At 43.6% G+C, this 62,130-nt stretch overlaps 4 protein-coding genes across 11 annotated transcripts; 1 reads left to right on the top strand and 3 right to left on the bottom strand.

Moving 5' to 3' along the window:
* Positions 1-30,160: 30,160 nt before the first annotated feature.
* Positions 30,161-32,804, top strand: LOC147258693 (sentrin-specific protease 1-like). Its single transcript, XM_086208663.1, has 5 exons — positions 30,161-30,310; positions 30,469-30,623; positions 30,734-30,810; positions 30,980-31,885; positions 31,980-32,804. Exons 1-4 carry the CDS (start codon positions 30,220-30,222, stop codon positions 31,764-31,766), a joined length of 1,110 nt encoding a protein of 369 aa, XP_086064789.1. The 5' UTR covers positions 30,161-30,219; the 3' UTR covers positions 31,767-31,885; positions 31,980-32,804.
* A 6,143-nt stretch (positions 32,805-38,947) lies between these two features.
* On the bottom strand, positions 38,948-47,224 carry LOC147258692 (flavin-containing monooxygenase 5-like). 8 transcript variants are annotated; one of them, XM_086208657.1, is made up of 11 exons: positions 47,091-47,168; positions 46,653-46,972; positions 43,465-43,607; positions 42,422-42,610; positions 42,165-42,330; positions 41,881-42,023; positions 41,598-41,794; positions 40,885-41,020; positions 40,482-40,701; positions 39,914-39,986; positions 38,948-39,652 (listed from the first exon to the last, which is right to left on the bottom strand). In XM_086208657.1, coding segments are annotated over exons 2-11 (1,665 nt in total). In that variant the 5' UTR covers positions 46,654-46,972; positions 47,091-47,168; the 3' UTR covers positions 38,948-39,255. The 8 variants fall into 8 exon arrangements, with proteins under 8 accessions (XP_086064783.1, XP_086064786.1, XP_086064787.1 ...); XM_086208660.1 differs by lacking the exon at positions 46,653-46,972 and having other exon boundaries at positions 43,465-43,632; positions 47,091-47,224; XM_086208661.1 differs by lacking the exon at positions 46,653-46,972 and having other exon boundaries at positions 47,091-47,177.
* A 2,899-nt stretch (positions 47,225-50,123) lies between these two features.
* Positions 50,124-55,666, bottom strand: LOC147258691 (dimethylaniline monooxygenase [N-oxide-forming] 2-like). Its single transcript, XM_086208654.1, has 11 exons — positions 55,572-55,666; positions 54,892-55,074; positions 54,525-54,713; positions 53,794-53,959; positions 53,532-53,674; positions 53,111-53,310; positions 52,606-52,839; positions 52,213-52,334; positions 51,816-51,888; positions 51,630-51,699; positions 50,124-51,556 (listed from the first exon to the last, which is right to left on the bottom strand). The coding sequence occupies exons 2-11, from the start codon at positions 55,057-55,059 to the stop codon at positions 51,197-51,199; spliced, it is 1,725 nt and encodes a 574-aa protein (XP_086064780.1). The 5' UTR covers positions 55,060-55,074; positions 55,572-55,666; the 3' UTR covers positions 50,124-51,196.
* Positions 55,667-58,063: 2,397 nt separating this feature from the next.
* LOC147258690 (olfactomedin-4-like) lies at positions 58,064-61,699 on the bottom strand. The gene is made up of 5 exons (XM_086207764.1): positions 61,544-61,699; positions 61,278-61,436; positions 60,968-61,180; positions 60,604-60,736; positions 58,064-59,934 (listed from the first exon to the last, which is right to left on the bottom strand). The coding sequence occupies exons 1-5, from the start codon at positions 61,577-61,579 to the stop codon at positions 59,084-59,086; spliced, it is 1,392 nt and encodes a 463-aa protein (XP_086063890.1). The 5' UTR covers positions 61,580-61,699; the 3' UTR covers positions 58,064-59,083.
* Between the last annotated feature and the right edge of the window lie 431 nt (positions 61,700-62,130).

The raw sequence follows: 62,130 nt of genomic DNA, 5'->3' as shown, positions 1-62,130 counted from the left end.
ATCAGTCTTACTTCCTGCATCCACGAGGAGATGGCCACCAAATGTGAAAAACAAGCCCAAATAAAACACAAAGAAACAACGTTTCCTGTTGCCACCAGGTGGCGCAAAACATGATGGCTTCCCCCTTGTCCCAAACCTCATCCTGCCACTGAGTTTGCTGAAAATCAGCTCCATAGTTTTTGTGTAATCATGCAAACAAACAGATAAAGTCGACGACAAACCTTTCCTCCTGGCCGGAGGTGAGAGGGGTCCTGCTTCTGTGTATGCCGGCTCGCTGGAGTAACTGTGACATGAAATAGAACAGCACCATAATTAACGTAATCAATTCCACCTGCTCTGACATCTCCCAATGTCTGCTGCCATGACTGCTTCCTCAGGGATAAATATGGACTCGATGCAGATGCGTTTGCTCTCACTACCTTGTTTTATAATAATCGACCATGACACGAGGCCGATACGAGTCCTTCCTCCACCAGCTGGCAATGAAAATAATGTTCTTACGGACTGATTCCCAGTCACTATTTAAGACTCCATCCTCTTCAACGATCAGACCGCAGCTTTTAGTTTGACCACACTTTCGGCGTGACTGGGGGAGATGTATTTAGCGAGGTAGAGAGCTGGGGGGCAGGGAGGAAAGGAGGGAGGCCCTGAGTTTGTTTCTCTGTGATATTTGAGCTGCAAGCCTTCAGCTGAGATTAGAGAAGGTGGCGAGGCAGAGACGGAGAGCTGTAACAATGAATTTGGGACATGAGGGATCGTGGGGGCTCACATCACGGTGACTGGGTGATGTGTGTGCCAGATAGTGTCTGAGGTGATTTACCATGCAGGATATTGTAAAGCAGCACCTGGCTTTGGTGAATGGCTACAGGGGACAATCCGTCAGAACTGAAACTACTTTTATATTCACTATGACAACTCTGAGAGCCACAGGGGTGGAGCCACGGAACCTTGATAATTTTAGACTTCAGCGTTAAAAAATGAGCAAACAAATCCTATTTTACAGATGCACAACGAGACACGATAAACTGCCAACAAGTTCCCAGTGCCATGCTCCTCCACTCTGCATCCTGGCATGTTTAAAAGTGCTCTGTAGTGCCCCCTATTGTTGTGGAGGGCCATTAGTGAACTGTAGTGCATTTTAAATACATTTGTTTGTTACTATAGGTGTTTTCAGGATAATAAAAAAGGATGAGTGTTCACCCCTGGAGTTCAGACTCCAATCCTGAAGCAGCCATGAAGGCAGAACATCACATGGGTCACTCATGCTCCTCATATCACTCATATTCCCTGCCTTGTACGTCAACATCGTTCTTCCTGGGCAACTTGCAGCATCCGCCAGTCGGACATAGATGTTATGGGGGAGCTGACTCAACCTCATCTTACAGTGAACCTTGTACCTCTGTCGTGGAGGTCCAGTAAAGTGTCCAGCGTGAGCCGTCTCTGAGTCTCCAGCCTGTTTCTTGTGTCTGACGAATTCCTTCATCACACAAAATTCCTCTAATAACGTAATGATATGGCAGATACATGCTGGAGACTCACTGAGGCATTAGATTGTGAGCATTCTGATGCTACTGCAATGATGTGTTAACACCTCACAGCAGCCACCTGTCCACTCCTGCTCCCGCTTGTAAGAGGGATGCATTATAACAGGAGGTTGTTTACTATCACCTGAGCTGAGAGCAGAATTTGGCAGCTCTGATTGTGCAACACACCGAATCATGAACCAGAGCGCTGTCAGATGCTTCTCTTTGGATGGTCTGTCAAGTGCAAACACACTTTGAAGAGGCTGTGACTTAGCTACACACACACACACACACACACACACACACACACACACACACACACACACACACATAGGGTTTCAGATGAATTATGCAATGTATTTCAAAATCAGCCTCGCCCTGTGAGCCCATTAAACATGACAGCAGTTCCTCCGCTAACAAACCCTGCTCGGTGTGTGGAGAAGAGCCGCAATCGAAACATCCCCATCTACTAGTGACAAAAGATAAAGAGAGCCACAGTGTGCGGGATTTGTGCAAGTCTAGTTAGTTTTTAAGCAAAAAAAAACCCCAAAACAAAACACAAATGGCTAGGCGAAAAATTATTGAGAAGATTATTGAAGTTTAAACACATTTTTATCCACAGGAGTTGCTTCTGAGAATCTCATAAGACCGTGACATTAGCTGGGCTACAGGGACCCTGTGTTTATGTGCACTTTGAAGGTCAGACAGACTGAAACGTGGTACCAATAGACTTTATAGCAGCTGTTGCTTTCTTCAATTTTTAAAGTTGTACACTCCTCCAACGCAGCTCTCACACACTCTGGTGTGCAGAGATCTCTTACAAATACTTTCAAGCATCGCATCAGAAAAGAGGAGATAGAAGCACCAAAGTTATAATAAATCTCTGATGACATTTGAAATAGGTTCTAACAGTTTTTATAAAATGTCAAAAACTGGCCATGTCACCATGTTGAATTTCACAGAGATGCTAATTCAAGAGATAAAAACGTGCAGGTCAGTCCTGTTAAGTGGTTTAATGAACTATATATATTTAGAAAGTGGCCTCTGTAGATTCATTGCAGTCGGTGAATTGATTAAGTGGGGAAAAGTTTAATTAGCAGTGACGCTTTGCTTTGACAGCGCGTCAACCAGAGCAATAACAGCAGCTTTTATAACTTTCAGCAGCGGTTTGATTCTCTCACGATATATTCGACGTTAAAAGAGCTGACGTTTGTGAAATGAGTTTCATTTGGGAGCTTCAATCAGCCATTAATTATCTCTTCTAGTAAGTCAGTGAGGTTTGCCAGTTTCTGCCTCAGCAGAAAAATTAGGCTTCACGACTCATTTTTTTTTATCCAAAGAGAGAAACGACCTGGTATTTTTAAAAATGCCCCCCCCCCATCTAAACCCCCAGAATCGCGTTTGCTCCTTTACACTCTCTTTAATATTCATTGTATCGTGTCTGTCGTTACTCAGTGACAATATTGAGGTTAAAGGTTTGAAATTCTCATCACGGTTCAATTAAATCCAGTAAGATTACACAACCGTTATACTAAACTACTTTATGATTCCAGCCTTTACAAAGGCCTTTAAGAGCAGCTCTCATGCAAACAATGTATTGGCATCGCCACACATCAGTTAAACAGATTTTATAAGATATCAATTTTATACAACAATTTAACTATATAACATGTCATTTCTACAGAATATAAAATAATAATATGAAGGTTTGCTCGTACTCAAAAACTCAGCTGAACATTCAAAACAAGCTGAAAACTCAAGCTGCCTCATGGAGGATAACAAGAGGCAGTGGTTTATGTTTTTACTGTTGTAGTTCAGCATCTCCATTTCCCCCCTCCAAAGTTTCCATGATGCATCAGCAACAGCAAACCATGCAGTTTTTAAACTGCAGTTCACAGGTATCCTGCTTCAGGTGTTTCAAGAATAAACTCTCTCAGTGGTATGAATGTAATAAATTGCTCTGGTCAATTCAAAAGTCTGAGGCCTTTTTAATCAGATTGTTTTCATCCTTTGGAAAAAGAACCGTGACTGTCACTTCTCCATGTTGTTGAATATCAGAATGATTTGAAATTGCAACCGTGAGATAACTGTGTCTTGTAATGTGAAGCTTAATAAAATGAGTTAACATTCTTTGTTGGTGTGAAGGTTTGGACTCTGCAATGAATGCATGTGAAAAGAGAGGAGGACGTCCATCCCTCTAAACCCAGGCTGGACCCTCCTGAACCTGATCCTGAACCTGATCCTGAACCTGGACTGGGATGTGTGTCCTTAAAACTCTAAGAATTGGCATTTGAATTCCAGACAGGAACGACAGTCTTCTTATGCAAGCTTTGAAAACTAAAAGTAGTTTAGCTTAATTATTATCAGAGTAAAAACATATGATAATCAATATTTATCTGTTAAATATTTTTATTTAGGTAGTTACCAGCAGTATGATTTATTTGTGTATTTTTTTGACTGATCACGAGCATTAGCATTGATTTGACCGACACAACAGCTAAAAGAAAACCAAAAACCAAAGACAGTGTTCGTGAAATGGAACATGAAGTTCCTTTCCGGAGTGAAGAGGGTTGAATTAAAAGAAAACACTATGTGATGTTATGTGAAGTTCATATTTAGTTGGCAGCATGTTGATTACCTCAGTGCTTCTGGTTGATTTTGTTGAATTACTTTATAGGCCTTTCGTTAGCACATTAATTACAGATGAAGCTCGTGGGCCACTTGTAGCCATAATGGCTAATGCTAAGTAGTGCTAGCCTGCTTGCCAGCACTTCTGTCTCCTCATATCATTTTGAGGAGTTCAAGTTCAGCGCGGAACTGTGTTTATCCACACAATGCAGGTTACACTGGGATGCTGAAGTTAGCATCGTTCATGTAGCTTATAGGAAGCTAGTAGCAACATTAGCCTTACTGACATCAGCTCCAACTCGCTCGTGAGAAGCACAGTCGCTACTGACTCACCTGACACAAGCAGTTATTGATTCTCAAAATTACGGGTCAAAGTGTGTCATTCCAGTTGAGGACATGTTTGCGATAGCTTTCAAATACAGAACAATTAAGCATTTTCAATAACACAAACACCCTGAACTTTGAGAGTTATTTTACCAGCATCCAAAGCTAAAAACGGCAATCTACAGTAGCAATAAAGCTCTTAACAAGATTTAATGTTTTATCAGAGACAAATGTAAAACAGAAGTTGATCATTTATTCTTCAACACAACCTTTTCTACTGGAGTTGACGTTCTCAGTGGAGAGTCCGACCTTCAAAACCAAACATACCTGAACTCCATGCATGCGGTATGAAAATGTCTGAGTACAGTTACGACTACTTCTTGTCACAGCTACAGAATGACTACGAATCTGATCCAAACTGTTGCCATGCTGTACACGGTAGACCACCATCACACATGACCTGATGTTGGTTTCAAGTTGACGTTTAATTCAGTTCCAGTTGCTGGAGGAGAATGTTGACATGAGGGATCGTGGGGGCTCACAGAGAGTCCAGAGGGTCCTGAGTCAAGATTACCCAGAATGCTTTGAGAATCAAAGCGAGGTTAATGAGGTGTTTGGCAATGAGGACGGGCAGAGGCAGAGCAGCACAGAGGCCTCTCTGACGATCACACTGCACTTCCTGAGGACAATGAAGCCGGAGAAGCTGGCCGACTGTCTGCAGAGCAGTAAGAGGATTTTAACAGCTTTAAAGACAGAAAGAGGAAATGGCAGCACCATGAGAGAGGTTTATAATTAACATTGATACTGCTGTTGATCTGCCTCACATCGGCATCACGTCTATGAATAAATCTAAGATGAAAACAATCGGCAACTGTTAGGAACCATGGGGGAGGAAGCCAGCAGCTTGCAGTGTATGTTTAACCAGTGTACTGTCAAATACTCTGAATAATGCACTTGCTTCTGAGTGCAAAACAAAGACAACTGGACTTGGTTTTATAAAACATTCATAAAAAAGGACTCTTCACTTTTCACTGGTCCAGGGCATTTAACCTTATTTTTTAAAAAAAGTTCTTGACCAGCATGAGTAACCCAATCATGAGAGTTCAGAGAGTTTTCAGAGAGTTTTCTAATATAATCTCCATAAACAGATTCAGGGTTCCAGAGCAACTACTCCATTTGTCTGGAGGTGGTAGTAGATGTGTCAGGGGTGGAGGAGGAGCAGATTCAGTTCAAGCTGAAGAATGTTGAGTATGATGGGGGTGCTGAGATAGATCCTCACTGGACTCCAGAGAAAGGCAACCTGATCCGCGATGAATCCGACCTGACAGAGTGTGGCATCGATGTCAGAGCAGCCTCCCTGTACTCAGGAGTCTTTAAAGAGGAGAGACGATTGTACCAGGACAAGGTGTTCAGCTTCATACGCTGTTCTTCAACTCTGATGTCAACCTACTGAAAGATAAACAAACAGCTTTTCTTGACAATTCTAAAATGTTCTATATGAGTGCTGTGGACGCGGCCTTGACCAGCCCAAATGGAAACCTGGATTTGTTGGTCCGCCTCTTCCTGGGTCTTTTACTAAGGACCAATCAGACTCTCTTGTGAGGTTTGTTGACAGGGACAGGAAGTAGTTCAGGGACCAATAACGAAGTAGCTGAGATGATCAAGAAGAAGATGAGTGAGAACCTGTCCCCAGGGAGGAGCTTTAACCTGTTCCACTGCCTGAATGAACTCGTGGCAGAAAGAGGTGATAAGAGCAATCAGTGGCTGAGACACAGGTGTCAGGTGGGGATTCTCTTTATTCACAGCGACCCTACAAACAAATTCATCAGAGATATCTTTCAACGTGACAGAACATGACATACCTTTTTATACTGACAACAGGCTGTGTGTGTGTGTGTGTGTGTGTGTGTGTGTGTGTGTGTGTGTGTGTGTGTGTGTGTGTGTGGCGTGACGGAGAAACTCCAGACACTCCGGCCATCTCAAATTCCAAAGAAGAATCGGACATTTCTCAACTTCACTTATCTTGGAATTTGATCAAATGTGAGTGGGCATCTCTGCAGTACAGTATGTGTGCATCACTGTTAAACTTAGTAGAAACAAGCCAGCACGTCAACAACAACAAAAAAATCAGATGCCACAGCTGCTGGTTTGGAGGGAATGATCAGTCCTGGACTCCGGCGCGCCTCCGGCACACTGATCCACCTCCACAGCTTCAGCTCCGCATTCACTCAGCCTCCTTATCCTGGGTTTAGGTTCCAGGATTATGGTTCCACTGTGTCTCCGTGCGGTCTGCAGGAGGAAGAGACAACTGAAGACTCCTGCTGAAGTCTCTGCTTCCTCTGTCCGTCTGTGAACTGCAGAACCTGGACGTGCAGTTCTAGCTGCTTCAAGAATGGACTGATTTATTGACCTTTAGAGGCATGTGAAACTGTTTTGACTGGAGTTTTAATTTCAGAAAATCCTGCAAAGAATAAGTCAGGTTGATTCCAGTGGTATGTTTATGGCATCTAGAACCTGTTGACGCTTGGATTTAAAATGTGATCTGTAAACAAGTGATAAACATAAGCATGAACAATCACAGAGAAGATATTTTTTTAAATTGGGTTGAAATTCATGACTTCAATCATTGTTGGAAAATAATGTTTTCTTATGTCTTAATGTAATGAAAACCTGGTTTGGTTGTGAAAATGTGGAGCGATGACAGTGTGAGGTTGTTGAGGCTTGTGTTCAGAGGTTGCGGTCATTTCTTATATTTTGTCATAGACACCCAGTCGAGCCGTCGATCAGCCATGACTGATTAGAAGTAGACGTACAGAGATACAGATCACACTGTTGCAGCCCAACTAAAGACCATTTCTTGCAAGCTAGAAGTGGACTCCTCTTCCTCTGTTAGTGGCAGGTAAACACATTTCAGAATATGACGAATATGAGGACATCTAATTGGTTGACGGATGACAAAGGAACAAGAGAAGCAGCTGCGTTCAGGACATGATTCCAGCTTCCTGCGAGAGTTTCAGATCATTTAGTCTCCCGCAGAATGAGCAAACATAGGCTAATGCTAAAGTATAGTAGCAGCTGGACTCATATCCTGCTGTCTCTCACAACCAATAACAACACAGACACACACACACACACACACACACACACACACACTAAGCACAGAGCCTGATAAGCTCTGCCAGGCTTTTTGAGACTCTCATTTGATATTCATACTCATTCTTTTTGCATCTGCACCTTTGTGACATTCATGTGAGACGCAATCACAAAGAAACAACACGCACACACATGTCTCACACCTGCAAGCTGAGGCTTGGATTCTCCTGGTTTTGTCTTTGCATTATTTTGTCTCGAACACGCTGGATGCTTCGATATTCCCTCTCAATATTATTATGTGCTGATGAACCCATTTGGAAGAAGTACTGAAGGCAGTAATTTCATCAGTTGAGCAGTGGAGAGGAAGTAGCGGTCGGTGAAACGTGTCCACCTGATGTGCTCTTATCTCTCCTTGTCATTTGGTCCACAAAGCTGCTGCGCAACTGCTGGCTGCTGTTCTTAATGAAGCTGCCAGTCCTTTACACACACATGCCCACACACGCACGTGAACACAAGCACACCTACACACCCGTCTCAAGTCAGCACTTTTTCAAAGATAAAATAAAATTTGATAGTGTTATTTATATGGCTTTACCCTGAAATGCCAAAAACTAATATACACATATTGAATTAATGCTTGTAACACAATATAAGGAGTGGTACAGAGATTTTAACTTTAACTTTCTGCTAAAACTCAATTTCAACAATATTGATTCGCTGACTTGCCACCAAAGACAACGATTATGCTTTCATTCCTCAAGCGAACTCTGTTTGCAACTTGTAATATGAGTTTCCCAGATATTACTCTCTCGCTAGCTTGTTGTGATGCTTTCAGGTACAAGAAAATAGCTCAGGATCCCTTAAAAGCCCGTATATGGATGATGAAAAGAGAAGAAAAACTATACTCAAACCTGCTGCTGGGGACTCAGTCAGTGAAATGCTAGCTGTTAGCATCTGCTGACCTGCTCGATGAATTGTTAATAGCCGTACTTTCCTGCTACTGCACAGGTGATGATGTGTTACCGACAGACAGTAAAAGCAATCAGTGTGAAATGATCAGCCTATAACTATTGAACTGATGGCACTGACAATTTCCTCCATAAAACCTTTTGTCTCCCTTGATTCTGAACCAGCTGTCGAGAAACACAACACTTGTAACTCTTTATGATTCATTGCTGACGATGAATGGAGCAAAATAGGATGAAAAAAACCCAACCATAACCATTTTGACAATGACAAACAACGACAGTGACGAACCAGTCTGTGAATGAATTATGGTCCTGTGGAGGAGCCTCCGGCCAGCTGGCTGATGAGAGTCCGCGTCAGAGAGACGGATGATACGGTGCTCAGGGGGAGCTGGAGATGTTGAGCGGGGCTGAAGGATGACGGGGATTGGATGATGGCAAGAGTCGCTGTGCAACCTCATTTGACTGTAGAAAACTGATCCATTGATTAACAGCATGTTTTATTTGAGATTGTTACACTGTACCGGTGCATGTTGCTGAAAGGAGAGGCGGTTGTGAGCCTCCGGGACCAAAGAGCTGCTGTATTAAAAACTAAAGGAGAAGCTTTGAGTCAATTCACTCCAAATATGCCTCCAATCCTGCATCGGTTTATCACTCATACAGTCACTGACCCTCAGTTTGAAAGAAATAAGCTACACTTGTCCAAAATTTTGATGTGGAATTTCAAAATACATTTAATTCATCAGGAGTAATTCACCCGTTGCTAAGGAGCACCTTCTTAGTTACTGTTGCTAAGTCCTTCAAGCTATCGGAGCCAACATGACACTCCTACTGTCGCTAACTGTTCTCCCTGGAGAGATACCGTCCAATTTATTGAAAAACAAAACAAGCAGTTGCAGACAAAGAGGTCTACAAAATGAAATATGCAATGAAATATGCAATGAAATCAAATGAAAAAAGACAGATAGAAGCCTAACCCTAACAGACCACAGAGTCAAAGTGAACCACCACATCACCTGGCCAAGTAGGCTTATACGATGCTACAACTAGCGGTAGCAAGCTACAGAACAACAGCAGCCTATAGTGTGATGTATTGACATCACTCTGGTTAGTGCCACAGGTTTCTGCCTCCATTTCATCAGACTTATCCAGAGCCTGGAAGTCTGGACAGCACAAGACATCAGCCGTGTGCTGCCCGGGCCTCTGTGAGGGTAAGGATTGATCTTGGAGCAGACGAAGCTGAACCTGTTGATCTTTTATGGGTTTAACTGGAATACGTCCGCATATCCACAGCCGACACTTTCCAGATTTTGATTTTGCAAAGGAGGTAACAAACGTATATCTCTTTGCAACCCCCCTCGGTAACGAGCGTCGCTGTTTCAAGTGTCAAAGGTGCAATGTTTAGCCATGGCTAGCCAGAGATCCACAAAACAGCCTGACAATGAAGACAGACCTCAGTCGAGGCTCGTCCTATACTGTGCTGGGACTGGCCAGTCTGTGTTTAGGGGCGTGGCTTAGCAGAGAGTCAATGAGGGACTCAAATTTCTTGCTCAAGGAGGATACATTGATGAGGAGGAGCCCCGCAAGCAGGCAAAGCAGTTTTTTTTTTTAATAAAATGTCAATTAAAAAAGCGAATGTGCTGACCAGTAAACATTTATGTGGTTGAAGCTTTCTCACGTCCTTTGAGCTGTGAAGAAAAACAACAGTTAAGAGCAGTTAATAGCAGACACACATATTTTAAAATGTAGCCTATATGAATGTCCCAATGTTTTCTCCAGCTTTGTCACAATTAATCAGTACAGCACGACAACTGCTTTAATGTAGAGATATATATTGCCTGGAACGTGCTGAAGGTTAGTCTTATCATTTTCAAAGCTTAATTTGAGGATTATCAAACACACACACACACACACACACACACACACACACACACACACACACACAAGGCTCAGTTTTAAACATTCTGTTCCGCTCTCTTCATGCCTCAGGACTCTACTAACTTTTTTATGGATTCTCATATTTCTGCTGCACTATTTCTACCACCAGCTAACACAAAGCGATGCCCCCGAACAAGCGAAGCTCTCTGTCATCCTGCGGTATGAAAAAGGTCTCAGGTATAATATTTTGTGGAGGAGGAAAGTCTGTATGCGCTGTCCTGCTCTATATAAAACACTGAGGCTGAGGCAGCAGCTCTGTCTCCAACAGCTTATAGCATCAGGACCAGAAGCACAAACTACACTACACATAAGTGCTCAGCATTAGCTTAGCTTACTGTGGTGGGAGTAGGGAAGGTCTAAGAAGTGGGCAGAGAGCCTTTAGCTCTTTAGGAAAGCTACACCCAACAGATTCAATACACGATAAAAGGCACACATCTAACGTCTGTAACCTCACTTTATTAAATACTACAGCTGTTTGGATTGGTTCATGGAGGAAATGCACTCTGCATAGATAGTCCCATCCAGGGTGAACCCCGACCCTCGCCCGAAGGCTGCTGGGATAGGCTGTGAAGGCACCAAAAAACATTTGGAGTGAACATCCATCCATTTTTGCTCCGCTTATTCCTGTTAAGGGTCGTTGGGGGGGGTGGGGGGCTGGAGCCTATCCCAGCAGCCTTCAGGTGAGAGGCTGGGTTCACCCTGGACAGGTCACCAGTCCATCACAGGACCAACACATAGAGACAGACAACCATTCACACTCACAGTCACACCTACGGTCAATTTAGAGTATCAATCAGCCTCGTCCCCTCTTGATGTCTTTGGACTGTGGGAGGAAGCTGGAGTACCAGAGAGAACCCACACAGGAACAGGGAGAACATGAAGACTCACACAGAAAGATCCCGGGCTGGAACCTTTCTGATGAACAACATTTCATGTCATTTCATTTTAAAAACCTGAAAAAGCTGATGTTTTGATGTTATAGTACGGAACATTGTGTTGCCTGCAGTGTAGATCCTGACCACCACAACAAGCAAAACGACTCTGATGTCAAGGTGGCTAGCGAGATAGTATTAGCATGTCAGCAGTTTATTAACAATACATCTGACTAAAGATCTCGTTAAATGTGCAGATTATATACTTTGTGTGGAAGGGTGGAAAAAATAGTTGCAGTCGTAATGCAAAACAAAAATAGCTTTGTAATATTAGAAAAAAATGACTTGAATGAGGATACAAGCTAACCCTCAACATGCAAAGACCAGCCTGACTGAAAAAATGAAAAGATGCTCAAGCACACAAACCTGCAATAATAGTGATGGAACTATTTTTAAGAAGAAAAGTAAAACAATAGGATTCAGAACTGGTTGGGTTTACATCAGCAACATTTTTAACTATACAAAGATGGAAACAAGTTTGAAACAACAGTAGTCCTAAGAAAAGTCTTGACATCAACACACTCAATAAAGTTGCTGCTGCCAGCTTTGCAGTTTGGGACGACAAACTGCCGTCTCAGCCAGCGTTTCCAAGAATCTGCCACACTTTAAGATCTGTGGCAAACAAAGCTAAACTGTTTGGCTACACACACACACAAACACACACACACACACACACAAACACACACACAGACACACACACACACACAGAGCTTTTTTTTCAAGCTAGTTCATGGTTTCATGGTAGTTAGGTACAAACAAAGCAATGGAGCATGTCGCTTTTCTACATTAACCATTACTGTCACTGCTTGTGTTAAGCACCAAGGAGCATCCAGTTCTCGTCTACGCCAGTAAAACTTTGTCCTCCACTTCACCTTGTCCTCTGCATCCACCATGGTCTCACTGCTGACCACTCTGAATGTGTGCTTGCGGGTGCATGAGTGGAGGAGCTGAGCCCCACCCTCAGCTAAACTCAGACAGAGGAGGACAGAACACTGTGACCTTAAATGACGCTGAAATACAGTAGAAGTAGAAACTTTTTTTTGTCTTGGATTATCTGATGCTGGTAGTGGAACCCACCATTAGAGAGCGGAAACTCTGATTTGTAGAAATTGCATGCACATTTTGACAGCTTCCCAAATTTGTTTGATTTTTTAATGATCCAGGTCTGCTAATCTGTGCAAAATGGGATGACGAAGTTTCAAGAAACAGAATGAGTGATGCAGGAATCAAAGTACGGTGCCATGTCAATTTTTCCAGATAGGTAATTCAGATTTGCATCTTTAAACTGAGGCTGACTGCGCTCACACACACAAGCAATTCAACAGCACCCTGCAGTTGTCGGATCAGGTAAAGGAGCCTGTGGTCAGAACTGCAAACATTTTACTTCCTGTGGCCTAAAAAGTGAATATGAAATAGAAGGATTGTTACTGACTGAAAGGTTCCTCTGTATAAAATGTGCCTCTTGTTATTCTCTCCATTTACTGCAGCCTCCCGAGAGTTGTGTCAACAGAACACACACATCCTTGCCAGTGTTTGGTCGGCAGAAACAGAAATTTGAATTATGAACAGAAGTTTGCGTAAAGTAACTCATTACAGGACATGTACCACAACACTTTTTGAATGTAAATCCATCACAGTTACACAGCTGAGGATGGTGTGCGAGTGTGTGAGCGTGTGTTTAATGGGTGTTTAACATGGCAACATCTGTGACACAGTGGCACAAGTTTTACAGTAAAACTGTCCACCCTGTGTGTGAATTAACTGACCCACACGTACAAACACACGCACCCACCCACACTCCTTTTCCATCCACCCTGTCATTTTGAGTTGGGAGGGTGGACTCTTTCCAGGGTTTCTTTGGAACAACCTTTTTAAAAACATATTTTTATCTTCAAACTGAAAGACGCCTTGTCATTAGAAGTCTTCATATAGTAACAAGGACAGCTCCACCCATCACGCTCTGACTCCCACACCCATCGCTCTCAGTGCGTCTCCATCCCGGCCAGTACCTTGTGGTTTAGCTCAAACTGCATCAGCTTCATGTTTTATGGCCACTTTACGAGCGTGTTCAACAAGCGTATCAAAACATGCTTTTGTTGTATTTGTTGTTGTTTTTTTGATAATTTATTTGCAGCCATAATGTACAGCGGGGGACATCTGGTGCATAAATCTACAATGAAACCATATTCCCAGTCTGGTTCACCCAACAAAACTCCATGAAAATGGAGCACGTCCTGGGAAACATTCCTTAAACCAAAAAATACCCCCAAAAACCTCCGGTTACACTCGTGTCACACTGAACAAAAAAAACCTTCCAACACCCACTAACATCTGGCTTCTGTCTTCAAATGATTTGTAGAACGAATGACAAAGGATTGACTTCTAAAAAAAATGTTTTCTTTTGTTTTTATTTCATCAAAATGTGTCTTGAACACAATATCAGTACTCATATCACCAATCTACTGGTGCCTGAACACAATGCAATGGATGTTTTTCACAGCGATCACCCATTTGTGACCATAAACCTCAAAGAGTTTGAATGTTTTTCCTCTTTGGTAGGAGATGCACTGAACAATTCAGACTCCAATCAGGCCTCATCCAACGAAAATGACAGTGAGAGTGTTGTTGAAGAAATGAAGCAGCGTGTACCAGGCTGAGATTGTGCTTCAGATGGAGCAGACATGAACTAAAACACTCCTGTTGATGTTGTTGAGGATGCCAAGCAGACACATCCACACCTTGAGGAGGAAATATCTGATGACGATGATGATGATGATGGTTTCAACAGCGATCCAGACTGTACCCCATGCTGTGATGAGTCCTCTGCCTCTGAAAATCAGGATGAGGATGTTGTCTTAAACAAAACAACCAGAAAGAAAAGAAATAAAAACCTTAATCCAGACACATGGAAGCAAAATGAATCCAAGGAGAAACGTCTCCCAGGGATGTCGTACAAGAGCAAAGGTGGCAAAGAAATAAGTGCGTAAGCTATGGTTCCCCCTGCAAGTCGAAGTCTGTCAGCAAGTCTCAATTTGACTCTGCCAAGCCGTTACAGAACAGCAGCGGCAGTGGAAGGAGATTTGGGCAATGAGCACCTGCGATGGACGTTGGTTATACAGATCGACTTTGGTCACAAAGGTCAACATAAAGCAAAAGGAAGTTGCGGAGGGATCCCGCTGCAGTTCATCACTGCAGTACCAACTGAAGCTTCAAGATGGAACAAGTCTCAAAGTGTGCAAGGCACGTTTTTTCTTCTGTACTTGGTCTCCCTGAAAGAACCATTAGGTGCTGGCTGAAGAAAAGTGCCTCTGAGCCTGATGAACAAGTGCCAGCGGTTAAATGTGGACCTAAGAGTGGCAAGCATGCAAAGCTTGAAACTGACAACAAGGATTTCCTTAAGGACTGGTTGACAGACCTGCCCACTGTTGATTCACACTACTGCAGAAGCACAAACACCTGCAAAGACAAAAAGTTCCTTCACACAGGCACAACCATCTGGGGGAGTGGGGCGGGGGTGGAGCCTATCCCAGCTGACATTGGGTGAGAGGCGGGGTTCACCCTGGACGGGTCGCCAGTCCGTCACAGGGCCATCAGGAGCAATCAGGGGCTTGTTATCCTGTTCAAGGACACTTGGACATGGTCACTGGGGGAAGTGAGGATCGAACCAGAGACCCTTGTGCTGCTAAGCAGCCACTCTACCTCTGAACCATGCAACCTGTCAGGCCATTAAACACATTTATTATTCAGATATGAATTGTAAGGACTATAAAAGTGATATGTGTACTCTTTATTCTTACAATTTCTAAATTATATGAATAATTAGCGTGCTGCTTATTTCTGGATTTGTAGCAGTTGATCTGCTGTCTATTGCTCCTCTGTTTGGGTCTGTATTCAATTAGCTGGTTTGAAAAAAAGAAAGAAGAAAAGACTAAAATAAATGCTAAAATAAATGTTAAATGTACCAGGGATCCACTATCCACTGACTACTGTGCGAATGCCTCCGTTATTTCAGGGCAGGCTCGCTGCTTGACTCCAGTGTCATGAATGTAAATTGAAGGATAAGAGGGAGGGCGGGTCAGTGTCAGTAAGGTGGTGGTCGTCAGCAGTGGGGTGAGATGGAGGAGGAGGAGAAGGGAGGCTGGGAGGAGTCGCCAGTCTTCAAAGGAAGAGGTAGAGGTAACTGCTGTGTAATTATTCTGTTACTATCTTAAATTAGAGGGGAGGACAACCTCCTGCTGGTGCCTGATGTCTGACCCAGCATCCCTCTCATACCTCCTCCCTCTTCCCCCTTCTCCTTGAGAATCACCGAAACGTCTGGGAATCAACCGGGACTCTAATGGAATTCTGACAGCCAGTTTCATTTACAAATTTCTGAGGAAGATTCATGGTTGCGTAAGAGTAATTAAGCACAAACTGGCTGCGTGCTGAAGCCACCTCTAAGGAAACCAGCCCTCTTAATGAAACATGATGAGAGCTTACTGTGGCATTGATTATTTTGTGTTTTGCTTCTCGGAGATGGAAGAACGAGGATGTACCCTGCATACAGCGTACTGCTTGACCCCGGCAGGCTCTTAAAGTGATACTTCACCCAAAAAGTGTATTTTGCCTTAAAAGTCCTCACAAATTGCCATCCTGAGCTAACAAAGTAGCAAAGAACTGGAATGGTGAGAACTAGCTTGTCTTTAGCTCAAATCAAAGTGTTTGTGGATTTCTAAATTGGACACTAAATAGGATGTGAACTCCACCTTAAGATGCAATTGAGAGTTTTTAACTTTTTAGTAAACTGTTTATTTTTTTAAGGCGTTCATTTGCTGTGCGGTAAAATGGGTGTACATTAAAATATCGATTATAGAGCAAAACTATGGAAATTTTCATTCACGAAGTGTTTTAACCATATTGAAAAAGAGACCTAAAGCAACTCCACAGTTGCATTCTTTGTAGAAAAGTTGCAGGCTTTGAAAACAAAACTATGAGTTAAAAGACTCCGTAGAGTAGAGAGGGAACTATGAAGTTAGATCCCATTACTCCTACTCCGATCATTCAGACGAGGATAAGCGAGGGTAGCAGTTCCACTGCTTCCATCTGGCTGTTGGCTTGGTCATACAAAAGCTGAGTGGGTTGGAGGAGATGAATGTAGATTTATTCAGTGTTTTTGTTGGAAAAGAAAATTACATCTTGCGTCTCACATCTCCCGCCTTAATTCAGTAGGGGTGTGTCGTCCCGTCCTCTATCCACTCCTTTAATGGACCCTTTTAGGTTCAACCTCATTGCAATTGCAGGTTCATTCAGTACACTAATACAGATAAAGATGCCTTTGCTTCCAGAGGTGACACCAGAGGAGATTGTATTTCTAAATTTGTCTGTCAGAATATTTTAGAAGAGGAACAACATGGCAGGCTCGTGTGGAGTCGCTCTGCAGGAAACTCATTTTCATTATCCACTTTCAGCAGAGTGTGTGCCGCTCTGTGTTTACTCCTACGCTCTGGCCAAAATGGAATTTTTGGTACGCAAATATTTCTTGAATGGCTCAGTGGTGTCAGAAACCGAACCACTAGTGTGACAGCCAACGCCAAAAAGAGACATGAGCGTAAACTTGTCCAATAGATTGAAGCCTGTTTCCCAAATCATGGTGGTTTCCTCTTAAACAACCATATCCTGAACCTAATCTCAGCCTTTGCATTCGTGGATTATCACTAGATTATACTGAAACTTGTGTGTGTATAGGCTACTGTTGTTGTGATGTCATTGTGTTGTATTTGCATTCTGCCTTGTCTCAGCTCTTTCCATCTATTCATTCATCTCCTTGATGGAATTGGTAATAAAGTGGCAAAGGAAACGAGTCCTAAAATCAAACAGGAAGTGAGCTAGCATGACTTAATGTATGATTCCCTCGTCTGAAATGCCACCTGGAGTGGGTTTTAGGCTCAATCCTTTAAAGTCTGTGGCTCACACAACTGCTGCTGCCTTGGGACACATCTTCAGGGATGTTCCAGGAATCCCTCTAGCTTTCAGCGCCATTGACCCTCCGCCTGGTGAGCCAGCCAGGGTCGATCAGACCTCAGCTTGTGTCTTGCTAGCTGCTCTGACTGTGAAGGCTCTGGCCAGAGAATAGGACGAACCTCCCTTTCTGTCCAGCCTGCTGACAGCTGCTGACCAACTCTATGTACGAGGAAAATTTCCTTCCTTCCTCTAAATGCTGGTCCCATGGGGCTGTTAGCTGCTGCAAGGGCTCAGTCACGAGAACAATGTCTGAATGTAGTGTGGTAGCTGCAGTATCACTGCAAGACCTGTTGACATTCATTCTGTGGTATAAAATACATCAGTTAATACTGTACTTGGGAATTTTGCTTGCGGGTCTTTAAAAAAAAGATGGCTAAATGAGCAGCTTCGGAGCTACAGGCTACAGTGAACAGTGAGGCTAAAAACACGGCGTCTGCAGCCAAAAATAAACTAGATTAAATGGCAACCTCTAGTTTTCGTTGTCTGTTTGTTAAGTAAATGTGATGTGTAGGCGTGGAAGTCCAGAAACTAAAGAAATATGATTCATGTAAATATTGAACTTTTGAGGGAAATTTTCCAGCTGAATTTATGGCAGCAGGGCTGCGAGCTTTGGACTGCTGGGTGTGTGTTCATGTTACAGTGAAGAAGCGTGTCCCCCCAGTGCAACAACGTGGCTCGATGATGAATTTTAAAAAGAAGAATGTCGCCCTAATCTACCCGTCCAGGGTGAACCCCGCCCCTCACCCCAGGTCAGCTGGAACAGGCTCCAGCCCCCCGCGACCCTTAACAGATAAGTGATATAGACAATGGATGGATGGTTGGATGTTGCCCTGATGTCTCAGAGAAGATATGTTTTTATTATATACTTATTATTATCACATCAATAATGGTATACACAAAGTAGAGACGTCGGCGTATTTTCAGGTACATCCTTAAAGTACTTGGAGAAAAGCAATCGAGGCCTTTGCATTAACTTTGAGCCATTCAACCTTCAGCTCTTTCAAAACTTCATTTCTATGTAAATACAACAAGTGGAACATAAAAGAAGATAAAAGACAATTTGTGGTATTTCCAAGGACACTTTTAAGAGCACGTCCTCTTAGGCTGATCTCGCATCGAATGCATAGAGCAGAACACCATGAGGGAGTGTGTGGATGGGGAGCCTCTTTATGACGACGTGACACAGAAACTAAAATAAAACATTAATCAGATTGTGAAAAAAAAAAGATATAACTGTGAAAAAATAAAAGCGAGGGACATTTGAACAGCGACTTGGAACAGATTTTTGAACGATTCACCTCAAACGTTTCATTTTCTTTATGTTCTCTTGTTCAAACAGACACATGCCTGAGCTGTTACTGTAGGGTTAATGGTATTTCCAGCGCAGTACTGGCTACATCCACAAATATTTTGAAATATGGATTTTTTTTTCCCCCTCTGTTTGCCAAAAAAAAACCATCTTGTAAACACCATCCACGTGATGATGCGGAGAGACTGAAAACCTCCACAGGAGCCTACCGGGATGCAGTGCAGTGCATCACTCTGTCAGTCAAACATCCGGAGAAGAAGACCGTGTGCCTGTGCACGCTTGAGAGAGTGGCAGCATTTGTGGCGCTCTTTAAACGCTGCATTGAGCGGCAGATTCTACACTGTGGAGCTTTATAAGTTCATTCACCTCCACGCACCTGTATAATGATTAAATAAAGCGAGGTTTCCTTGTAAATATCCTATTAAGCTTACAGTGCTGTGCAGATAAACTGGTGTCCTGCCATCTTGGATTTATTGGGCATACATGCGCCACACCTCTAAACAAGGACAACCAAGCGCAAAATTGAGGTAATGACATCTGCGCCCCCCCAGACAGTCTGTTTTTAGGGCAGGAGTTTCCAAAATGTCACTTCATGGTGAACTAAAACTCCAAGTACGTGGACATGAGGAAAAGAATCGATTGTTTACAAAAATACCCACCTACAAGCATGCGGGAACTCATTCCCCATCCCCAACTCTCCAGTCTGCACTGAGGACAAAAGCTTCCCTCGTTCACACGTTGTAATCCTGTGTAGCATTATTGTAATCTTATTATAGCCCACCACCCCCTCCACCTTCACCCCCATCCAGTACAAGCCTTATTGTACTATACCTGCCTTCCCTGCGCACCTACACACTTGTAGTGTTACTCCCCTCATGCAACCGTCCTCACGTAAGTATCGGCGTATCAGGTGACTCCATGATTGATCAAACGTCTCAGACTGTAATGCGCGCATTACGGGCAGATCACATGCCACTAATGCTAATGCAGGAGGGTTTTTATGAGTGCATTAATACTCCTGAAACAACTAGAATGTACTTTAATGTGCATGCAGGAACCCAATACAGTGGCCTACTAAGTGAGGCAAAGCTACAGGCAGATTAGGACCTTTAGTCTGTGAACATTAAATCCTGTAAGTACCTACAATAGTTGTTTCACTGTATATTCAGCACGAGGGGCGGTGTTTAGCTCGTGCTTGAACTCTGGACTGAAAGCACTATTAAATATTCAGGGAAACCACAATTGAGGTATTGGAGTTTTTCCATTTGATTTATTACATGTTGTCATTCATGGGAAATGATGCCAATGAGCACGGGACACCAAACTTGACACTTGACATTTCTATCTGTGTGAACAATCAGATTTGTAACCCTGAAAGAATCTAAAAGCTAATCCGCAAATGTGTATTTAAAGAGATAAGACGTGTAGACGAACCTTTCAGTGTTTCCAGATTATTAATAGCTGAGGAGTATTTAGCTCCAGCTGGGAATACGGCCAAGCCGTCAGTCAGAACTCCGGCAGGCCTCTCAATTTGCTCTTTTTACACTTGAGTTTTTGCAACACTTCTGTTGTGGCAGATTTGCAAATGCACGCGGCGACTGTGTGGAGTCTGCAGGCCACTCTGCCCACACGATGCCTCAGTGGCGATGTGACATGCTGGGCTGGTTAGTGGTTGGCTGCAATTGTGCCGATGCAAGCAGACAGAAGGCAGAAGCAATAGGACTCATAAGTAGCGTTTCTTCCTCCCTCCACAGAGCAATTTCACCTCCGAATTATATCAGACCACCATTCAGGGAATATCCAGTCAGTCTGATGTCAAATCCCAAACTTAACACACCCTGAAATGTCACGTATGAGCTATGTTCCCTCTGAATTCAGATTAGAATTAGCTGGAAAAGCTGCTTGTGCCCTCAAATCCCTTTTCATCCTTGTCATCACGCTTCAGCAATAAATTATTGAACTGTCCCAGGCTGCCTTGGTTGTCTGCATTTCTCTGTTGCCCTGCTGTCACCTGCATAACAAAAAGTGAATAGAAACAAATTTGTATGAAGTGAATTCAAAGTTCGACTGAAAAACATCACATCTAAAAGGCTTTGGCTTGTTGATTTCGGTGACATGTATTTTTTTAATGCCATTTTGAGTGCGAGAACAAGAGCCAAGTACAGGAAACGTATCTGCTAGTGGCTTTCATGGCATTTTTCATTCAAAGCATTAAAATAAAACCTTTGAACAGTTGCTATTGGTGCTGTAGTTATAACTTTAGAATGTTAAAAACACATTTGATCACGTTGAACGCCAATCCTGCTAATCACCTACAGTCTTCCTCCTGCTTTCGTCATTTAAATAGGCCAGACTTTAAACATGTTTGCCTTTAGCGCTTCCACTCTCATTCTTGACCTCCTCTTGCGTACGTGGCTGAACCACCAGTTAACATATTTACATCAGAACATCTTCAATGTATAACGAGAACATTGTGTTTGGACAGTTCGCTCTTTCCCTCCTCCAGCAGCAGCAGCAGCAGCCTGCGATCTAAGCTGATAAGCCAGGCTTATTTTTACATGAAAACCTGACCTGGGCTGACAGCTCGTTGCAGGGTCAGCTGATGCCATTACTGGTAGTCATCTTCTCTTGATTCCAGCGGTGGGTGATAATGGCTCTGTGTGTGTTTGTGTGTGTGCGTGTGTGTGCGTCAGATGGACTCTTTAATGTGACCATTAGATATTTATGGTTAATGATGGTGTGGTGATGTGTGGCGGCAGAACTGTCAGGCTATCATCATGGAAACATCCGCCCTGGCAGACAGAGCAGGATGGACTTCCTGGCATTTAAAACTCTGGGGATGTTCTGGAAGTGCTCATCCAAGCCACAGCAAGTCATATTTAGTCATAATGTATATTGAAACGTGCTTGAAACGTTTACTAGTCAAGTTAACTTTAAAGCAAATTAAACAAAAGTCATCGCAGTGTCTCGATGTCCCTTTAGCCAAGTGCTGTTGAATAGTGGGACTTATCCTGCAAACACAGCACAGCTGAAGGTTCAGGGAGCCTCTCGTGAGGAAGCGGAGGAGTCACTGGTCCACGGGGTGACCTCTCACACACACACACACACACACACACACACAGACAGAACTCAACTCTCCACATGAGAAATTGGATCAAACACAACAAACAACAATGCCAAGCACTCCCTCAGACTTGTTTACTCAGCAAACTAAGACATTAAGTTTAAAAAAAACCTCATTGAAAAAAAATTCCCTTGGCCAGTTTTAATGTATTTTTCTACAAATATCACTAAATTAAAGTTTTTCTTGCATTTAAAGATGATTGGACTCTCAGCTCCCGGGTTTAAAAAAAATAAATTCAATAATTTTCTTTAACAAGTTCAAATAGGAGGAGTCCAAACCATCTGAGAAGGAACATGTGCAAGTATTTCTTCATTCAACACAAAAGCTTGTAACATGGGGATGACGCTAATAGGTAACCGTCGGCAACGCACAACCAATCGGTACATTCCTCTCCCCAAGTTTTTGTCCTAAAGTTCAGTCTGATACTACAGTTCAGTTCCATTTTTAAATGATCGGGGAGTAAAATCCACTTTGACCACTACAGTGTATTTTAAGGTCACTTGTGAGGGTTGCGTTAAAATGAACTAGAACCAATGACATGTTATTGTAAGTTCATTTCATGGTTCGACTCCATGAGGCATTATCTGCCTCAAGTCTGACTCTTGACTTTTTCCCCTGTTTAGAAGGAAATGATGCAGCTTCTTTTTCAAGCAACAATGAAATCATCCTGCACCTGCGGGGGATGAAGCCATAAAAAAAAAAAAGGCAAGTTAAAGTTGAGTTAAGGACACGCAAGGATCGGTGTATCATGTTTTTGTGGTCTGGCTCATTCTTGTCTGGCCTTTCATTGAATTCTGAAGCTCGAACCTTTGTAACAAGGAAGAAAATGAAAACAAGAGCGCAGTTATAAAAAGATGGAAATCACAGGTTGGAGGGTTGCAGGCTCTGTCATGGCGAGGGAGACAAATGTGCTGTCACATACTGGCACAGAGCACTGATGCGCCGCTGCTGAAAGGGGTTTTTGTCAGTCTGTCAGGACCGAGGAGGCTGAACCTTTTACAGATTGTGAAGCTCTTGAGGAAAATTGTCAATTGGGATTTGGAGCTGTTTGAATACAGCTTGATTGGATTGGATTGGATTTGCGTCTGGACAAAGGGTGTCTTTTTTTCCCCCTGAGTAGTAGAACTGTAACATCTTGCCACGGAACAATTTTTGTCCAGACAAGTTATTAAAAAAAAAAAAAAAACACTCAGAAAAATATTCTCGTGATAATAGCTGCTTCCTGGAAGGTACCACGGGGAGCTAATTTTTACCCCAGACCTGAGGGAGTTCATTAATTCGCCCCTGCAGAAACAAGTGTTCCCATCTATATGAAGAGATTCATTATCATGAATGAAATCTGCCTCTGATAAGAACTCATCAAATCACTAATACAATTAAATCTGCATTCGCTTGTTGACTTACGCCTCACACTTACGCCACACCTTGTTTCTGTATGACCATTTTATAATATTTCTGAGGAAAAGGACAGTGCAGCTATGATGAAAGAGGAGATCTGAGGATTCATCCCTTTGGTGCTGCCAAAATGTTACAGGATCCCAGCATGTCATTACAGAACATGTAGGTCCTCCCCAGCCTATTTTCTCTGCAACGAAACATCCAATCAGCCTGACCACATACAGGGAAAGACGAGACCATTAAGGTTTGTCCTGAGCCAGCCGGCTGCTGTACGGGATTCTTTAAATCTGTAGGGCAGTAGCTCTGTCATTATGTGAGCGGGGCTTTGGGTGTGTCGAAGAGGCAGCCAGCCAGAAACTGTAAAGCAGGCCACAGCAGAGGAAACATCTGTCCTCACCCTGCTCCTCAGCATGGGATCACATCGCCCCCCTCGACACCTGAGCGGTACTGCTGGCAGACTGCTCTGAGCATACATGTCTTGCCATTCGTTCCAAAGGATCACCGTGGAGCCATAGCTCCATCACACCCCATTTAAAATGACACATAAGTAGAATAACGGCAAAACTCTGATGTTAATTAACACATTTATCTGACTCTGTTGCCTCAAGTATTGCATCAAAGCTGTGAGCATTAACAGAAATAATTAGCTAACTAGCAGTAATGAGAAAAGGGCACCAGCCAAGAGGAACCAGTAAACACGCGTCTGCGTGTGTGAGAGGAGGTCTTATACTGGGGACGCTTCTACTGGAACTCTATCTAATACTGGGTGTGCTTCTACTGGAACTGTATCTAATACTGGGGGCGCTTATACTGGAACTGTATCTAATACTGGGGGCGCTTCTACTGGAACTGTATCTAATACTGGGGATGCTTCTACTGGAACTGTATCTAATACTGGGGGCGCTTCTACTGGACCTGTATCTAATACTGAGTGTGCTTCTACTGGAACTGTATCTCATACTGGGTGTGCTTCTTCTGGAACTGTATCTAATACTGGGTGTGCTTCTACTGGAACTGTATCTAATACTGGGGGTGCTTCTACTGGAACTGTATCTAATACTGGGGGCGCTTCTACTGGACCTGTATCTAATACTGAGTGTGCTTATACTGGAACTGTATCTCATACTGGGTGTGCTTCTACTGGAACTGTATCTAATACTGGGTGTGCTTCTACTGGAACTGTATCTAATACTGGGGGTGCTTCCACTGGAACTGTATCTAATACTGGGGATGCTTCTACTGGAACTGTATCTAATACTGGGGGCGCTTCTACTGGACCTGTATCTAATACTGAGTGTGCTTATACTGGAACTGTATCTCATACTGGGTGTGCTTCTACTGGAACTGTATCTAATACTGGGTGTGCTTCTACTGGAACTGTATCTAATACTGGGTGTGCTTCTACTGGAACTGTATCTAATACTGGGGGTGCTTCCACTGGAACTGTATCTAATACTGGGGATGCTTCTACTGGAACTGTATCTAATACTGGGGGCGCTTCTACTGGACCTGTATCTAATACTGAGTGTGCTTCTACTGGAACTGTATCTCATACTGGGTGTGCTTCTACTGGAACTGTATCTAATACTGGGTGTGCTTCTACTGGAACTGTATCTAATACTGGGGGTGCTTCCACTGGAACTGTATCTAATACTGGGGGTGCTTCCACTGGAACTGTATCTAATACTGGGGGTGCTTCCACTGGAACTGTATCTAATACTGGGGGTGCTTCCACTGGAACTGTAATTAATACTGGGGGTGCTTCCACTGGAACTGTATCTAATACTGGGGGTGCTTCCACTGGAACTGTATCTAATACTGAGTGTGCTTATACTGGAACTGTATCTCATACTGGGTGTGCTTCTACTGGAACTGTATCTAATACTGGGTGTGCTTCTACTGGAACTGTATCTAATACTGGGGGTGCTTCCACTGGAACTGTATCTAATACTGGGGGTGCTTCCACTGGAACTGTATCTAATACTGGGGGTGCTTCCACTGGAACTGTATCTAATACTGGGGGTGCTTCCACTGGAACTGTAATTAATACTGGGGGTGCTTCCACTGGAACTGTATCTAATACTGGGGGTGCTTCTACTGGAACTGTATCTAATACTAGCTGCGCCTATACTGGAACTGTATCTAATACTTTGTGCTTCTACTGGAACTGTATCTAATACTGAGGGTGCTTCTACTGGAACTGTATCTAATACTGGGTGTGCTTATACTGGAACTATATCTAATACTGGGGGTGCTTCTACTGGAACTGTATCTAAAACTGGGGGTGCTTCTACTGGAACTGTATCTAATACTGGGGGTGCTTCTACTGGAACTGTATCTAATACTGGGGGTGCTTCCACTGGAACTGTAACTAATACTAGCTGCGCCTATACTGGAACTGTATCTAATACTATGTGCTTCTACTGGAACTGTATCTAACACTTTGTGCTTCTACTGGAACTGTATCTAATACTGGGGGTGCTTCTACTGGAACTGTATCTAATACTGGGGGTGCTTCCACTGGAACTGTATCTAATACTGTGCCTATACTGGAACTGTATCTAATACTTTGTGCTTCTACTGGAACTGTATCTAATACTGGGGGTGCTTCTACTGGAACTGTATCTAATACTGGGTGTGCTTATACTGGAACTGTATCTAATACTGGGGGTGCTTCTACTGGAACTGTATCTAATACTGGGTGTGCTTATACTGGAACTGTATCTAATACTTTGTGCTTCTACTGGAACTGTATCTAATACTGGGTGTGCTTCCACTGGAACTGTATCTAATACTGGGGGTGCTTCCACTGGAACTCTATCTAATACTGGGTGCTTCTACTGGAACTGTATCTAATACTGGGGGTGCTTCTACTGGAACTGTATCTAATACTTTGTGCTTCTACTGGAACTGTATCTAATACTGGGGGTGCTTCCACTGGAACTGTATCTAATACTGGGTGTGCTTCCACTGGAACTGTATCTAATACTAGCTGCGCCTATACTGGAACTGTATCTAATACTTTGTGCTTCTACTGGAACTGTATCTAATACTGGGTGTGCTTCTACTGGAACTGTATCTAATACTGGGTGTGCTTATACTGGAACTGTATCTAATACTTTGTGCTTCTACTGGAACTGTATCTAATACTGGGTGTGCTTCCACTGGAACTGTATCTAATACTGGGTGTGCTTCCACTGGAACTGTATCTAATACTGGGGGTGCTTCCACTGGAACTGTATCTAATACTGGGTGCTTCTACTGGAACTGTATCTAATACTTTGTGCTTCGACTGGAACTGTATCTAATACTGGGGGTGCTTCTACTGGAACTGTATCTAATACTGGGGGTGCTTCCACTGGAACTGTATCTAATACTGGGTGTGCTTCTACTGGAACTGTATCTAATACTGGGTGCTTCTACTGGAACTGTATCTAATACTGGGTGTGCTTCCACTGGAACTGTATCTAATACTGGGTGCTTCTACTGGAACTGTATCTAATACTTTGTGCTTCTACTGGAACTGTATCTAATACTGGGGGTGCTTCTACTGGAACTGTATCTAATACTGGGGGTGCTTCCACTGGAACTGTATCTAATACTGTGCCTATACTGGAACTGTATCTAATACTTTGTGCTTCTACTGGAACTGTATCTAATACTGGGGGTGCTTCTACTGGAACTGTATCTAATACTGGGTGTGCTTATACTGGAACTGTATCTAATACTTTGTGCTTGTACTGGAACTGTATCTAATACTGGGTGTGCTTCTACTGGAACTGTATCTAATACTGGGTGTGCTTCCACTGGAACTGTATCTAATACTGGGGGTGCTTCCACTGGAACTGTATCTAATACTGGGTGCTTCTACTGGAACTGTATCTAATACTGGGTGCTTCTACTGGAACTGTATCTAATACTTTGTGCTTCGACTGGAAGAGGGAGGAGTCTCCCGAGACGCCCGCCGAACGTCCTCGGGTGGTTTATGGTGAGTTCACGTAGCAAAACCTCACTGTTTGATCCTGAGAAATGCTTTCATTGTGGTTCTCAGTATCTGGTGGACCTCTTCTGATCAGATCCTTGTAGAGCAGATATGCACTCGCTTTCTCCAACATGAACTTCAGTCTCTCACATGCGTGATCCCACACACTGAAATTGGCCAGCAAAAGATTGAATGTTGATCATTGCCTTCAGCTCAACTCCTCAGAGGGATTATTTTAGTGATAATGTTCGTGATAGTTGTTATTTGGATGAAAGAGCTAAATTAATTTAATGGTGAATAAGTTACAATTCCATCTGCCCCAAAGGAGTCCCACTGTAGCGACGATGCCCCAACTGTGACCCCTCACGTCACAAGACGACATGGGGTCCTTGTTTACTGTCTGTTGAGAACAAAACCAGAGGTCATCAATTTGACCCAAGATGATGAGGAGCTTAACTCCAAATTTTCCGAGCTCACAAAGGACATGAAGGCAGAGGTGGACCAGGCACTGCACAGACGTCCTAATGTCCTACACATTCAGCACATTCTTTTATCCACAGCTCATTCAGGGTGGATACGCTTCAGTTGGCCACTGGACCAGAAAGGTGGACATTTTTACGAAGGACATCCTTCTGGTCCCCATTCATCTGGGTAACCATTGGTGTCTTACAGTGGTGGACTTGAGAAAAAAAATCATCGCCCACCTGGATTCCATGGGAGGAAAGCAAAGGGTGCATAAACCTTTATTTAAGTACCTGCAGCAGGAACACCTGAGCAGAAGAGGGTCAAAGTTGGACACCTCAGGCTGGTCTCTGCAGTGGAAGAAGAGAAGCAAAATCCCACAGCAGAACAACGACAAGGACTGTGGGATGTTTACCTGCAAGTACGCGGAGTACATCACAAGAGACAGGCCGATCACCTTCTCCCAGGACAACATCCCGTACTTCAGGAAACGTGTGTTTCTGCCATAACTCATCCGAGTGTCTTGAATCTCTGAGGAGCAGACCTTTCATTCAAGATGGAGGATGATCATGGGACCACAGAGTGCACCACAATTATTTTTTTAACAACATAAAATGTTTCTATTGTCTTGAATTTGAAAATAAAACTATACTGTGATACAGGAAATGACTACAATTTAGTAAAACGCATCAAAAATCATCTGTTAGCTAATGAATGCTGAGCTTGCTGTGAAACAACTTTTAAACCCCTTCAAGTGATGAAGTCAACACCGGTAAATAATTCTAGCTTCTGAAAATAAATAAACTGAAAAAGATGATGGGAAATGAATGAAGTGACTCCTGGTATCTCAAAGCACTCAGAATGTTTTCAAAAATTTAACTTAATTCTGTATTTTACACCACGTCGTTTTGATTCATTATAACTGAAAATGTACTGCATTATCCTGTGTTGTCATGGTGGAGAATTGTGAGGTTACCATACATTCTGTTTGATCTTCATGCGTTTCTCCCTCTTCCAGGAGATACTGAGGCCACTTCAGGATGTGTTTCTGTTCCCTGTTGGTCTCCTTTATCAGGCCTATCAAGAATTGATTAAATGATTTTAAATGTCATAGAAAAGGCTTCATCTTTATTTTACCTGACAAGTTGATTTGCGCAACTACGCCTAAATGTAGCTAGGAACCCAGAGGAATCGCTTGGTGCTCCACCTTTAAATCACAAGATACCACTTTCTGTCCTCAGATAAGGAACTCACTTTTATTTTGGATGTCCTCGTGTTGAACTCTTATTTTGGAGAGTTCAAATAGCTCCTGGAATAATAATAAAAAAAACTGCTTTTTTAAAGCTATGAGTCATGACTCGCTGCGTTAAACGAGAAGAAGACCTTTATTTCCTTAAAACATCAGACGTACGTGAGAGGTTGGAGTTAAATTTGAGTTATTTGATGCAAACCCCACTTTTCTAACACTTGTCATGTTCCTCATGTTTCTCCAGCACGCTGTGCAGGTTTGATTGTCTGAACTCCTCCAAGCTCGGCCGTCCGTCTCTGAACTCGATGCACTCGTTTTCAAACCCCTTTATACTTGTGAATGTACATGTCCTCATCCACACGACTTTTCTTTTTTTTTTTTTGAAGCATCCGTTCTCATTTGTTCTGGAACTGTTGCTATATCTTGTCTATGAAAAGCAAAGCTTCAAAGAAGGGGTTTTTGAACCAAAGCTTATACCTGTGGCAGCTTGTGTTTAACACAATCATTAAACTGAAAAAAACAAAAAAACGGTCCGATGCAAAATATTTTAGACTTCCTTTTAAGATACAGTATACAATGTACCATAGCGATGTAATAGTCTCAAGTGTAAATACCTACCAATAAATCAGTTACAATTTAAGGTTTGTGTCTTTATTTTGTTGTGTTATTGAGTAATTTTCAAACACTTTTCAGCAACATAATGTTTGGCCGTGCGTGTTCTGTAGCGCCACCTGGTGGATGTGTGAGCTGACTTTTGGACGGCATCGTGAACACATGAGTCTGCTTCTTTTTGCAAAACTCAATTGTTGATTGTTTCACCACCTCCCCCTCCCCTGAACCACTGTATCCCCTGATGGGTGCAAGGACCCTCCTCTGGTTGCTTGTTCTATTTTTCTTTCTTCTGAAAATTGGTCACCATTTGCTTCCATTGTTTGGGATTTTACTGCAGTGCCTGAGCCTGTGGAGGTCCAGCAGTGTTTTTTTGTGGTCTAAAAAACAACAACTGAGTAACATTTAACTGGCATGAGGGTGAGTTTTTTTTTTTTTTGGCGAACTATGCCTCTAACGACTGAAAGCACACTCAGCTCCCTGAGATCACTGATCTCAGAGACATCATCTGTCATCTTCTGTCATCTCAGAGTCATCTTCTGTCATCTCTATCCTGGCTGCCATCTTGCGTGTTGACCAATCTGTGTATCAGCAAACAGAGACCCGTATTGATGTTAACAATCAGGAACGCTGAACTCTGAGTGCTGCTTTGCAAAAGGACTGAAACAAAAAACAACCTTCCGATGGAGTCCCAGGGTTGTGACCCAACATCTCGGAAGCGCAAGAGGGAGGAGTCTCCTGAGACGCCCGCCAAACGTCCTCGGGTGGTTTATGGTGAGTTCACGTAGCAAAACCTCACTGTTTGATCCTGAGAAATGCTTTCATTGTGGTTCTCAGTATCTGGTGGACCTCTTCTGATAGTGGTTGTTGTAGTTGTTATTTGGTTGTTGTTATTTTACAGTAACTAAGTAACCTTGCATCTCTGTTTCCAGAGCAAATGCTGCAGGACTCACCTCTGAAGGAGTCCCGTAGCAACGATGCCCCGACTGTGACCGTCTCCTCCTTCCTCCTGTCCTTTAATCGCGGCACAAAGAGGCCACGCGAAGCCTCCAGCTGTGAGCCAGAACCACCAAAGAAGCGCTTGAAGGTGAGAAGGGACAGTTTTGGCTCTGCTGTAACTTTCCCCGCGACTCTTTTGTCTCATTGGGAATCTTTGGTATCAACTGGCCAACAATGTCGATGTGTCTGTCTTTGCAGGTTGAAATCCTTCCTCTGCCAGCAAAGCCCAACAATCCAGGGTCCTGGCATCCTGCTGCTGCTTCAGCTCACACAGAGTCAGTACCATGTCATTGCCATATTTTTAGCCTTTAATATGCAATGGAGAATTTAACCTTTAATCATTCATCCTAGTTTGCTTCAGTTTCACATTTTATTTCTTGGCACTGTTGTCGATGTCATTTTCGTCAAATTCATGCTCCCTATGTGCTCTCATTTGTGTTTCAGGAAGCTTAACACCAGTGTTCCCAGGCCAGTGGAGTCTGTGTTTACCGTCCGCCATGAGGAAAACAAGGCAGAGGTCATCGACTTGACCCAGGATGACGAGGAGCTGAACACAGAATTTCCAGAGCTCACAAATTCAATGCAGGCTGAGGTGGACCAGGCACTACAAGGACGTCCTGACGATGTCCTCAGCGAGGGCTTTGGTTTTCAGCTGACTGGGAGAGATCTGAAGACCCTCGGACATCAAAAGTGGCTGAATGATGACATCATCAACTTCTACATGAATATGTTGATGGAGCGCAGCAAGGACGCCAGCCTGCCATCCGTGTATGCATTCAGCACCTTCTTTTATCCACAGCTACTTAAGGGTGGATACACTTCAGTTCGCCGCTGGACCAGAAAGGCGGACATTTTTTCAAAGGACATCCTTCTGGTCCCCATTCATCTGGGCAACCATTGGTGTCTTACAGTGGTGGACTTGAGAAAGAAAATCATCGCCCACCTGGATTCCATGGGAGGAAAGCAAAGGGTGCATAAACCTTTATTTAAGTACCTGCAGCAGGAACACCTGAGCAGAAGAGGGTCAAAGTTGGACACCTCAGGCTGGTCTCTGCAGTGGAAGAAGAGCAGCAAAATCCCACAGCAGAAAAATTGCTACGACTGTGGGATGTTTACCTGCAAGTACGCAGAGTACATCTCAAGAGACAGGCCGATCACCTTCTCCCAGGACAACATCCCGTACTTCAGGAGACGGATGGTGTGGGAGATCGTGAACCGCAAGCTCTTGTGATGCCCATCAGCTCAGCAGCTGCCGCGGTTCAACGACCCTCAACTGAGCCTTCAATTCGGGATGCTGCCGGACCACCAAGCACCGCCTCCCAGTCCTCGACACCAGCATCAGTCCAAAAGGTTCTTATATTCTTTCAAATATCTTGTTATTGATTGTCAGTAATAAGTCAAACACTCACTGTAAAGCTAAACTCTTTATCTTCCTGTACTATAGCACATCTCCATGTCAAGACCCATCCAACAACGGACCACAACTGACCCACCAGGAGCAACGCAAAGACAAAGAGACAACAACAGCAAGACAATACTGGAGAAAAAAAACATAATTCTGGGACCGAGGCTCAAGAACTCTGTGTTTCTGCCATAACTCATCCGAGTGTCTTGAAACTCTGAGGAGCAGACCTTTCATTCAAGATGGAGGATGATCATGGGACCATAGAGTGCACCACAATTATTTTTTTAACGACATAAAATGTTTCTATTGTCTTGAATTTGAAAATAAAACTATACTGTGATACAGGAAATGACTACAATTTACTAAAATGCATCAAAAATCATCAAATCACCCCTTCAAGTGATAAAGTCAACACCGGTAAATAATAATAAAACGCGAAGACAAAGAGACAAAAACAACAAAACAAAACTGAATAAACAGCAACAATAATGGCACGTCAGGTCACTAGAGGATACAGAGGACTAACATATGAAGAGCGTATAATTGAGTCTCACATGGGAACAGAAAAGGTCAAATCTTGGTTATGTTGAAGCAGTCCTCCAACCATCATTGAGGGGCATTTACTTTTTGAATTAAGACAGAAATCCATCAACATGATTATCTGGTGGTTCGTGAGAAAACTGTGTCAATAAATGCTCTAAATAATATGTAGCGTGTAAATATCTGACAAAGTCTGTGGTAGAGATGTTGAATTGGTTATCAATCAATGGATCACCAGCAAACTACATGCACAAAATGAGGGAGTGGAGTGGAGGGGGAGCGATACAGAAATCTTAAAGTGTAATAACTGTTATAACAGTAGGTCCTGGAACACAGCAATTAAAAAGTAATATTAAAGACTTAACATAGCAACATCTGAAATACCCTACACGGCGTAGGAAAAGTGAATAATGCCCTTGTGGAGCATTATCATTATTGAACATTAACATGAGCAACATCATGACTGATAGCATCGGCATAATCATCACATTTTCAGCAAACAAGAATAAGAATGACCAGCTACCTGAGTAGCCACAGAATACAAGTGCCAATGATCAAACTGGTAACAGGCTGAAAATGAAACAGCTCTGTTCCTGAGTTTGTGGCTCAAGATAAACTCATGACGGACATGCTATAATGTTATGCTATAAAGGTTTATGACGAAAATGTAAGCAAAACTGGCCAAGGCAGAGTTCATCAGGATGCCCGAGCAATCTGGGCCTTACTTCCTCCACTGTTTTCTCGTGTTTTAACACTGTTCTCACACAGTGAACCGCTGATACCGACTTTGTTGTTGCTACTAGCTAACGTTAGCTAACACCCCACAACATAACCTTTGTTACATGACTATGTATCATCTAAATAGTCATCACAGGCATTGGGGGACTATGAGAGTCAAAGTGGATTGTGAACTGTTTAGACTTAGATTAACCCTAGGATGTATAGGTGGGGTCAAAAATGACCTCCCCCACTGAACAAGATCAGTCAGGATGATATGGAGGATGAATAAACAAATTCTGATAACTTTTTCACTGATTGTAATGTATAAAATTTGAATAAAAAGTGAAGAAAGAACATATCAAAACTGAAACTACTCTTGTTGGTTAGGGTTAGCTAACCCTAACCCTCATCGACGTTGTAACTGAAAAATAACTGTTTTGTCACCTTTTATTGTTTGTTATAATTCATGTTAATGTTCATGGGCAAAACAAATAATTCTTTTCACATAAAGTAAATTTTCAATCTACTTTTGAGCAATGTGTCATTGAAGCTGTGCCAGATTTTAATACGAGATTAGAAATATTGGACACTGCTTTTTTATGATTGAATTTTTTTTTAAATCTAGTTTATATTACTACTGTTGGGTAAAGTCCTTTTTTTCACAAGGTAGATGAATACATTATTATAAAATTAAATTACATGAAGAAAAACCTCAGCATTTTCCTTTTAGTTTGCCTCTAAGTTATGTGATCCAGGGACATTTCAACACATGAGCTAGCATGAGCTAACGTTAGCTAGCAGAAGAAAGACAACTGAAATTCATTCACCAGTAAAATGGAGTCCATTTATGAAAAAGTCATCAAATATATTCCAAGTCTTGAACTCAAAGCTTGAAAAAAGTTTGCGATGGCTTGAATGTGACAGTCTAGTAAACAGTCAACTCGACCCCATTTGAAAGAACCATAAATGTTCCTGAACATGTTCTGTATGGATCCCTGTTGGGTGATGACAGGTTCTAAATCAACTGGGCCTGTCTCTGTGAGAAGGCCAAAGCTTGTAGTAGTAACATTTTCCATTTTATTTTCAATCTATATATAACAATTTCTGTTCTAACTTGTCAAATGCATTTTATCATTTTTATGCAGACAACACCATTATGTCTTACTGGTCAAACTCACTCACTCAGGCTTTTGAGCTTTCACAAGCTACTTTTAATATTATCCAGTGTCATTTAATTGATCTTTAATTGGTTGGAAACACAGATAAAAACCAAGCTCACGGTTTTCCCTCATACAAAGGTGCAACCACAGAACATGATAAACATTGTAACCTCTAAAGGAAAACCTAGAGAGCAGGTTTTAAATTGCAAGTACTTGGGCTTTATCTTAGATCAGGAGCTATCATTTTAAGCCAACATTAATATTCCGGTCACTAAACTTCAGGTGAGGCTTTGGTTCGTTTTCAGCAAAAGAACCTGCTTCTCCTTCAGGGTCAGAAAGAAATAATGACAGCGACCTTCTCGCAGATTCTTGACTACAGGGACGTGCTTTATTTGAGTGCATCGTCCAAATGTCTCAAGTCCTTGGACACTGTTTGTCATTCGGCACGGAGATCTGTCGCTGGCTGAAGTCGTCTCACCCACCGCCATGAATTGTATATTAGACTGAACTTGTCATCTTTCAGTGCACACATTGGCTGACCCTAATTTGTAAAGCTCTTTTATGCCTGTTTCCTTTATTAATTATATTACAGAGAACAAGCAGCCGCTATGCCTTGTGTTCTTGCACTACACTTGTTTCATCTGTTCCTCGGCTAAGAACCGAATTAGGAAAAAGAGCTTTCATCTTTGCTGCCCCCCAGGCATGGACTACGCTACAGACTGAACTGAGACTCCCTGAAGTTATTCCATTTGGAACCCTGCGTTCTGTCCTGACGGACAGACAGCGTGAGACCATTGAACAGTGCCTGTATTTGTAAAATCTTAAATTGTTGTTTTATTGTTGTGTTACAGCTCCCACACTTTTTTTTTTTTTTTTTTTACTGAAAATGCTATATTGCTGATTTATATTTGTGACTTCCTAAAACTGTTCTTTTGACATGTGCTGCTGACTTCTTGGCCAGGTCACCCTTGTGAAAGAGATCCTGTTCTCAGTGAGTTTCTTACCTGGTTAAATAAAAATAAATAAATACAAAAAAATAAAGCACCCAGTATCCATGTTTCTGCAATTGTTCTGTGCCAACTGCAACTATATAGTATAATAGAGTAGTGAGACACGTTTACATCCTGCGTTTCAGCACAAATATCTGGACTTTCTTCTTCCAACATTTTACAAGATCAGGTGAAACCTTGTGTGTGGCTCGATGGTGGTCCTAGAGATGAAATGTGGAGAAGTAATTACACTAAATAAGTTTGTAGTTCGTCCATTTCTGGATATTTTATACTCTCTAATATCTGTAGTGGTTCAGCTATAATAGTCTTCAAAAAATACTGAAGCGGCAAAACACGGTAAATGGTTTTGATAGAGGTAATTTAAATGCTGTTATAAGAACAGAACTTATCTTCTGAGGTTTCATGTGTGTATTTATGTTGGGTTATAAGAATGTGTCTCAAAGCGTGGTGAGCCTTTAAATAAGACTGCCTCCGCCGAGTCAGGCCTCTGCTGGAAGTGCTGACGACCCGCTGCATGGCCTTGTATATCATCCAACGCAAAATATTTCTCTGGATGAGGGGATGGTGGATACGAAGGCCAAGCAGAGAATCAAAACAGTACAAGAGGGCATAAACGAACAAAATGGGGACTCGAGTTTTTTGTGCTGGCTGATGTGAATGGGTACACAGTAGATTTCAAACTGTGCACTGGCAAGAACCAAGTGGCCTCTGGAAATGGGCCCTCTTTGCTGAAGTCGCATCCCTCATCAACATGGACTACCTGGGATGTGACTCCATCATTTACTGTGATAGTTTCTACACGTGTCCTTCTCCTCCAACAACTGAGCCAGCCAGGATTCAGGGTTTGTGGCACTAACAAAGCACTCCATGGCAGTGTGAGGAGTGAAATGTGGTTCTGTCTGCAAGTTGACAGTAACTGATTCACCATGTTCCACACAGCCCCAAAAAAGCTTGGACATTTCCATCCATCCATCCATCCATCCATCCGTCCGTCTGTCTCCCGCTTATTCCTGTTAAGGGTCACGGGGGGGGGGGGGGGCTGGAGCCCATCCCAGTGGCTTCGGGTGAGAGGCGGGGTTCACCCTGGACAGGCCGCCAGTCCGTCACAGGGCCAACACATAGAGACAGACAACCATTCATACCTACAGTCAATTTAAAGTGCTTGGACATTTGTAAAAAAAACAAAGTTTTTCAACTTGCTGGTGACATTCCGTCATCCGGCGGTAGCCACGTCGACCGAGCTCCTCCACGACCTTTTCATACAACAAGCCATCCTTCGCGGTCCCGTGAGGTTATCCACGGTCCTCTCGCCAGTGATGGTTAGCGGCTCCCTGATCACAGCGGTTCCCCGGGTGCTCATCTTGCTGAAGTGGTTTCAGAACAGCAGTTCGCTGCTCTGACAGCCAGCAGCGTCGGTGCTGACATTTTCTGAGGTGTTTGAGGAAGGAGAACCGGCGTTCTCTGAGTGTCTGCGTCATCATTGATGCCTCCACCCACCTCACACTGAGCCAGCACATTGATGGCTTGTACCCCCCTATTTTCCACACTCTGTCTGAAACCTCGGACCGAGCTGCAAAAAAGACGGGCACATTAGTGGCTTGTGGGCAGTGAAAGTGCCATTTGTCTTTGAACTTGTCTTTTGTAGGGGGGATTCCATCAGCCTGTTTTTATGTTTATTTTCAATTTGCTCAAAAAAATACCTGAATGGAAACAGAAAGTGTTTATGCTTGGGATTGTGGAAAAGTTGCACATGTACTTCCATCCATCCATTTCCTTCTGCTTAGCATGTTACGGGTCACGGGGGGGCTGGAGCCTATCCCAGCAGCCTTCAGGTGAGAGGCGGGGTTCACCCTGGACAGGTCACCAGTCCATCACAGGGCCAACACATAGAGACAGACAACCATTCACACTCACAGTCACACCTACAGTCAGTTTAGAGTATCAATCAGCCTCGTCCCCTCTTGATGTCTTTGGACTGTGGGAGGAAGCTGGAGTACCAGAGAGAACCCACACAGGAACAGGGAGAACATGCAGACTCACACAGAGAGATCCTGTGCTCAAAACGGGGCCCGAACCAAGAACCCTCTTGCTGTGAGGCGACAGTGCTGACCACTGCACCACCGTGCTGACTGATGTGTGTACTTGATTTTTGTACTGTTTTCCATGTCCATTTTGCTTTCTGTTCATGTGCTTTTCAACTTGGACATCATGTTCCTGTCTTGTTGTATGGTGATAAATCACAGCTGACTGGATATTTTGTGCCACCTACTGCTTAGCTTGATGAACTCACTCCCAATAAACCCTGCTCTATTTTACTGAATTTCTAAAAATTCTTTACAATTTTTTGATATATTTGAATGGAAACCCAGCTTGTTTCTCTGTGTTTATCTAGGTGCTTATCTAGGTTAGTAAAGTTCACTCTACTGATGGTTAGTTTTTGATGACTAGTCGTGCTGGTCTGATATTGTAACTGCACACTGCTTAAGTGGTTTGGCTCTGACAAGCTACTGAGCACAGACAAGGAAGAGATACGACAAGACTGGACAGTCCTGCCTGCTTCCAGGCCTGGGAGAGGTGCCTACATACCATTTACTACGTATGTATATGGTGTTGTATTAGCTCTACAGAACTAAGGGCCTGAAGTACATTTTTCAAAGGCTTTAAGAATAAAGTTGTGTTTGATTGTGTTTAATACCTTCCTGACATCTGAAAATAAAGAATATCATTGCCCGTTTTAATGCAATGTAGAGGTAGTCGATCCTGTAGTTCTGCTTGCGTCTTGTATGTAATGCGAAGTCAGACACTGGTAGCAGCTCGGCTACTGGGATGGGATGCGATTCCCTGCTGATTTGCTTTGGAATTTACGTGGAAGATCTTATTGTTTTCCCTGCATCACTTTCCTGTAGCACTTGACATACAATAAAAACAAACAGGTTTTACAGACTTCACAAAATAGTGAAAAAGCACCACCCAGTGGGCCAGTAGTTCCTGGTTTTGCAACACAAGACCAACAGACACATTTTTGATTCATACTTTTGCGGCTCCTGCAACACAAGTGAGAATGTCTGCATATGACCTGCCCCAGGTTGTGTGTCAAACATGCACACAGCTTTGGCATCACGCCGCTGCTCGCAGACATCAAGGGAACACATCATCATCCCAGTGTAACTCCATGTCAGTCTTACTTCCAGGACACCACCCTGTCTAGAAAAGAAACTCTAATGAACGTGAATCCATTTCACCTGCTGTTGCAAAAATTGGACGGAAAACAGGTGGAATGGAGAGAACAGTAGCAAGACAACTTTTATAAGGGAATGGTTTTTGGTGGTGGCCCCAGACCTCCTCTCTCCTCATCCTTTCTGGCTGATTCTTGGCCAGCCCTTCTTTTTTTCCGGTGCCCTCACCAGTAGCGCTAGCATGAGGGGGGTATCATGCACGTTCTTCCCTGAAATACCTGATAAAAACTGTTAGCACGCCTCACTTATTGAGATTAAGAATGTTATCAAATGTGAAACTATCACATTTTACCTCTCTTTGTCTCGCATCACACTGGAGAAACGCGAAAGCTTTGTGTCACGGAGCCTTTAATGCGAGCGTTCAAGATACACAAGTTCCTTTGGTTACATGTACAGGGACGCTAAGTCCACAGCTGGGAACAGGGCTTATTTATTGTTTAAAACAAATCCATGGGTGCATATAACTGAACACATCATGTTCACATTGGGATACAACTTCTAATTCACAGAGGGAGCAATTCCTCATCACTTTCACTGTGAACAGACGTAGAACATAGCAGGCACCAGCTGAATCCCCTCAGTTCTGTCGTTCACATGAAAGAAATCAACAGGTTTTCATTCGTTGAGCTTAAAATATTCATGCATCTCACTAAGGAGTTGTGAAGAGCGACAGGTGAGTGAAGAAGGAGGAGAGCTGCGGTTTGTAATAGAAGCAGCAGCTCAGCACGGCCGCTCCTGAGACAATCGCAACGATGTTCAGTCTGGCAGAGGTTCTGCTCTCCGCCTCCGCTACTACTCTGGTTCTGAAAGGGTGAACCACCCTTTCCCACTGAGTGAGAATAGCCTCACGGGCTCCGCCCCACCGGCCCGGCCCAGTCAGGCGGTACTGATATGGTGTGCACGGTCCGAGAAAAATCTGCAGTGCGAGTCTGGGGTCCCTCAACAGGAGCCATAACATGTTTGGAAGAGCGTCCACCTGCTTGGCTAAAGAGTCCAGATAAGGGATGTAGTCCACCTGGAGGGGGTTACGATTGGAGCAGGCGAACCTGAGGAAGAAATGATGGATGGATGAAGTTGACACTTTTATTTATTTCCTCATTTTATTTCGATGATAGTGACAATGGTAAGAGAGATGTGACACTTCTCTGGATCACTTGAAACAGCTCAATCTATAAAATGATTATAAAGAAAGGTACCATATGGGAGAGTTGTGCACCTTGAAAACTGAATTCCTGGGTGCCTTCTCACAGATACAGTTTTTACTGTCTAAGATGACAACAACTGAGGAGGGGATTTATGGATCTTACCTCCCATGCATGGTCGCTGTGTCCCTGTCAATCTCCTCCATCATGGTCTCTTGAGAGGGGAGCGTTGTTAACCCTTCACAGGACCATCAGTCGGTTTAAGATATGCAGGAGACACACGAGACGGATGTAACAGTGGTGAAGGTGTGTAGCTACGAGTCAGACTGAAGGCTTGATAGCACGGCTCCTCATTTATTATCAAGACAAAATAACAAACCATACAACAGAGAAGACACAGACAGTTATGATGTTGATGTTTTAAGGATCCACCAGTAAAACATTGATCTGAATATGTAGGTGTAGGTGTGTGTGTGTGTGTGTGTGTGTGTCCATATAAATACATCCATGTATAATATTCTTACTTGTGCTTTGAGGCACACCTTTGCACACCTCGACCCAGAAGAAGAGGGCCCAATGCAGTGTCCCCTCCTCCTGGGATGACCTCCAGAGATTAAGGAGGGGGTGTGTCCACCTAAAAATGGCCTCTCTTCTCTATCATCCAAGCCTCCGTCCTACTAAATAAACGCTATCACTATTATTCATGTAACTGAAGAGCAGGCCAGCGTCTCACCTTTAAAAACCCTGGTAGCCCAGCGAGCCTGCATCTCAGCCAGCGGGTTGATTGCTCCGAGGCCATGGATGAAGCCCACCACCGCCAGCGTAGCTTGGTTCAGTCCCGGGGGGAACACATGCTTGTAGAGACGGAGCCTGTAGCCACATTTAGCCTGCAGAGCTGGAGGCAGGAAGGGGAAGCTGTAGTCGTAGCCTGTGGCAAACACCACCACATCCACCTGCGCATGCCAAAGTCAGTTTAAAAAAAAATGTGTTTAAACTCCAAAGCATCGAGGTCCAGGGAGCAGCAGGATATGTGAAAAATGAAGAGAAGCGAGTCCAAAATATTGAATTTCATGTGTTACGCATCATGTGACGTCATACTGAACCACACTCAAAGAGGAGAACCAACATCCACACACCTTGTCTATGACGCTCCCATCGTCGAGGACCGCAGTGGAACCAGAGAAGCCTTTCACGTTTGGTCTCACCTGAACTTGACCTGCAATGATCCGGGCTGGAAGGTCGTCATTCACCACTGGGATCTGTGCAAAAAACCTGCCGCCAGGACAGAAGATCAAATAAATCCCACTGGAGGAGTCTAAAAGGTACAAATACGCCAAAAGTACAAGAACTACAAGTCACGAGATGCAGTCTCTCCTACCACGGTTTTAAAAACATCTCATTCCTATGAAACTAGGACACTTAAGATTTGCCGCTGCAACGAATAGATTTTTGCTGTTTAAATCAGCACTTCTGATCATGACTTGTTCTCTGGTGTCACCAAACTGTCAAATGATTTCTTCTAAACCTTCAAATAGATATGTGACAAACTGACACTGAATCAGTCATGATGTGTGCAGATATTTTAGCTGCCATTTTTTCCAGGAGAAATATACTTCTCAAAGCCATACCTCACCCAGAAAGTGCACCGTGCCTTTCCAAAATTTACAACCTCAAAAAAGATTTTCTTCATCCGGCTGCATTACTTCAGAATTCAGGAAGATCGAGCCTCTTATTTCAAAACTCAGTTCATAGCCTGGGCCTTTATTGACATATTTGGGACAAGTGGCTGTAGAGACAGAGCTTTACTTCCTCTCTTTCTAATCAGACAGTGTTGAAAACGTCTTCCTACCCATGTTTTGGTTTCAGGCCGTACAGCCTGTGGTCAAACGCTTGATTCAGAGTCTTCTCCAACGCTCTGTTCATCCAGGAGGGGAAAAGCTTCCATTTCATCATATCCATTCGAGAAGTTCCGACCAGGTCAACCGGGAGGCCCCCCAGTCCTACGCGGCCGACCACCCAAGCTCCACTTCGGGTGCTGAGGTAAACCTGAGGATCGCGCCATCATGCAATACTTAAAGCGCTACAGTTTTTCTGAAGTACACAGAGAATTTATTTGCCGTGATGTCCTGTACCTTCTCGGCAACTCGACTGACATCCACAGCAATATCACCCCCCGAGTTCCCAATCCCAATCACCAGCACCCTTTTCCCCTGCAGACCCTCAGTGTTGCGGTATTCCCAGCTGTGGAAGTATCTTCCTTCAAAGCTCTCAATACCTGAGAAGGAATAAAACTAAACTTGTGAGTTCAGCACCCGAACTGATCACCGCTGAATGTGCCTGACAGATGAGGTCGATGTGGAAGTGGAGCAGCAGCTGAAATACGACATGAAATACCGACTATTGTGACCTCTGGTACCTGGGAAGTCGGCAAGAGGTAGATGAGGCTGGGTGAAGTGTCCCGTACAAACTATCACCGCATCAAAAATGCGACACTCCCTCTGACCATCGCTGTGCTCTGTGTCCACCTCCCACTGGCCCGTCACAGTGAAGCTGGGGGTCTGCCTCACGCTGACCACAGTTGTCTGAAGCAAAAACATACAGTGTTGACACACACATAGATTAATGATGAAAGAAAAATGTATGCGACGACACTAAAGCTGGACAGTGACGGACCTGGAACTGGATGTGCTGCAGGAGTTTGAAGGACTGAGCGTAGAGGCGCAGATACAGCAGAACTTCTGAGTGGTGCATGTGGTTGGGGAGCTGAGCTGGAGGAGGGAAGTCACTGAAGGACATAATCTCTTTGGAGCTGTTCATGACCACCGACTGATAGATGCTGGCTCGTCCAGGCTCCGGTTTCTCCTGTCGGGATGAATCACGGGACTAAAATGTACTGCTTTGGATAAAATTGAAGCCATACTTAACCTAAAAACTGTTTGTTTGGTTTTATTGCCTTTTCAAGTATTCACAAATGGGTGTCACGAGCCCACGAAGACATTTGTACCCTTCTGTGTTTGTGATTCCAGAATGCAGAAAGAGCACAACAACGTTTATACTTGGCTTGTGGACAAAGAACAGGTTTAACACATTTATACAATAATGTCGCCCGTAAGTTGCCATTAGCTTCGAGCTAAATACACATGGCCGTCTCTTTCTGCATTCTGGACTCATAAAGAAGTGATGTAGGCGGAGAAACATCATCATGAGCTGTATAGACTCCTTTGAGAGTTCTTGAAAAGTTAAAACCACCTTTTAGGTTAAGTATCGCCAAAAACTGTCCCAAACGTGCCATCATCAGCGTGTTACTACAGTTGAATAATACACACGTTACATGTCAAGAACTACACAAGACTGCACTAGAAAAGTTTTTCTCCTCGTCATTCGATGAATGTGAATACATTTACAACCCTGTCGAGAATTTGAACACAGCCTCATCAAAATCTGTTCCTAGTTTTTCATCCACGATCTTAACAAATTTGTTCCAAATGCGCGTCCATTTTTCACAGACATCGGCCATCATATCGAAAACACGTTATCTGGGTCACAGGTTCAGATTCCTGTCACCTTCCTGTTTCCTCCATTTTACGGTCCAGACTTAGAAATGGTTAAGTCCAATGTATTATTTTTTTTCCCAAAATATAAATCATCATACGATCTGTGCAGACTGACCAAACAGAGACATGAAGGGATACATAGAAGCTGGCTGAGTGACTCACCTCATATCTCCACAGACCACCGATGTCATGGCTGCTCTCGAAGCAGGTGGGCTCCAGACCTTCTTCCAGACAGGCCTTGATGCTGGTCAGACCAGAGGGTCCAGCACCGATCACCGCCACCTTCAGAACCATGCTGGGAAGCACTGTGTACAGTGATGGCGATGGAGTCTGAGAGGCCAGAGGTGGATGAGGAAGGAGTAACCAGCCTGAGTCTTTCATTTGCATAAGAATCTAGAGCCCTTTTAAGAGACGTGATGACTCAGCTGAACAAGATGAATTACACTCGACAAGATTTTAATTTGTTCAAAAGCAATGACTGCATCATGAAACTACTGGGGCCGAACCCATAAGGATTTTTTTGGGGCCGATGCAGATTTCGATATTAGGGAATACATAATTCCGATAGCCGACTGATATATCAGCCTGACAGACACAACGAGGCACATCATAGGCAACAAAACTAGTTATTGTAAACTTACCACTGAAGGCAAACTGCTCGGTTTTACTACGCATGCGCTGTTGGCTTTTCAGTACCATACACGACTTCACTCTCAATCTGTGGGGCTGCTGAGGAGCGCGATAGGAGAGGAGACGAGCCCCCTCTACTGGATACACAAGTAGTGTGTCCCGATTCGCATTCTTCCACACCGCATACTTAAAATATTCAAATTGAGTATACTAAGCATACTATGTACTCAATCGCGCAGTGCGAGAGTTTCGAGGGTGCAGTGCTGTCCCAAATCGCATATTGCCGCGCGTCGCTCACCGGAAATGACGACACGATGTCTTCTTCTACGCCCATTTGTGACCGGCTAGCTCCGCATTAGCATCAGCTAACTACCGCCACCTTTTGCCTGCGCTTCTTTGTCGATTTTTGAAGCAGTAAAACAGCTAAATGAAAGGTCATCGCGCATTGTAACGCCACGATCGGCGCCGACAACGCGATGTCCTCCTTTTATTGGCTGAAGATGTATGTGTAGTTTATTTGTGTGATCAATTTAGCTAAACGTCTTGGTGAAAGGACATTTTATTGTTCAAACACACAGAAGTTCAAACTTGACCCCGTTATTTAATGGAAAGATGACTCCATACAAGTCATCCGGGTACTTTTGCATACTCAATTTTCGCATATTATCTATGCATTTTTCCAATTTGAGTTGAGTATATTCAAAATTTTGAGTATGTAGTATGGAAGTATGCCATTTGGGACACACCAGAGGACAGCATTTCTATGAAAACACCACATCGACGCCATTTTATTACTGTATTATGTGTTAAAATCGGCGTTAATCAGCTAACATTTTGTCCAACTTTTGGCGGATTACCGATTATGCTGTCATGGCTATAATCGGTCAATTAAATGGGCGGGACAATTTATCGGATGGTCCCTCGCAACTAATCATTAATCTCATCTCCACTGCTACATTCTTGGAAAATGAGGAGTGAGTACTAGGAATCAGTTCTGTAAAAACTGTTGAGTCCCCTCTTGATGTCTTTGGACTGTGGGAGGAAGCTGGAGTACCAGAGAGAACCCACACAGGAACAGGGAGAACATGGAGACTCACACAGAGAGATCCCGTGCTCCAGCGGGGGCTCGAAGCCAGAACCTTCTTGCTGCAAGGAAACAGTGCTGACCACTGCACCACCGTGCCGCCCACTCAGTTTTTTTGTCCAACGAAACTATATTTTAAATCTGGAGACAGTATGAATTTCAATTTCCTGCATTATGTTCCCCCTTGATCCACCATAAACTAATTTCCTTCATAAATGAATAAAGTTTGTTAAATCACATGAAGGTTCTGCCATTTATTGGCGTTTTGTCCACCCTGTTATGCTGGTATGTTTCTATCATAGTTCAGGGATATTATCAGGGGTGAAAGTGATCCGGAATGGGTTGGAACGCAGGTCCGGTAAAATATTCACAGCCGGAACGGAGTTCCGTTAAAAAAGGAGAAGAAGGGAGCTGTCAAAACCCCATATTAAATAAAGAAAATGACGTCTGAAGGCAGCTTCACTCTGAACGAGGCAGACGCGGCGAGCTGCGCGGAGTCGGGCGCAAGCACGCGCAGCGCTACCGAGTTGCTGGGCTTGGTTTGCGCTCATGTGACGTCACAGCACGCCCACACACACAATGAATGGACTTCCCCCGCGCAGCCTTGCTCAACAACGACTACAAATGTTTGTCTTGCATGAGAATGGGAGACTGTTGGTGGTGCAAACTTGGCTTGCGGGTCCACAAGTTTTTAGGGGACGAAGAAGAAGTCCGCGGTACATTGTGGGCCGTAGGCTGCTCCGTAGGATGCACCTGAACTGACCTACAATGTGGGCGTGTTTAGGCTGGAATTTAGGTTGCGAAGTAGGTCGCTACTTGTGCCAGTTGTGGTTTCGGACAGCCTACGACCTACTCTGCGACCTACGATCCGACCTACTTGGCAATTTGGACGCAGCGAAAGAAAACAAAACAGAGGGCAAAATCAAAGAACTAGGCTGCTGGCTACCTGCCCTTTGGGCGTGCGCTTTTTTTTAACACCCAAAGACTTTTAAGCCACTTTCACCCCTGGATATTATCAACTATCAATTGTATATTTGTAGTTTCACAATGATATGGAAGGAGTTGATTGTACATGCTAGAAACTCTTGGCAAGTCTTATCATAATGAACTTTTCTCAAGAAAAACATCTAAGAATATGTCCTATTGTCTTAATGTGCACTTGTTTTTTTCTCAAAATAAACTGTTTAAAAATTATTTGGGTGTAAAACTAAATATTGTTAGCGTGAGGGACATACAATTCCTATAAAAAGTAAACTTAATAGCAGTCATGCACTTAAAGCATATTTAAACAGTTATTTCCTTGTCCTTAACAGGGTGGACATATCCTGTGTGTCACATGTTGTTAATATATCTAAATATAATACAATTTAGGTGCCTGAGCTTGACCAGTATGTTTTTCAGTAAGATATGTCGTTTATATAATAGAACATGGAAATGTAGGTAATTTAACTATTTATTTATCCCAGGTTTTGAAGTCCAAATGGCACCCTATTAAAAAAAATACCCATAACCTGAGTAACATCCTCTCTGCTCATACTAACCCTAACATTCTGGTCGCTATGGTAACGATTAAACACGCCTTCAAATAAGATATACCACAAAAACAAATATAAAGTGCATGAAAAATACAACTCACTACAACGCCGAATCAGTGGGAGCCCTCAGCTTGTTCCTGTGCAACGAGGCGGTTCCAGGTACGAGTAGTGGGGGACAATGACACCGGAAGTGTGTTGCTTGTGTGTTGTCCAGTCTACTTTGTGATTTTGTTTGGCTGCTGTCACTGTAGAAAACCCAGCTTCACATAAATAGGATGTCGGAAATGGCAACAGGTTGTTTTTTTTTTGGTGCTGTTGTGGCGATCTCAGGGTTTTCTGCCGTCCCCTAAATCTGGAACCCCGCGGTAGAGCTGCTGTCTCCGACACGCTGTCACGACCGTGGGGTGGAGGGTTGCGTAACCTGAGTGGAAGCGGCACAATCAGGCTGCATCGTCCACAGGTTTAAACGCCTCTTGCTGGACAGGTAAATGCAGAGCGGGAGAGCTTGGGAGGTCTTTGCTGGAGTAGCCCAGTTCTACCTGTTATTCTCCGTGGGATCCGCGGGCGGGTACACTCGGGCTGGGTGGGGGTATTCGCAGAGTCTCGAGCTGCCGACGACTAAGACATTAAGCCAGGGGAGCCTAGTCTCTAGTCCAGCGGTCGCCAATAGGGGGATCGCGGTCTGGATCCGGATCAAACAGATGTCACCTCCGGACGCAGACGAATTGTATAGAAACAAAAGTAAAATAATAATAATAATAACAATAATAATAATAAATTTTTAAAAAGTTGTAAGCAACGATTTTAGCAGCTTATGTGTCTGAAAATGTTAAACACATTAAATAAACTATACATTTATGGTAGGCTATGTTTTTGTTTCCATATTATACTGACACGTGCTCAGTCAGCACGGTGGTGCAGTGGTCAGCACTGTGGCCTCATAGCAAGAAGGTTCCAGGTTCCAGTCCCAGCTCCAGCACAGGATCTTTCTGTGTGAGTCTCCATGTTCTCCCTGTTCCTGTGTGGGTTCTCTCTGGTTCTCCAGCTTCCTCCCACAGTCCAAAGTCATCAAGAGGGGACGAGGCTGATTGATACTCTAAATTGACCGTAGGTGTGACTGTGAGTGTGAATGATTGTCTGTCTCTATGTGTTGGCCCTGTGATGGACTGGTGACCTGTCCAGGGTGAACCCTGCCTCTCACCTGAAGGCTGCTGGGATAGGCTCCAGCCCCCCCCCCCCCCCCCGCGACCCTTAACAGGATAAGCAGAAGAAAATGGATGGATGGATGGATGGATTGTAGATGTTCACTCTACCTCCATGCAGCGCTAAGCCCGTGTGCCTGATATGCGCCGAGACGGTGGCACTTATCAAAAGTAGCAACGTGTAAGGCCACTATCAACAGAAGCACGAAGAATTTGATCAAAATTACCCTCTTAAATCTGTGAGCACAAAAAAATACATGATCTCAAAGCTCAGTTTGCATGATCTACCACCATCCTCACCGATTCGTTCACTGCCCAACAATGAGCAAATGAGTGTTCGCTCTGAGTTGCATGGGTTGTGGGTCAGGATAAAAAAACACAACAACATTCACTGATGGAGAGGTTGTGAAGGAGTGCATGAGTGCCACTGCTGAAACCTTGCCAGGGGGAAAACAAAAGGACGACGTGTGAGAATATCAAGCAACTACCTCTGCCAGCACAAACAGTCACGAGGAGGAGGGAAACCTCTTCCGAGGATGTGCTAGCACAGACGGATGAAGCCATTCAAAAAGCACCCTGTGTGAGTTTAGCAGTGGCTGAGTCTACTGATGGGACTGACAATAATCAGCTGCTCGTTTATGTGAAGTGAGTTGTAATATTAAAGTGGTTTGCATGTTAATTCGCCTCCCTCATCATTCATTCATTTTAAGTAATTCATTAATTTTAGGTGGCACGGTGGTGCAGTGGTTAGCACTGTCGCCTCACAGCAAGAAGGTTCCGGGTTGGAGCCCGGCACGGGCACAGGATCTTTCATTCACACTTTCATTATCATCACAAACAGCGTTGGCTTTTGTCTGAATCTTGTGTTTGACTAGAGCGCTTTTAAATTCTAGGTCTCTCCTCAGAACGAGTCGGAAGTACCAAAGTGTTGATTAATGCAACAAAGCACAACATTTAAGCTCCAGTTCACATGCGTGGCTCATTGTTCTCTGTGCTACTCCGACACAGAAAGAGATATCAAAACCCGTGTTGGCATTATTTATTCAGTCAGAAAAATAGGTTAAGTAAAAAGACGGATCAAAAATGAAACAGGTGATGACTACATGATAACTCAAGTCCAACATATGAAAAAGCTTGGATTTTTCTTGTTTCTGCATTAACAGAATTATAAATAGCATGAAGACAATCATTTTCTGGGGGAGACTCAAGCCCACAGGCAACGTTACCTCAGATGGAGAAGATCCTAGCAGCTCCTGCAGGCCCAGAGATGCTGAACACGCTTTAATCCCGCAACCAACAACTGCAAACTGTCCACCAACACAAAGCTAACCTTCTCGTCACAGCAAGAAACTTAGAGGACTCCGCAAACATGTTGCGTGATCTCTCAGTGACATTTTAACATGCAGAGAGGGAGGATTGATTATTAATCAGAGGCTCTTCAACGTCAGGCAAGATAGCAGGAAATAAACTGAGGAGAATCCAGATGTGTTGTTCCAACCTCAAAGATAAGACTCATTAGTCTGTCAATTTGAATAAAAAAAATGAAATAAAGTACTAATACTTTGCAGTTAAAGAGTAATTCCAGTCTGTTGCAGGAGGGTTGCAGTCCAAATAAAGTGAGGGAGCTACTCTGTTTACTCAGATTAAAAGGAACAATATACATATTTTTTGGGGCGGCACGGTGGTGCAGTGGTCAGCACTGTGGCCTCACAGCAAGAAGGTCCCTGGTTCAAGTCGCGGCTCCATCACAGGCTCTTTCTGTGTGAGTCTGCATGTTCTCCCTGTTCCTGTGTGGGTTCTCTCTGGTACTCCAGCTTCCTCCCACAGTCCAAAGACATCAAGAGGGGACGAGGCTGATTGATACTCTAAACTGACCGTAGGTGTGACTGTGAGTGTGAATGGTTGTCTGTCTCTATGTGTTGGCCCTGAGATGATCAAAGTGTTTTTTTGATTATTGAACATATGACTGGATAAGGAAATGTGGATTACATACCTGAGAGATTTTAAACATTCATTTTTAGACAGTTTTGCTGTTGTTTCTTGCTGTTAGCTATAGGTGCCATGAGCTTCAAGCACTCATGTTAATGCCTTTACCTTCTGGTAATGATTCCCATTTTCAGTCATTGCAGTTGTTCAGACATCCACGAAATGTTTAAAATGCTAAACTGATCTCCAGATACAGAATGTGTGCAAATACTCATCAATGTGTTTGTTTTGCAAATCGCGGGCTGTCCTCCTGGGACAAGAACAGGCCTTTTGCTGATTACTGAAGAGTCAAGTAAGCAAGCGTCTTACCGGCTCAGTTGATCCTGCAGACTGTGTAGCTTCAGTGACAAGTTAAAACAGCCAGCAAGTTCTCATGAAACCAGCAGTTGCTTATCAACTACTCAGTTATACAATAGTGAAGAGGAGGGACTTAAACCTTTAACAGAGTTGACAAGTCGCCAGCAAAGGGCTGTGCTGAGGAGAACAGAAAAATAATCACAAAAAGAAATGAGATTCTGCTTGTAATGTAAACCAGTGCAGAAGATTATGATCGAAAACATTTCCTTTAATACCTGACATGCATTGTTTCCTAGCAGTTAAAAAAAAGAAAAAGCACTTACAGAACTGCACATTTATCCAGAGGTGTTCTTGTGGTACTTGGATGACAATATCAACAGCACATCTGGGAGGTGAACATACTTTGAATTGGATACTGGGTAAAAAAGGCACCATGTTTCAAATGGATTTTATGAGATAGAATGCTGCTGTTTTACTCAAATGAAAGTGATAACTCACCCAAAACAGTATAATACTCTTAAATACTTTTAAATATGTGTCTTGATAGGGCAGCACGGTGGTGCAGTGGTTAGCACAGTCGCCTAGCAGCACAAAGATTCCCGGCTCCAGCACAGGATCTTTCTGTGTGAGTCTGCATGTTCTCCCTGTTCCTGTGTGGGTTCTCTCTGGTACTCCAGCTTCCTCCCACAGTCCAAAGACATCAAGAGGGGACGAGGCTGATTGATACTCTAAATTGACTGTAGGTGTGACTGTGAGTGTGAATGGTTGTCTGTCTCTATGCGTTGGCCCTGTGATGGACTGGTGACCTGTCCAGGGTGAACCCCACCTCTCGCCTGAAGGCTGCTGGGATAGGCTGTGCGTATGATATGTGTATGTTAGTGAACGTATATAAATATGAGAGTAAAAAATATGAATGTGTAAAATATTTATGAGTAGAAATGTATGAATATGCTTGAAATATAAGTGAGTGACAGAGTGAATGGATGATTTGTTCAGAGCCTCATGTGATATTGATGGAGTCACGTTGCAAGATGGAAGCGTGTCAACAGCTGTAGATGGAGACAAATGCTCTGCATGGTAGCTTTCCAGGTTCAGCTGCTTCATGGATATTAAGACGTGAATGATTGTGGATCTGGTGGTAAAGCTGGAACCAGATGTCATCATGTTCTTGTTAAACCCTGAAGGAAACTCTTGCAGCTGTCTAGAACCTGAGCTACAGCAGGCAGCGCTGGGATGAACTCAGTTTTAGACAGAAACGCTGCCAGGATCACACTTCCTCCAAATGTGAGGAGCCAGGGGGACAGGAGGACAGATGGCCTGGCTTCTGGATCTGGTACCGCTCTGGTTCTGAAAGGCTGAGCCACCCGCTCCCACTGAGTCAGGATAGCTTGACGTGCACCGGCCCACTGTCCAGGACCGGTGAGACGGTACTGATAGGGAGTGCAGGGGCCGAAGACGACACTCAACCACAGCACAGGATCGCACAGTAGTAGTTTCAGGAAGTTTGGTCGAACACCCACCTGCGATTGACAGTTTGTCACTGTGGTTTTGTTTTTTACATGGAAACACAATTTCATATGAGAGCTGAGCTACCTTCTCTGCCATGAAGTCCAGGTAAGGGATGTAATCTACCTGGAGAGCAGCCTGCCGTGGGTTGGGATAGCTGAGGGAACATTTTGACCCAAACACAGAAGGACCCAGGTTAAAAGGAACACATGCAGTTTCACCACATTCCACCAGGTCTTTGAATCACTGGTCTATGGGATAAAGGGTGTGTACCTCCTCATGTTTGTTTTCCTCTCACACTCAGTGACAGCCAGCATCGTCTCCTTAGGGGGAAGGCGGCTCACACCTGAAGGATAAAACACACATTAGCTTGTCCTCACGTGTATGAATCTGCCATTACCCACTCCAGGACACACCCTAGTGAAACACAAGCAGAAGTGGAAGCTGTGAGCGCAAATCCCTAATCATTTGGCAGGTAAAAGATAAAACAGGGAATAAAGAAAAAGAAAATGACATCCTAATGTCAAACAAACTAAAAAGATTAACAACAACATTTAAATCACTGGTGAAACCCATTTAAGATCAAACCTGGTTCATATATGAAGCCTGCTGTATTTTGGTGAGTTTACAGGAATCTTCAGAGGGTCCATTTAACCTGAGGGGTGTTTACCTGTAAACACTTTGACTGCCCACCGAGCCTGCATTTCTACAATGGGCATGATTGGTCCTTTCGTCTGGAAGAGACCCATGACAGCCAGAGTGGGGTGTTGAAGAGATGGAGGAAACAGTCTCCTGAAACATGACGCAACAGTTAGGGGACCCTTTGAAATCTCATCACAATCAAATGTGATCCTCACATCACCGAGGTCGTTACTGAACGACCTCCCAGCCTACCCACCAAGCCCCCACCATCCCTGCCCCAACTCATCAAAAGTTAAATCAATACTAACAGCTGTTGCTTCCAATGTGAAACTCATGAAAAAGAAAAATCGCACATCTGTTATCAAGCCCCAGCGGTTCTGTAACCAACTGAACAGCCTGTCCACCATGTTGGCCCACTCACTTGTAGAGGGTCAACTCTCCATCAGGCCCCTCAGTGAGAGCTGGAGGCAGGAACGGAAAGTTTCCATTATAGCCAGTACAGAAGATCAGAGCATCGATGTTCTCCTCCACAGTACCATCTTCAAATACAACAGCGGAGCCACGAAACCCTTTTAGATTAGGTTTCATGACTAGCGCCCCCTGAAGGATTCGTCCGGGGAGGTCATCGTTAATCAAAGGTCTTCTGTCCAAGAGTCTGAGAAGGAAAGGAAATGTGAATCACACCGACTCCAAAATATTTTAGCTGTTCAGAGTAGATGGGAGAGGAGTCTGCACTCAAGGATCAAGAGGAATGAGCAGCAGTTAGCAAGTTGTTATGATCCTTGTTAAAGCTGATCCAACAGCAAAACCACTGAGGCTAACACAACCTAAGACACATCCGAATATGGTGGAGGGAAATGAAACCGATCGATGCAACAGAAACTCTGAAGAGTCGTTTGTGATCATGAGGTGGTGAAATTGGTCACCTGTGTCTCGGCTGGAGGCCATACAGTCGGTGGTCATATTTGTAGTTTATTTCTCTTTCTGCAGCCCAGTTGGCCAGAGTCTTGGGAAGAACGAGCATGAGGATGTTTTGGACCCTGGTGATAACTGTCATGTCCAGAGGAAGACCTCTGCTGGACATCCTGCCGATCACCCAGATGCCCCGACGTGTGCTGAGGAATGTCTGTGAGAGAGAGAGAGAGAGAGAGAGAGAGAGAGAGAGAGAGAGAGAGAGAGAGAGAGAGAGAGAGAGTATACATGATACATGGAGCACTGGGTGTATTATGGTTCTTTAACAGGCGGTTCAGCAGCAGTAAATTAAAAAATGAAAAATGGAGAAATAACATTAAAGTACAGCCTTCTGGAGAAATGAGGAGACAATGTATTTCCATTCTTCTGTCTCACCTTCTCTGCAAATCTACTCATTTCTACAGCAATGTCTCCTCCAGAGTTGCCGATGCCAACCACCACCACTCGCTTTCCTCTGCAGGCATCGGCATCTTTATATTCCCAGCTGTGAAGACATTGTCCAGAAAACGTTGCATGTCCTGGAAACATCCAGAGGGAGAATTTTGTGTATGTGCAAGAATGTACAATAAATAAACCCATTTCAAATCCTCAGTTGAACAGAAGTACATCACATTTGAGGAAAAATGTGTCCACTCACCTGGGAGGTCTGACAGGGGAGAGGTGGGATGGGTGTAGTGGCCTGAACACACCAGAACTCCGTCAAACACATGTCTCTCTTCCTCCCCGTGTTTGTTAGTGGTCACCACGTCCCACTGACCGGACTGAGAGAAGTCTGGTCTTTGTGTAATACTCCTCACATTGGTCTGAGAAGACACACATACACGTTTTTGTTGTTGTTGTTGTTGTTGTTGTTGAAACTCCAGTTCTGTGTCATTGTGCCTCATTTACATATCCGAGGTTCCCACTAACACACAAACTATGAAATAAGAAAGCTGAGTCATTTTGAAGGCAGCTGGCTTGATCTGTTGTTTTGTGGTTCAACTAGCAGGACAGCCTTGATGCCCTTAAACGCATCACAAGTGGCTTCATTTAAATTGTAACTGTCCCCAATCCTTCTATATGCAGGCCAAAACCCACAAAGGTGTTTTGGGGGGGGGGGTTCCCCCAGGAGGCAAACTCTGGTTATAGGGTGGTAAATACCCTGTTACCCTGTTTGTTGTGAGGGACAAAAGAAGCTGGAGTCTTGACCTGTTGAGCAGGAACTAGGAGTTTTTTAGTCACCAGTTACCCTAAAACGTGTGGACCCTGCAATGTTAAACTTGCATTAAATTCCTGGATATGTTCCCTACGTAGGTCTTTGTTTGTACACTGTATCAATTTGTGATAAAAAAGTGACTATATTTGCATGAAGAAAAAAAAAAAGACCACCTCAAAATGAATGTATCTGAGCAGGTTAAAATGCTCAGCATAGAGTCTGAAGTACTGCAGGAGCTGGGAGTTGTGCATGTAGTTTGGAAAGTCAGCAGGCATTGGAAAATCACTGAAACACATCATCTCTTTGGAGGTGTTGGTCACCAGCGAGCGATACACGCTGGACCGCTCTGGTTCAGGTGACTCCTGTGAACACAAAAGACAAAAGCTGATAAAAACACGAATGATGTTTTACGCAATACAGTATTTTGGTTTTAAACAAAGAGCTCAAAGTGATGGAGTTGAGATGGGAATCTCTTGGCTATTCTGCATCAGTCACATCGTTAACGACATCAATATGTGGTAAGCTGAAACCACCACTCACCTTGTATCTCCACAGCCCACCAATCTCATCAGAGCTTTCAAAGCAAACGGGTTCCAGGCCCTCCTCGATGCAGATCTTCATACAGACCAGGCCCGAGCTGCCGGCTCCAACCACAGCCACACGTCGAACCATAGCAGCACTTGTGTTGGGAGGAACAGGCTGTACCATGAAGATTTGTTGTGTCTGTAAACAATGGATGACAGCAGGGGTCCAATCCCCGTTCCCTGAATGGGTAAAATAATGGGCGATGGACATTCTTGTGTCTGTCAACCACTGTCACTGTCACATCCTCACCCTTGTCCCACCTAGAATTTAACTTGTCCTAGCCTGCATTTAGCTTGTGTTATTTGGTAGTTAGTTTCTCCTGGCTGGTGTTTAGCTTATGCTAACCAGCATTTTGCCTGTCCTAGCCTGTGTTTAGCTTGTGTTATTTGGTAGTTAGTTTGTCCTAGCTTACTTTTAGCTTGTTCTAACCAGTGTTTTGCTTGTCCTAGCCTGTATTTAGCTTGTGTTATTTGGTAGTTAGTTTGTCCTCGCTTTTCTCTAAAGAACATGAGAGAGATAAGCTCTGAGTGCAAATACTCATCAATGTGTTTGTTTTGCAAATCGCGGGCTGTCCTCCTGGGACAAGAACAGGCCTTTTGCTGATTACTGAAGAGTCAAGTAAGCAAGCGTCTTACCGGCTCAGTTGATCCTGCAGACTGTGTAGCTTCAGTGACAAGTTAATACAGCCAGCAAGTTCTCATGAAACCAGCAGTTGCTTATCAACTACTCAGTTATACAATAGTGAAGAGGAGGGACTTTAACCTTTAACAGAGTTGACAAGTCGCCAGCAAAGGGCTGTGCTGAGGAGAACAGAAAAATCATCATAAAAGAAATGAGATTCTGCTTGTAATGTAAACCAGTGCAGAAGATTATGATCGAAAACATTTCCTTTAATACCTGACATGCATTGTTTCCTAGCAGTTAAAAAAAAGAAAAAGCACTTACAGAACTGCACATTTATCCAGAGGTGTTCTTGTGGTACTTGGATGACAATATCAACAGCACATCTGGGAGGTTAACATACTTTGAATTGGATACTGGGTAAAAAAGGCACTGATATTAAGTGTTTTTTTGTTGTCTTATATATTATCTTTTAATAATACTTTGTACTCACGTATACTTACTAGTCAAGCATATACATGATATAAGCTTACATAGATCTAAAAGACAAATGTTCTTGGAGTGTGTGTCTGTGTTATCTTCACCATTTATGAGTCCCTTCCTGTTGTTGGAACGGCACCAACTAGTCCTGGTGTTCCGGAGATTTGTGAGACCCCCTTGTAAAACCCCTTTCACTACTTCCAGATGTTCAAGAGTTCAAATAAGGTGACTTGCAGTGGTGTGAATGGGTGTGACTGTGAGTGTGAATGGTTGTCTGTCTCTATGTGTTGGCCCTGAGATGATCAAAGTGTTTTTTTGATTATTGAACATATGACTGGATAAGGAAATGTGGATTACATACCTGAGAGATTTTAAACATTGATTTTTAGACAGTTTTGCTGTTGTTTCTTGCTGTTAGCTATAGGTGCCATGAGCTTCAAGCACTCATGTTCATGCCTTTACCTTCTGGTAATGATTCCCATTTTCAGTCATTGCAGTTGTTCAGACATCCACGAAATGTTTAAAATGCTTTGTGAGAATATTTGATCTAGGATCTTATTTTCTATTAAAACTGTGCGGATGTAGGCTGCCATTTTGCTGAGTCATGATCTTAATATGAACTTAAAAACCACAGTTACGACCACGAAGGGATGTTCTGCTAGCTCGTGCTGGCTTCCTCCCGTTACTGAAGAGTGTATGGAAAAATGATGTCACCGGCTCAAAGTATGGGAGTTGAACCAGCACCATCTCACACTGGCAACAAGGGTCCATTGATGATAGTTTCAAACGGATCTTTTTAACCAGTAGTTCTGGTGCGGAGAACCAGAATGCCTCACTTTTGTCATAAATGTCACCACTAGAAGCTAAGATAAGACTTAAATGAAGTGTTCAATACTCATGTTGCCCAACATGGTGACTTAATGTAAAAGGTGTAGGTTAGTTGTAGACATTTAAGGAATTCCAAATCAATACAAAAGAAGGGTTTTATCTTCCAAATCGTGTCCATTTGCAAATTATTTGAAATTGCTGTTAAAATCCATCTGCAACATTTAATTTTACTGCACAGGCAGAGGGCGCCTTTAAGAGCCAGGCTTGAAATCTAGAATTTAATCTGTCAGTTTCAGTTTTCTTAAATATTTAATCATGTCTGACAATATCAAACTGTCCTTGAAATGTGCTTATGGCACTAAAAAAGTTCCTCACTACAGTGGGAGATAAGTGCAAAGATAGCGGTGCAAATCCACACACACACACACACACTGCTGTGGAAGCTTAAGTTCACTGGCGTGCGTGAGTGTAAAGTGTAGTGTGTGTGTGTGTGTGTGTGTGTGTGTGTGTGTGTGTGTGTGTGTGTGTGTGTGAGAGTGTGTGTGTGTGTCTGTCCAATCCTGCCCTCTACTGACTCATACTTGCAACACTCTGGTGGTAAAAGTGTTGGTTACTTTATCAGAGTCCAACTTCTGCAGTGCTCTGTTACATCCTGACGATAATTAAAAGTGTCATGAGTGTGTTTGGAGAAAAAAGAAAATGAAATGACAGTCAAGACAGAACTGCAAAAAGATGAGAATGCACCTTGATTCAGTGGGAGGAAAGCAAAGGGTGCCTAAACCTTTGTACCTGCAGCAGGAACACCTGAGCAGAAGAGGGTCAAAGTTGGACACCTCAGGCTGGTCTCTGCAGTGGAAGAAGAGAAGCAAAATCCCACAGCAGAAAAATTGCTACGACTGTGGGATGTTTACCTGCAAGTACGCGGAGTACATCTCAAGAGACAGGCCGATCACCTTCTCCCAGGACAACATCCCGTACTTCAGGAGACGGATGGTGTGGGAGATCGTGAACCGCAAGCTCTTGTGATGCCCATCAGCTCAGCAGCTGCCGCGGTTCAACGACCCTCAACTGAGCCTTCAATTCGGGATGCTGCCGGACCACCAAGCACCGCCTCCCAGTCCTCGACACCAGCATCAGTCCAAAAGGTTCTTATATTCTTTCAAATATCTTGTTATTGATTGTCGGTAATAAGTCAAACAATCATCTTTGAGTCTCACATGGGAACAGAAAAGGTCAAATCTTGGTTATGTTGAAGCAGTCCTCCAACCATCATTGAGGGGCATTTTCTTTTTGAATTAAGACAGAAATCCATCAACATGATTATCTGGTGGTTCTTGAGAAAACTGTGTCAATAAATGCTCTCAATAATACGTAGCGTGTAAATATCTGACGAAGTCTGTGGTAGAGATGTTAACAGCCTGTTACCTGAGACAAACAGACAACAAATTTTTATGCAGGATAATAAATGACAACTTCATATATAAAAAAAGAAATTGCAAGGCACACACAACATGACTTGTCTTGTGTCATGACCTCAACCCAATAGGAACCCCATCATTTTGATTTTATGTTTTTCAATGTAATTCGGTCATTTCTTGAGGTTGGACACTGAACAAACCCTACAGGCCTAAAAGCCAAATTTGATCTGAATTTTGAAGAAAAAAAAACCCCCAGCAACATTTTTTGTGTGTATTCAACACAGTCCGTGGTTGTGGCTGGCTCACATATTTTGAAATTTTGCCTTTAAGAAATGAAACTGTTAAAAGTTCTCCCCTCATGGTCGGATCTTTTTCAGTATCCGTAGACATCTACCTGTCACTACTGACTCTTAGACATAGCGCAGCCTCTTGATAAGAGGAACTAAACCTGATCAAAACTCCACTGTTCTCTCTTCACTTGATGTATGGAGACATAATGGACTCTATGATCTGTGTGAGTCTTTGGCGCCACCTGTTGGATACAGAAATATCTGAAACTGCGCGTCAAACCTGTAAGTCTGCTTCATTCTGCAAAATCCAAACATTGTCGGGTTTCCCAACCATCTTGCTGAAATGGGTCAGCCCGATTGCGAGGGGCTACTTATTGCAGCTTTCTGTTTAATGTGGGTGTTGAAACACTGTGTCATGAATTCGTACAATTTTATTTTATTCCTTTATGTTTTGTTTTTTTTAAACGTATCTGTTATACAGTTTTAATTGAGTTATTTCACGACAAACATTCACAAGAAGTGGGCTTGGTAGGCGAGGAGATAGCCATCATTGTACATGTAGAGCTGCTTGTTGATGGGGTTGTAGCCCAGACTGGCCACTCCTTTTGCTACCTTCTCCAGGGGCAGAGCCAGCGAGTTGTCCTCCTTTCCTGTTGCTGTGTCAAAGGCGTAGAACACCTCCTCCTGGTTCTTGTCCAGATAGCGAGTTGCGTACAGCACACCACACACCATGAAGGCATTGCTCACTGCCTTCTTGAACAGCCTCGTCTCCCAGGTGTGTGTGACGTTGAGCGTCTTAGCCTCACTGTCCCAAGATAGCCGGCTCACCACTAGATTACCATGGTTACCAACAGTGGCATAGAGGGCCCATAGTCCGGTCTCATCAGCTTCCACATCCACATCGCTATTGGCACGACAGTCATAGTAACAATAGGGGAACTTGTTGTTGAAACCCACCTCAGTTCCCGGAAGGGTCACCCGGGCAACAGTGTTGGTTTTCAGGTCATAGCGGCAGACATCTGCAGAGCGGTAACAGTGGTAGTACAGCGCCTCGCCGTAGAGGACGGCACTGGGACCCTCGATGGCATTCGCGTGGGTGTTGGACGGAGCAAAGGTAAAGTCCTTGTGGTTGGTAGATGCCATGAAGTCCTCGTAGGTTTGGTACATGCGAAGAGTGTTGCCCCAAATGTGGCTGTTCACCAGAGGCTGAACCCAGTAGATGTTCTGCTGGTTCTCACTGTCCATCTGGGTCTCTTGGCCCCAAGAACCAGAGATCTGGCTCTTACCGTAAGGACTGATTTTAGTCACGATTGGCTCGCTGATGTTGGTTATCAGACCCTTGAGGCAGTGCCTGTCCTTGCCTGGAAACAGGGAGGGGAGTTCAGGAAGTGGACAACTTACCATACTATCACACAGGGAAGAGTTACAACATAAAGAGTGTGTCCCTCCGACACAAAATAGTCCTTTTACCTGCTAGTTACAGTGACACCGCCTTCTAAACTATTTGACTTTTGCACTTTTTTTGGTGAAAGTGAAGCATGCAACTTCTAAAAACAGTATAAATAAAAAAAAGGTTCCTGGGAAATAAAAATAATGCAGTTCACTGCTTAGCCAACGCAGACTTTAATCCACAATAACTGAGTGTATTCGTTTTATGATCTTAGCACAGAGCTTTGTTGTGCAATACTTCCAGACCGCCTTCCATACATGTGTAATTTGACACTGGATTTTGTGTATATACTTATCTTGTTTACTGTTGTTTATTATTTTTATACTCTTTATATATTTAAGTATATATTTATATATATATGACTTTGATCTCTAAAACTCTTTGTCACAGATTTTTGTACAACGTTTTAATTATTCAGATATTTAACTGAAAAAGAGCTTCTATCAAACAAAAGGTTGACAAAATATATATTATATATATATATATTATATATATATTCACCTTCGCTTACACTTACACACACACACACACACACACACACACACACACACACACACACACACACACTCAGAATACTTACCTACAAAGTCCTTGGGGATTGACCTGCATGACTCAGCACTGTTTTTCAAGTAGCGCAGAGTCTCTTTTACGGTCTTAAGGTTAATGGTGTCTGCCACTTGCATTCTTTCAACATCTTGGCGTAGTTTAACTACCTAAAGTAACACACACACACACACAATATTGTACAGTTAATACTTCATCCCGAGAAAGTTGACTGTAAAACTGAACATTTATAATAGATTGTAATAAAAATTCAATAAATAAAACAGATTTGCTGCCAAATAAATGCTCACAAAAGGAAATGAAGCTTGTCCAACCTCTAAGCTATAAGATGCTATTAAATCATACATGTGTACGTGCATCATGTCAGGTCCTCCCTGTACCTCTTTGGAGAGTTTCTTCGTTTGGGGGTTGTTTAACTGTCCATGGATGGTGCCGATGCTCGCCTCCAGCTGGCTGAGCTCCTGGCCCAGTAGACGCAGAGCCAAGCGTGAGTACAGGCCCCGGTCATTCAGGTACTGGTACGGCTCCAGCCGTGCCGTTATGTTGCTAAACACAGCCTGGATCTGAGGGAGGCGCTGGGCAGACAACTGCACCTGAAAGGACACAAAAGTCATTTCTGAGTGACTGAATGGGAATTACGCCTCTAAAACACAGTCCCCAGCCCTGTAGAACGATGCAGTTCAGCTGTACCTGTTCCTCCAGCTTCTCTAGGGAGCTCTCGCAAGACTGAACCTGCTGCAGGATGGACTCGTACCTCACCGCAGGGAAGGTCCATGTGTCCGTGCTCACCTCACACGTACAAATGCCATTCTTCTTCTGGCCCGGCACACGCTGAGCCTGGCCATCACCCTGCAGTCCCAAAGAAAACCATCATTGTCACATTGAGACCCTCACAAATTCAAATGAAAAATGGAAAAATCAGGGGAAATGAATTCTCCCTGTAGTCAGGAACTCACAGTGGGAGCCAGCAGCAGCAGCAGCAGCAGCAGCATGCTTGTACCTGAAGAAACCAAGCGCGCACCGACAGGGAGAACTGTTGTCAGGACCAAGATCGCCACTCTTCCTCTCCTCTCTCTCGACACACGAACCCAACAAACATACACGCTCGCTGGTGAGTCATCACAGGGATGTAGATTTCACATCTCATGGATGTGAAACCCCAGAAACAGGAAAACAGGACATTTCTTAACCGTTGATCAACCCAGGAGTTTCCTGTCTTACAGATGACAACATACTTACTTCTGGACACTTTCGTGTCACACCCGACAATTGTACACCTTCCTATTATTGCCACACATTTTGACACGTGTGTTGCGACAGGAGCTGTGACTGTTGTTCGCGGTCACCATTAACTACAAGCTAAATATACTAAATAAACACGACTGGCTTTTTCTGCGTGCTGGAGACGTGATGCTGTTGTGGAAGAAGAAAAAAATCAGAAGCTCCAGACATATTTGTGAGTGCATGAAAGACTAAGAAGCCTTTTTGGATGAAGTGTTGCCTGTTTAAAGAAGAACACATTGATAGTTTAATACTCTGAAAA

The sequence above is a fragment of the Aulostomus chinensis genome, chromosome 7 (genome assembly GCF_037954235.1).
Source record: "Aulostomus chinensis isolate RoL2024-O1b breed Wild chromosome 7, RoL_Achi_v1.0, whole genome shotgun sequence".
NCBI lineage: Eukaryota > Metazoa > Chordata > Actinopteri > Syngnathiformes > Aulostomidae > Aulostomus > Aulostomus chinensis.
Note: the sequence above shows the minus strand (reverse complement) of the source record. Positions and strands in the feature narration are given on the sequence as shown.

Coding starts and splice junctions, on each gene's coding strand:
- LOC147258693 (XM_086208663.1), top strand. CDS start 30,220: ATGGAGTCCCAGGGTTGTGACCCAACATCTCGGAAGCGCAAGAGGGAG. Junction 30,311..30,468: donor ACGTCCTCGGGTGGTTTATG/GTGAGTTCACGT, acceptor CTCTGTTTCCAG/AGCAAATGCTGCAGGACTCA. Junction 30,624..30,733: donor CACCAAAGAAGCGCTTGAAG/GTGAGAAGGGAC, acceptor CTGTCTTTGCAG/GTTGAAATCCTTCCTCTGCC.
- LOC147258691 (XM_086208654.1), bottom strand. CDS start 55,059: ATGGTACAGCCTGTTCCTCCCAACACAAGTGCTGCTATGGTTCGACGT. Junction 53,311..53,531: donor TGAGTAGATTTGCAGAGAAG/GTGAGACAGAAG, acceptor TCTCTCTCACAG/ACATTCCTCAGCACACGTCG. Junction 51,889..52,212: donor GGCAGTCAAAGTGTTTACAG/GTAAACACCCCT, acceptor TTTATCCTTCAG/GTGTGAGCCGCCTTCCCCCT.
- LOC147258690 (XM_086207764.1), bottom strand. CDS start 61,579: ATGCTGCTGCTGCTGCTGCTGCTGCTGGCTCCCACT. Junction 61,437..61,543: donor TGCTGCTGCTGGCTCCCACT/GTGAGTTCCTGA, acceptor TTGGGACTGCAG/GGTGATGGCCAGGCTCAGCG. Junction 60,737..60,967: donor CGAAGAAACTCTCCAAAGAG/GTACAGGGAGGA, acceptor GTGTTACTTTAG/GTAGTTAAACTACGCCAAGA.
- LOC147258692 (XM_086208655.1), bottom strand. CDS start 44,001: ATGGTACTGAAAAGCCAACAGCGCATGCGTAGTAAAACCGAGCAGTTT. Junction 42,611..43,464: donor GTGGTCTGTGGAGATATGAG/GTGAGTCACTCA, acceptor TCATCCCGACAG/GAGAAACCGGAGCCTGGACG. Junction 41,021..41,597: donor GGCCTGAAACCAAAACATGG/GTAGGAAGACGT, acceptor TCCTGGCGGCAG/GTTTTTTGCACAGATCCCAG.